This window comes from Morchella sextelata (assembly GCF_020137385.1).
Source record: "Morchella sextelata strain SCLS chromosome Unknown scls_29, whole genome shotgun sequence".
Taxonomy (NCBI): domain Eukaryota; kingdom Fungi; phylum Ascomycota; class Pezizomycetes; order Pezizales; family Morchellaceae; genus Morchella; species Morchella sextelata.
In genome coordinates, this window is record NW_025408644.1 from 52,808 (window position 1) to 124,896 (window position 72,089).

Consider the following 72,089-nt stretch of genomic DNA (forward strand, 5'->3'; position numbering starts at 1 on the left):
CGACCGAGGGTTAACAAAAAAAGGTCTTTTGGATTCATGCAGGGGAGCATCCCGCGGTCTTACCCTCCCAAGGTTAAGGGGGAGGGTTCTTGGGGGGGGGGTTACCCCCACTAAGTCAGGTGAAGCCAAATCTTCGATCAGGAGGGCTCGTAATTGCGAGCGACCTTTTATCTCTCTATTTATCCGTATTTTAATTAGCTAATGCAACCTAGCCTAGCCTTCATGCAAGACCAGTATTGGTCTTGCATGAAGGAGCCCTCGACTGCCAAGGGGGGGTGGGGGTGGGCGGGGCCGGCCCCATCTTCTTTTTTCTTTTTTACCTCTCTCAATTTTTTGAGAGAGGGTAGACCGGGAGAGAGTGGTAGGTCACGAGCAAGGAAAGGACCAACTTCATCTACCCTTACATTAAATCCGCTGGTCGTTATAAAGCTTAACTAACTCTATTATCTTTTCTATAAGGGACCTATTTAAAGACAAATCTAACTGCGTAGTCAGCATGCAGACTTTCTTTTTGCAAGCCTTGGTCTGCATGCAGGGGGTTTTTCTTGTAGTCAAGCAGACCGATCTATTTTCTGCAAAAACCAAAGAAAAATTTAAGTGCCCTTGGTCGAGAGCTTCGGCTCTCGACCCAGGTTGGTTAGTACTAAGGAGATTCTGTAATTTAAATAATGTTAACAATAATCAGGTGTATTCAGATTAAGAAGGAATTTCTTCAATAAAAAAAAATATATATATATGATCCAAGCATCAAAAATTATAGGAACAGGGCTTGCCACAACAGGTCTTATCGGAGCGGGAGTTGGAATTGGTGTAGTATTCGGTGCATTAATCTTAGGTGTTGCTAGAAACCCAAGCCTTCGTGGCCAACTTTTCAGTTATGCTATTCTTGGATTCGCATTTGCAGAAGCAACAGGTTTATTCGCATTAATGATCAAAGGAGTTTTAGGAGCCCTATAGGTCATAGTCTTGGTGAACCCAAGGCTAGTTTTGTCTATGCTACGATTTAGCAACTTAATAGTAAGACAAGCAAGATTCTCAAATTGCGGGAAGGTCCTAAAGACTAAGTAACCAAACCTAACTAGCAATAGAATAGGTGGCGTAGGTAATGACTCACGGTATGGTAAAATCACTTAGTATAGAGGTAACGAAAATGGATGATCCGCAGCCAAGCACCATATAATATATGAGGAATCAAACTCATAAAGGGGTGTGCAGTTCAACGACTAAATGTGAATCGGCATCGATAAATCGACGCTTAAGATATAGTCTAAACCCGGTATGAAAATACTGACCTATAGTAAAGTCCTCTTTATACAGGCTTTTAAATAGGTGACCTTATTAAAGATAATATCATTTATAATAGATATAGTTATATTAGAGATAAGGATTAAACGGAAAAGATCGCCTAGTACCCTTCATCTTGATGAAGGGTAGAAGATCCTTGCTTGGGCCTTTTTATTATTATACGTTGCTTAGTTTTCTTTATCCTTTCTTTGGGTTTAACTCAATTAAACCTAAACCTAAACCTAGAGTTATTGAGCACTGGGCTCCGCCCTATTAATTTATATTTCGCAGACTACTCTTTGGTTTCTTTACTAGTGGCATTTGTTTCTTCAGGTGAAGGCTCAGACTCTAAAAAGTTGTCCGTATTTCAGCACGCAGTTAAAGTCTATAATGAGCCTCTAAATCAGCGTAGTTTAATTCGTAAAGACAATAACGGACTAGTAGGAGTATACGCATGGGTTAACCGGGTTAACCATAAGATTTATGTGGGTAGCGGAGACCCCTTGAATGTGAGATTAAGCGACTACTTCCAATCTTGATATTTTTTAGCTCGCCCTAGTCTATATATAGTTAGAGCTTTCTCTAAGTATGGAATGGTTAATTTTTCATTAGTTATATTAGAATACACAGATTCGGAAAATCTTATTTCTTGTGAACAGAAATGGATTGATTTTTTGAAGCCTGAGTACAATCTTAATCCCACAGCAGGTAACTCGAAAGGTTATAAACATACAGTAGAGAGCATGGAGAAAATGCGTACTGCAGCTCTAGGTAGAGAACATTCAGAACAAGTTAAACAGGCTATGCGTGAATCAAGAAAAGGAATTAATAATTCTTTTTATGGTAAAACCCATACTGAGGAGAATAAAGCTATAATTAGAAGTCTGCGAAATGCTAGATTAATTCAACCGGTTCCTGGTATTGAAGTAGAGATTACAGATCTTGAAACTAATTTAACTACAACATACGAGTCTATACGTAAAGCTGCTAAAGCTATTAATTCAGATATAAAATCGATTGTACGTCGTGAAAAATCTCAACTAGAAAAAGGTATAAACACACCGTATAGAGATAGATATATTATAGTTATTAAAAGATCTTAAATTTATTTCATAAGTTCTATTCTGGGTTAGGTTTTGGTTATTGGTTTACGGCCGCTTCTGCCCCGCCCCTCCTTCTCCACCGTACTACGTGAGTAGTAGGTGGAGGAGGAGGGTTTTAGTATTCTTATTCCCCCGGAACCACCGGGTGGGCGAACCCCCAACCTCACTTTCATTGTTGTTATACGTTCATACTTTAGGTGTTCTCTAGCCTCTCCAACGGGTTTAATTCCGTTAAACCTAAACCTAAATCTTTTCTAAACTATGCGTATTCGCATTAATGATGGCTTTCTTACTTTTGTACGTTGCTTAGTGTTCTTTTGCTTAAATTTGGGTTTAACTCAATTAAACCTAAATCTAGAGTTATTGAGCACGCTTCTTTCATTTTTTTCTAACGCAGACTACTCTTTGGTTTCTTTACTTGTGCCATTCGCTTCTTGAAAAGAGGAACGGGGAGATCACTACAGGAGACATCACATAGTCATAAAACATATTCAAGCAAATAAAGAAGCTAATATTGAAATATTGGAAAAAGCATTGTGTTTTGATGAATATTCCCAAATCACAGAGGAACATATGGCACTTTGTTTAGATATTTACAATAAACGCGTCTCTATGCCTTTGCCTGTCCCAAACACAGAACATGTATTATCTTTCGCTAACCTTGTAGGACCTGAGGTTACAACAGAAAATGTTCCTGGTTGCTACCTTATAAAGGGACCTAATACTGGCCGCTCTATCGCTACAGGACTAGAAAATATAGAATCGTACGTAGGTCAAGCCAAGCATTTGGGTAATAGAGTCAAAGACCATGCCAAGAAGCATGACTCTACAACTAAGGAGTTTATAAAATCTCTTAAAGGGAAAGGAACTGTAGAATTATTTATTGTAAAAAAGGATCTAATAATACCAGAGGGTTTATCACACAAACAATTTATTTCTTTACTAGAGCAGTATTTAATAATAAAACTTAGACCTACTATTAATAAGAAATTAATTGCTACTCCAGGGGTTATGTGGTCTCCTGAAACAACTAAGAAACACTTAGAAAAAGTAGCTAGTCCTATTTATGCCTATAGAAAAGAGGCAGATGGAAAAATGGTTCTTATTCAAATCTTCCCTTCAACTAGAGCCGTTGGTTTAAGTATAGAAAAGGGTAAGTCATTTTTCTGCAATATAATATCAAGAACCAATGGGTGATATAAAGATAAACTTTATTTTTCCGATGTTGAGTTAGAAAATGCAGAAAAAAATATCTTATCTCTACTAGAGTTTATACAAATTGTAAAAGAATTAGCTACTATAAAGAAAAAGGATCCTACGAGAGTTAGAGTACGTGTTACAGATATAATAACAGGTGAGGTTAGAATTCATGATTCAATGTGTTCTGTTGCGACAGAAATTGGAATTGATCATAAAGGGATTAGGGATAAATCCGGTACATCAAAACTATATAAACGGAGATACATGTTTGAAATTTTAGATTAGGTGCTATTTGGCTTTGACATTGAAATATTGTTGTTTTCTTCCTTGTTACATTCTCTTTTCTTACACTTGGCTTACATTTGGCATACAACTCTGAGGTTTGATAATAAAAATAAACCTTCTCATACGCTATTCTTGGATTCGCCTTTGCAGAAGCTACAGGTCAATGGGCCGTAGTAAAACTTCACTATATGCTGGGAACTCCTAATGCTTTAAATACCTACAGAGGTAAAAATTTTAAAGATAATACAATGGATAATCAGCAGGAAACTAATAAAAATAGAATCCTCAGAGATTGTACGTGAAGCGTGGAAATTATTCTACGAAGAATCAGTCCAATACTTTCTAATCTAGCTGTATTAGGCGATAGAAGTATATTCGCTTTTTGCTTTAATGATGGCTTTCTTACTATTATACGTTGCTTAGTTTTCTTTATCCTTTCTTTGGGTTTAATGTCATTAAACCTAAACCTAGACTTATTGGATACGTTCAATTTTTTTTTCGCTTCCCTACACGGTTTTAATGATTTTAATCATGGAATTTACTTATTATACTTTTTCCCTGCGATAAAACTATACTCTAAGGAAGGCTCAGATTCTAAAAATTTACCTCTATCTGTATTTCAGCACGCTGTTAAAATATATAATGATCCTAAAAATCAACGTAGTTTAATTCGTGAAGACAACATGGATAAAGTAGGTATATATGCATGGGTAAATATGGAAAACGGTAACTACTACATTGGTAGTGGAAATCCTTTATATTTAAGAATAAGTGATTATTATCAAAACTGGTATCTTTTATCTCATTCTAATTTATACATAGTTAGAGCGGCCCTCTCTCTCTCTCTTCTAGAGAGAGAGAGGGCTGCATCCCCCCTTCTACGAAGGGGGGACGCTTTTAACAAGTACGGAATGAATAACTTCACATTGGTTATTTTAGAGTACGCAAACCCGGAAAGTCTTATTTCTTGTGAACAAAAGTGAATTGATTTACTTAACCCTGAGTATAATGTTAACCCGACAGCAGGTAATTCGAAAGGTTATAAACATACAGTAGAGAGCATGGAGAAAATGCGTACTGCAGCTCTAGGTAGAGAACATTCAGAACAAGTTAAACAGGCTATGAGTGAATCTCGTATGGGAGATAAAAACCCATTTTATGGTAAAACTCATTCTGAGGAGAATAAAGCGGCCCTCTTTTTTTAAAAGAGGGCTGCATCCCCCCTCCTACGGAGCCGGGGGGGGGACGCTTTAATTAGAGGTCTGCGGAATGCTAGATTAATTCAACCGGTTCCTGGTATTGAAGAAGAGATTACAGATCTTGAAACTAATTTAACTACAACATACGAGTCTATACGTAAAGCTGCTAAAGCTATTAATTCAGATATAAAATCGATTGTACGTCGTGAAAAATCTCAGGATTGGTCGAAAAAGGTATAAACACACCGTATAGAAATAGATATATTATAGTTATTAAAAGATCTTAAATTTATTTCATAAGTTCTATTCTGGGTTAGGTTTTGGTTATTGGTTTACGGCCGCTTCTGCCCCGCCCCTCCTTCTCCACCGTACTACGTGAGTAGTAGGTGGAGGAGGAGGGTTTTAGTATTCTTATTCCCCCCGGAACCACCGGGTGGGCGAAGCCCCAACCTCACTTTCATTGTTATTATACGTTCATGCTTTAGGTGTTCTCTAGCCGGCCCCTCGAATTACCCTCTCTCAATTTTATTGAGAGAGGTCTTGGGAGCCGCCCCCCCTCAAAAATCACCCCTCTCATTGAAGATGAGAGGGGGTAGTCCGGGGGGGGGTCCCATGGGGGGCGGCATCCCCTCTCTCTTCGAGAGAGGGGACGCCTCTCTTTGGGTTTAACTCAACTAAACCTAAATCTAGAGTTATTGAGCACGCTTAACTTATATTTCGCAGACTACTCTTTGGTTTCTTTACTAGTGGCATTTGTTTCTTAGGGTGAAGGCTCAGACTCTAAAAAGTTGTCCGTATTTCAGCACGCAGTTAAAGTCTCTAATGAGCCTCTAAATCAGCGTAGTTTAATTCGTAAAGACAATAACGGACTAGTAGGAGTATACGCATGGGTTAACCGGGTTAACCTTAAGATTTATGTGGGGAGCGGAGACCCCTTGTATGTGAGATTAAGCGACTATTTCCAATCTTGGTATTTTTAGCTCGCCCTAATCTATACATAGTTAGAGCGAGGGGGGGGGGCGCTCTCTAAATATGGTATGGTTAATTTTTCATTAGTTATATTAGAGTACACAGACTCTGAAAACCTAATTTCTCGTGAGCAGTTTTGAATTAATCTAATTCAGCCTGATTATAACCTTAACCCTACAGCTGGAAATTCGACCAAGGTTGGCTATATATACAACAGAAAGTTTAGAGAAAATGAGAGATCGTATTGTTTCAGAGGAAACAAAGGCTCAAATGAGCATAAGTGCTAAGAAAAGACTTGATCGTGAGGGTAAATAGGACGTGCCGCCCCCCCCCTTTTCTTTTGATTTTTTTTACTGGGGCGCTGGGCTCCGCCCTACCAAAGGGGGGGCCGCCAAGGAGCTGGGCGGAGCCCTACCCACAAATTAAAAGAAAAGGCCCCTATATGAATAATTTGATTAAATAATATATAATTTCTATAAGTAGATACGATTAAATAAAATTTAAAAGAATTTTGGACTTTAATTTTATCTAGTGAAATGGTTAATCAGGTTTTTTTAATTTATAGCTTGTTGGTTGGTCGTACCCCTACTTAACCATTTACGAAATGAATATAAAATAGGCCTCTCACTCCAAATTCTACGGATATAGGGAAAGGAGGAACGGTAGACCATTATGCCTTTTTTTTATAGGTGAGCAGTCTTTTTTAATGGAAAAGACAAATTTTGCTCAACCTAATTTTCCTATGCGAGAAAATAATTCGCGACCAGGTCGGTGTTCTTCTTCATGGCCCCTCCCCTCCTCTCTCACCCATTTTCGCTTTCCCCCCCCCACACACACGTGGTGTGGGGGGGTACGAAAATGGACGGAGAGGAGGGTTTGTATGATGTTATTTCTGATGTTATCGTATAAGGGGGGGCAATGCGTAATCTTACCACCACACCGAGGTTATGCTTATCTTCCGTCTGGTGGGCTTTGGTGTGGGGGGGGGGGTTAGCCAAAAGGGAAAGATTGACGTTTCTGATTTTTCTTTTATACTTTGATGTTTGTGATACTTTGATGTTTGTGTTAGGAACGGAATAGGAATCCTGTCATTTGTTTGTTTACCTGTACGCACATGCTTGGTTTGATGAAATCTCAGCCTATGTTCTATAATAAATTACCTTCTATATAGCATTGAAGGTTAATCATTTTAGTTTGAAGTTAAATCTGCGAATTTGGTATTAGGACTGTATAAAGTAAGCAGTTTCTTCTGGTTCAATTCCAGAGGCAAGATAATGCTTTTTGTCAGTATCACTCTTTTATTGTTAGTCAATGCGGTCACTTTGAGGCGAGAAAGATCAATATTCTTTAACCGGCTAGCTATCCTTATACTGCTATATTCTGGTATTATAGGTTATGATAGTTTATATATTAAAACTTTAGACACAGGAATAGGTATATATGGTGGTTTATTCCATACAACATCCATAACACATAGTTTTAACCTGTTTATAAGTATTCTAGGAGCTATAGTGTTATTATTAACTGCATTTTACCCCAGACGTTTCAAAGAACCTTACCCTTCGGGTGAGGGTCAACAATTTTTCCTAATCCCTCTTTCCCTTGCCTCCACAGGTGCAAGGGGAAGCCAGAAAATAAGTTCTGTATTTACGGAATACTCCAAATATACATATAGCTATTTAGAAATATATAAAAATAAAATAATTAGTAAGATGGGAGAACAATTTACAATAATAGAGTATCCTTTAATTATTTTATTTGTTCTAATAGGGGCAACATTTTTAATGTCTAGTAGTGATTTAGTTTCAATGTTTCTAGCAATAGAATTACAAAGTTACGGTTTATATATTTTTGCTACATTATATAGAGATTCTGAACTTGCAACATCAGCAGGACTTACATATTTTTTACTAGGAGGTTTATCTTCTTGTTTTATAGTGCGCCTTTGTGCCAGTTACCATTACGGATCCGAAAGATCTGAATACTGTCCAAGAGTATTCCCAGCAACGAAATTAGGTGGAGGGGAAAGCCGGACATCGAACCTAGCATTTTCGTCGAGTCCCCTACCAAAGGGGTCCAAAGGTGGGATTAGACCTAACCGGAAAGGTCGAATAGCCTGCCGAGCTGTTTTTTCTAAGGTTAAGATTGTATTATTTGAAGTCTATTCACCAGGGGCCTCCCCAAGAGGGCTTCAGCTCATCCGTGACAGGCTGAATGCGATGAACCAAGTTAAGATATGAAGAAGTTGGTTATGGACCATCCGCAACCAGGGTAAAATATTTACTCATAACGTGAAGAGTGGACAACCTAAGGAAAATTCAATAATGATAATAGGAACTAAGGGACTACCTAAAGGGCCAAAGGGCTATGGTAGCAGAAAAACCGTAGTACTGAACTCAAATAATCGAAGACCGACAATCACATCCAGTCTCATACAGAACGGAAAAAGAAGCCGTGTCTTGTCACCGATTATTAATACAGGAAGGGTTTTAGGTATTAATGTTCGTAGTATTAACAACAGCGCTGGAGGTTCCAGTACAGTTTCAACTGACGGTGTTGCAAAACTACGAAAAATTCATGTTCTCTGCAGGCAAAACCCAAACTTCATAGTGACGGACAAAATTTACAGATTACTTTACGAACCAGCCTTATATGAAATAGCATATGACAAGCTGAAAAGGGGTAAACCCCCTTCCTGCGGTGGAAATATGACTCTGCCCCCTCTGGGGCCCCCCGGAGGGGTTGGGATTAATTCAACAACTCTTGACGGAATGTCTAAGGAAGTGATTGAAGACATCATTAAACAAATGAGAGTGGGTACATTCAAATTCTCCCCGGGCAGAATAAATATACCCAAGCCCCGCTTCGCAGGGGGAACGAGACCGTTAACTATAGCCCCTCCCAGAGACAAACTCGTTCAAGAAGTTATGCGTATGATTCTAGAAGCCATATTTGAACCGAGCTTCTCTGACTACAGTCACGGTTTTAGACCTGGCAAAAGCTGTCATTCGGCTCTAAAGGACGTGAAAACAAAATTTGGAGTAGCCACATGATATATAGAAGGGGACATAGCTAAATGTTTCGATTCCATTGATCACTTTAAACTGGTGGGAATAATAGGCGGGCGTGTTAAAGATCCAAGATTTATGGAACTTATCAGAAAAACCCTTAAAGCCGGGTACATGGAATTTACAAAATACACTCACTCGGTGGTTGGAACTCTCCAAGGTTCAATAATAAGTCCAATCCTATGTAATATTTATATGAATGAATTCGATAAATACATCGAAGGGTTGGAGAAGGAATTTAACATTGGAACGAAGGCCAGCAGAAACCCAGAATGGGTTAGCTGTCAAAATAAAAAATTGGCCTTGGTCGCGAAAACTTTAGAGGACAAACTGAAATGACACAAACTTATGCTTAAAAATCCCTCAAAGCGAAGGGGCGCGCACAGCGCGCCCCTTTGCATCCCCCCCCTTCGGGGGGGGACGCTTGCTTTTGACCCTAACTACCGTAAACTCGTATACGTAAGATATGCGGATGACTGGCTCATAGGAGTCAGAGGCTCAAGGGAGGATTGTAGATACCTACTGGAGAAAGTGAGAACTTTCTTAGACTCCGAATTGAAGATAACTCTCAGCCATACCTTGATCACTAACGTGTCAGAATCAGCCTCATTCCTAGGAACAGTGATTGGGAGATCAAAAGTACAAGCCTTTCAAAAAACCCAGAGCGGCCCTCTCAAAGGAGTCCCCCCCTCTCTCTCAAAGAGAGAGAGGGGGGGAAGAGAGGGCTGCATCCCCCCTTCTCAGGGGGGACGCTTTGCGATAAGGATTAACAAGGAATTAATATTAACCGCTCCTATACTAAGAGTGTTAAAGAAACTAGAAAAGGCGAGCTTTATCAAAGGTAATATATCCAATCCTAAAATGCACTGATTAGCTAATACTAAGGACGAGATTATTTTATTATATAATGCCGTATACAGAGGTATAATGGAATATTATTGTTTCGCCAGCAACATTAACGAACTATCAGCAAGAGTCCATTTCATCCTTAAATCTTCCTGCGCCAAACTCCTGGCGGCTAAATTTACGCTGGGAACACAAGCACAGGTGTACAAGGCTCTAGGTAAGGACTTAAAAGGAAAGGATAAACATGGGTTCGTCAAAAGAACCTCAGGAATTAACACAGGTTTCAGGATGAGCACTTAATGACCCATTACTACTGATAAATGCTAAAATCTCCAAGGCTTCTCAACCGGTCGACAATCTATCTTGCACGTTATGTAAATCAACATATAGAGTTTAAATGCATCACGTAAGAATGATGAAAGATTTAAATCCGAAAGCGCGACTTCCATTTCACCCCCTTCCAACCTACTACTCGCGTAGGTTGGAGCCGGGGGGGGAATGTAGAAGTTGCCCGACCAAGGTGCAATACCACTCAAATAAGGAAGATTAATCTGTATCTATCTGTCCAAACCAAAAAAACGCAGTACGCAACCTGCGCAGTAAATAATTTAATATTAATACTAGAGAGCCGTATGATGGGAAACTATCACGTACGGTTCGGGAAAGGGGGTGTATTCTGGTAATAGGGATACATCTCTAGTTCATTTATTAGGTTCTTGTTTATTGTATTTAAATTCTGGGATTACTAATTTAGATGGTATATATGTTTTATCTAGTTTATCTGAAGTTAATGGCAAAGAAGCTATAGTTGAAACAAATAAATATTTGAATTTAGCTTTACTAATTATGTCAGTAGGATATTTATTTAAAGTATCTGCTGCACCTTTCCATTTTTGATCCCCAGATGTTTATGATTCACTCGCTACTAGTGTGACGATTTTCGTAGCTACTATACCAAAGATATCTTTATTCATATTCTTATTGGAATTAGTTCACTATGCGGGATTATCTATGTCCGAGTTCAGTTGAATTAATGCTTTATTGCTTAGCTCATTATTATCCTTAATAGTAGGGTCTATCGTAGGATTAGTTCAATATAGAATAAAAAGGTTGTTAGCTTATAGTACAATTTCTCATGTTGGTTTCTTATTATTAGCTTTAGCTGTAAATAGTGTAGAATCTATCCAGGGGTTTTTATTTTATTTAATGCAATATTCTTTAACAAATATTAACGTTTTCTTTATCATCATTCTCATAGGTTATTCTTTAACTTGTGTTGAAAATAATAGTGATAAACATAAATTGTTAGACTACTATCATTCACCTTTACAGCATATTAGTCAACTGAAAGGTTATTTTCACCTAAACCCATTGCTGTCTTTAAGCTTAGCTGTTTGTATATTCTCTTTTGTGGGTATACCGCCCCTTGTAGGTTTCTTCGGAAAACAAATGGTTCTTTCAGCAGCTTTACAAAATGGTTATGTTTTCCTTGCATTAGTAGCTATCTTAACCAGTGTAGTAAGCGCAGCCTACTACTTGAACATTATCAAGGAAATATTCTTTAATAAAAGTAATTATACTATAGGTCCAGTGTATCATAATACACACTTTTCTTCTTCTTTAACAATAACAATTTCAGTATTAACTTTAGTGATTTTATTATTTATTATTTCTCCAACAGAATGATTAAGTACAGCTAGTATACTAGCCTTAAATTTATTTAATACTTAAATGAGTTCAATAATTTTATTCTTTATTTTCATCTTATTTTTAGCATTCGCTTTATTAGCTTTAAACTTATTACTAGCTCCACATAACCCTTATGCAGAAAAAGTTAATGTGTTTGAGTGTGGGTTTAGCAGTTTCCTTAACCAAAATAGATCTGAGTTTAGTGTTTCCTTCTTCGTGTTTGGACTCTTATTTTTATTATTCGACTTAGAAATTATTTTAATTTATCCTTATGTGGTTTCTGCCTATAATAATTCAATCTATGGTCTCGTAATTGTGTTGGTTTTTTTATCAATTCTTACTGCGGGGTTCGTGTTTGAAATAGGACGTGGTGCATTGAAAATAAATTCACGCCAGTCAAACAATCTCCATAATATTTATATCTCTCCTGTTGCTTCCCCTTCTCCTACTTCCATCCAAAACGGGTTTAATAAAAAATTAAACCTAAACCAACGAAGATTTTATTCAACTCTCTACGGAGCCGGGCCATCAGACAAAAATCTTGATCCTAACTGAATTTCAGGATTCTCTGATGGTGAGGCAACATTTACTGTTAGTATATACAAAAGAAATAACAAGTTAGGGTGGGGAATTCAAATAGCATATTCTATAGAACTACATGAAAAAGATCTTGTGTTATTAAAACAAATAGAATCCTTTTTTGGCGTTGGAAGTATCACATTACGTGAAAATAGAAATTGTATAATGTATCGTGTTTTATCTCTAAAAGATATAATAGAAGTAATAATACCCCATTTCGATAAGTATCCCTTAATCACACAGAAACGTGCTGACTTTGAACTATTCAAATCGGTTGTAGATCTCATGAATGATAAAAAACATTTAACACCGGAAGGTTTACAACAAATTGTAAGTATTAGAGCATCGATGAATAATGGATTGTCTGAAGAGTTAATAAATTCTTTTCCTAATTTTACTCCTTTAGAGAGACCTATAGTAAAATTGCCTGAAAGTATCAACCCATATTGGCTAGCTGGATTCACTAGTGCTGAAGGGAACTTTTTGGTTGATATTAGCAAATGTTCATCTCACAAATCTGGTGTACAAGTTTGTTTATGTTATTCTATTTCTCAACACTCTCGTGATACATTACTGTTTAAAACAATTCAAAATTATTTAGGTGCCGGAAGATTATCCATTAGGTCAAATCTGGTAGAATTTATAGTTAAGAAATTCTCGGATCTTGATTTAAAAATTCTTCCGTTTTTCGATAAATATTCTATTCAAGGTGTTAAAACATTAGATTACGCTGATTTTTGTAAAGTAGCATTATTAATGAAGGATAAGGCTCATACAACAGAAGAAGGGTTAGTGCAAATTAGAGATATTAAATCTGGAATGAATACAAAGAGAAACCTAGGCTAAAGTTCCATAAGCGAGGGGTTCTCTTTCTTGGGTCAGAACCGTCAAGAATTTAGCATTTCCTTCTTCGTTTTTGGGCTACTCTTCTTAATTTTCGATTTAGAAATTGTGCTTATATACCCATATGTGGTTAGCGCCTATAATAATTCAATTTATGGTCTCGTAATTGTGTTGGTTTTTTTATCAATTCTTACAGCAGGTTTTGTATTTGAAATTGGAAAGGGAGCTCTGAAAATAAACTCACGCCAGTCAAACAATCTCCATAATATTTATATCACTCCTGTTGCTTCCCCTTCTCATTTTGCCAGTTCTAGTGCCAAAAGGTTTAATAAAAAATTAAACCTAAACCCTAATGCTAAGAAAAGATTCTATTCAACCAAAAGTGAAAAATCTCAACATGATGAATTCTTCAAACAAATCGCTAGATCATTAAGAGAAGGGATCTCTTGAGAGTAATAATCCGGCCCCCCCCCTCTCTCTCATATTTTTTTTTTTCTTTATTATTTTTATTTTATTATTAAAAAAATATTAAGAGAGAGGGGGGGTTTTACTATAGCAAATAGTTTTCTTAAAAAACAAGGGCTCTGCCCAGCTAATTTTAAAACAGCCAAAGATAACATAAATTTCGAAATTATTAATTCTATTCTTAGCAAGCATATTGAAAATTTTAATGTAACAGCATCAGAATTTGAAATTTTACGAAATATTATGCCAAAGCGGTTCGAGCTACCTATTACAGAGTCCTTGGTCGGTGGCGCCGCCCCGGCTCCTCTCTCTTATTTTTTTCTTTTTTATCTTTATTTTAGTATTAAAAAAAAATAAGAGAGAGGAGCCGGGGCTTTTATTGACACAGTAGGAAAATATGTACGTAATGGTAAGTACGGTACCCCCCCCGGAGTTTATATATTTTCTAATAAAAAAAAGGGATTTTGTTACGTAGGTTCTTCTGTGAGCTTAGCTAATAGATTGTCTACTGGCTATTTTGTTCCCCCAGTTAGGTTCCAGAACAATTGATTTAGCTATCAAAGAAATTGGGATAAAAACTTTTGATTAGATCTTTATATACTGCCTTTTATGTTAACAGAAAATTTAGAGAATTCAAAGACAGGTAAATTAAAATTCTTAACTCTAGCCCTTGAGCAGTATTTAATCCGGCCCCCTCTCTCTCGGATTTGTTCCTACCCAAAAATATTTATATTTTTGGTATTTTTTTTCTTTATTATTTTTATTTTATTATTAAAAAAATATAAGAGAGGAGCCGGGGGGGGGGTTAGAGAATCCTGAGTACAATATGTTAAAAGTAGCTGGTTATCCTGCAGGCCATAAACATTCTCCAGAGACTCGTGCTCTCATGTCAGTTGTCCATAAGGAACTAGAAAATTCTGGTTGGTTTCAAAAAGGAGAAATGGCAGGAAAAAAATAATCCTATGTTTGGTAAGCCAAGAGCTGAAGGAGCTGAAAACCTCCTCATAAAATAGAAGTTTTTTATCGTGAAACAAATATTATTACTTCTTACGATTCTATCCGTGCAGCAGCTAGAGCGAGGGGGGGGGGGGGCGCGCAGCGCGCCCCCCCCCTTGCAGCCCTAAGCCCCGCCCTTTTCTTCGGTGGGGCTCCGCCCAGCCCCCCCTTTTCATCGGGGCGCTGGGCGGAGCCCCACCGATGAAAAGGAATTATTAGGGAGCCGGCCGGCCCCCCGGGGGGGGCGCTTTAAATATTCATGGTACCAGAATCCGAATTTATTTTCGGAACAATCAAGTGAAACCCGTCAAAGGGATATATAGTTTCACAAAAGTCGGTTAATTTCTTCGGTTGCCCTTGTTATGTGCCCCAGGTTTATACTGTGGAATTTAACCAGTTAAACCTAACCCGCGACCCTCTGCCCCTCTCGTTACCTAAAACAAACTAGATATTATTCAAGATCAGGTCTAAAAGGTAGTAGGTTCTTCTGTGAATCTTAGCTAATAGATTAATAACAGGCTACAACGGGGAAAAATAAAAATAGATTTAGCCCTTACAGAAGCAGGCTTAGATTCTTTTTGTCTTGATTTTTATATTTTACCCAAAGAATTACTTGAAAATTGCGACAAAGTTAAGATCCGAAATCTGTCATTATGCTTGGAACAATTGTGGATATTGTTACTCAATCCTGAGTACAATGTGGTTAAAGTAGCTGGTTCTAACGCTGGATATAAACATTCAGATGAAAGTATCGAAAATAATAAATTAGAAATTCAAAAGCGAGGGGCTCCAAGTTTTTTTCGAAGAAAAAAAGAAAAAGAGCGCACCCCCCCCTTGCAGCCCTAAGCCCCACCCTTTTCGGACTACCCTTGGGGACCCCCCCCCCCTCAAAAATCACCCCTCTCATTGAAGATGAGAGGGGGTAGTCCGGGGGGGGGGGGGGTCCCCATGGGCCGCTTTTTTGATTTTTTTTAATTAAAAAAGAAAAGGGCGCTCCCGAACGACCCTCTCTCAACTTTATTGAGAGAGGTTTTCTTTGTGATTTTTTTTTTTAAAAATTAAAAAAGAAAAGGTTTTAAAACCCTCACTCTCCATCCTACTACTATCGTAGTACGGATGGAGATGAGGGGCGGCGCCCCGATGAAAAGGATTTATTAGGGAGCCGGCCCTAATAAATAAGGGGCCGCTTTTTATATTTACGACGAATTAAGCAAAGAACTTCTTTATGTTTCTGCTAGCCAACAAGATATGGCCAAAATTATTGGGGTTTCTCCCAGTAATTTTTCTGAATATAAAAAAACCAAATAAAATATTTAGGACGATTTATCTTTTCAGGAAGTCCTTTAAACAGTGAAGAATACTCTGAAAATGTCTTGGATACAGAAACACTTCAATAATTCGTTAAAAGTATATCAAAAGAACAAAGATTAAAATTAGCCCCCGACCAAGGCTGGAGAAAATTTAAGTAAAACTTACCTTGGGTCGGGCAGCAAATACATTAAAAGCATCCAAACGAGTTAAATTGATTAATATAAAAACAAATGAAATTCTCCTTTTTGACTCAAGAGGTGAAACAGCAAGATATTTACAAGAATTAAATACAGATTTTAAATGTTCGGCTGGAACGGTCTCAGATGGTATTACAAAAGGTAGAATCTATAAAGGAATCTTTAAATTCGAGGAAACGAGTTAATATCCCACCTTGGCTCCCCCCTACGGGGTAGTGATTTTAACCTAAACCTCTAGGTCTTCTCTTTTTACTATTCGATCGACCGGTCGAAATAATTCTTGTATATCCTTATGTGCTTTCCGCCTACAATAATTCAATTTATGGTTTAGTTATTGTCCTTTTATTTTTAGCACTTCTTTCAGCTGGGTTTGTCTTTGAGATTGGTAAGGGAGCCCTTAAGATAAACTCAATACAATCCCATAATTTAAACAATATCTACTTATCTCCTGCTCCTTCTGGTTCTGGTTCTGCTTTTTCCGTAAAAACTGGGTTTAAAGATGGCTTCGCAGAAAAACAAATTAAACTTAAGTCAACGGAGGAATTATTCAACAAATAATTATAATCCAGAAAAGTATTATGGAAATGCCGATAGCGAGAAACAACAAATTTATCTCGATAACAAAGGCAAAGCCGGAATTTATATGTGTGGGCTCCGCCCCATATTACGATAAATAACAAAAAGTATATAGGGTCAGCTATAAACCTAAGAAAAAGATTTTATGACTATTATTCATTAAAATATTTAATGTATGGAAAGAGGCCCCGCCCTTTTCATTTTGATTTTTTTTCTAAAAAAATTAAAAATGAAAAGGTTATATAAACCACGCTAGCGGAGCAACCCCCCCCCTGCATGCACTCCAAGGGGTGGGCGGAGCCGGCCGGCCCCTTCATATTTTTACCGGCCGGCCGGCTCCGCCGCAATTATTATTTTTATTTTATTATTAAAAAAATATTAAGAGAGGGGGGGGGTATTTTAAAGTACGGCTATTCCAAATTGGAGATCCTTAAATATTGTGAAGCTTCTGAAACTCTTAAAATAGAAAAATAATTTATCGATGCCCGCTCCTCCTCTCTCTCGAACAGCCTTCTCCACGCGGGGCTTTCAGCCCCGCGTTGAGATAAGTTTCCTTTTTTTCAAAAAAATGAGAGAGAGGAGGAGTTTTAGAACCAGAATATAATCTAGCAAAGGATACAACTTCTCCGATGTTAGGTCGTAAACTTGTTAGCTTCGCAGCCAGGGTGATACAAAAGCGTCCGCGCGCGGAGCGCGCGAGACGCAGCCCCGGTTGCGTAGCTACCGGGGCCGCTAAGATGAGTGCATCAAAGCTCGGTAGAACACACTCGGTATCAACTAAACTTGCAATGTCACTTTCTAGATCTAATAGTATAAAAATAGAAGTTACTGATTTAGAATTAAATATTAAAACTATTTATCATTCAATAAGTGAAGCAGCTAGAGTGTTAAATATGCCGGCCGGTTTCACAGGCCTGCGGAGCGTCGCGCGCGTAGCGCGCGCGATGCATCCCCCCCCCCCTCCCGGCTCCTAATAAATAAGAGGGGGGGACGCTGAAAAAAATATTCGGCTGGGCGCAGCCCTATATTTAATATCTCAAAAACCTTACAAAGGAAGGTATCTTTTTCATAAGGTAGCAGCCTTATAAAAATTATAATTTTAGGTAGTACGGTTTATAGGGCCCCTTCTTTCTTCTCGGCAATCAACCAATCTCAACAATATCTATCTTTCTTCTCCTTCCTCTAGCGGCCCCCCGAATTACCCTCTCTCAATTTTATTGAGAGAGGTCTTGGGAGCCGCCCCCCCTCAAAAATCAGGGGGGGGTCCCATGAGGGGGGCTGCATCCCCTCTCTCTTCGAGAGAGGGGACGCTTTAATGGATTTAAAATCCATTAAATCTAATCCCGGGTACGGCCGCTCCCGGACCCTGAATGCAGCCTGCAAGCAGGGGGGGAGCCGGCCGGCCGGTAATAAAAAAAATAATTTGATTTTTTTTTTTACCGGGCTCAAATTTAAGCGGGGGGGGGTAGTGCTTTTACGACCAAGGTGCCTTTCAGATATGCGTAAGTATATTATTTATTTTACCAATATGTTAGTATTGGTGTTACAAAACCAGCTTGAGTCATTTTGAGCTGGTTAAGATGGCAATTTATATTTATTTTAGAAAAAAAATGTTACTATTACTATTGTTATTGATACCTTTAATAGGTATATTTATTATATCTAGCCGTTCAGATTTTTCAGCTTCTAGTTCAAATGAAATTAAAACCATTGGTTTAACTACATCAATTATAAATTTATTAATCTCATTAGTTATATGGATTCTATTTGACTTTAGTCAAAATCAATTTCAATTTGTACAAGAATACCATCAAGTAAGTTTTTGTGATTTTTATTTAGGTGTAGATGGTTTATCTATATATTTCGTAATACTAACTACAATAATAATGCCTGTAGCATTATTATCTAATTGAAGCTCAATAAGAGAAAATGTAAAATCATATGTAATAATAATATTATTATTAGAAACACTACTGTTAGCCGTGTTCTTAGTATTAGATATCTTTTTATTCTATGTTTTTTTTGAAAGTACATTACCACCTTTATTCTTATTAATAGGATTATTTGGATCTGATAATAAAGTAAGAGCTAGTTTATATTTATTTTTATACACATTATCAATGGGTGTAGGCTACCCCGGCCCTCCCTCTCTCTTCTTCAAAGAGAGAGGTATTTAAGTGTAAAAGAGCCAAACTCCGGGGAAGCCCTAAAGCTCTAGTAACCAAAGTCATCAAGGAAACAAGGTGGGCGGCCTGGTTAATGACCCAGGGTAAGGTAATATCACTAGAGATAGACGAAAGAAAAATGGGTGATCGCGGATCTAAATCAGCATATGCTGTAAAAGAGCAACGAGTAGACGGTTCTTCAGCATCAGGTAAGGATGCTGTAAGGTGTACTCTAGTCGCCGGGAAACCGGTTTTTGGGAGAAAAGAAAATTTCCTTCACCATAATCACCGGTATGGGCGAGCATTCCTCCATTCAACAACAATTACACATAGTTTACATGAGCATGAAAAGAAACTCACTACCCTAGTAAAACCTTTTCAGTTAATGAAAAAGTTAGACCCTTGATTTGTGACGGGAGCGCCTCCTTTTTTATAGATGGTGAGGGTTGTTTTATTGTTGGACTCTTCGTAAGTAACAAATATAAAAGAGGTTATCAAGTTCAATTGATTTTCAAGATTAGTTTACATAATAAAGATTTTGAATTATTATCTCAAATTCAAAGTTACTTTGGCGTAGTAAATATCACAAAGCATGGTGATACTACTATGCAATATTGTGTCAAATCTTCCAAGGATTTAAGTATAATTAATTCTCATTTTGATAAGTATCCTTTGATTTCCCAGAAACGGGCCGACTATGAACTTTTCAAACAAGTGGCAAAATTATTTAAAAACAAAGAACATTTAACGGCTGATGGGTTTAAAGAGATCCTTAGTATCAGAGCGGCCCCTCTCTCTCCGAGAGAGGGGGGGGCTGCATCCCCTCTCCCTCTTTACCCCCCCCGGCTCCCCATCCGTACTACGTGAGTAGTAGGAGGGGGGAGCCGGGGGCGGCAGAGGGGACGCTTCTATGAATTTAGGTTTATCTGAAGAATTAAAAATAGTTTTCATTATATATAGACATATATATAATGAAAACCTACCCCGTTGGCTCAAAATTAAGGGGGGAGCGCGCCCCTGCAGAGGGCCGCAGCGCGGCCCTCCGCTTTTCCAGATGTAATACCAGTTTCAAGACCTTTATCTGTAGATCCAGAAGTTAAAGATCCGCCCCCCCCTTTTCGGACTACCCTTGGGGACCCCCCCATGCATGCAGGGGGGGGGGGGTCCCCATGGGCCGCTTTTTTGATTTTTTTTTTTTAAAATTAAAAAAGAAAAGGTAATTGAATAGCAGGTTTTACCAGTGGTGAGGGGTGTTTCTTCGTTTCTATCTATAATTCTTCCAGGCCCCCCCCTCCCCTCTCGCCTAACTACTACACGCGTAGTAGTTAGACGAGAGGGGAGGCTTGTAAATCAGGTGAAGCTGTAATGTTAAAATTTCAAATTGCTCAGCACAGCCGGGATAGTGAACTTATGAGAAGTTTAATAACTAACCTTGGATGTGGAAGGATTGAACTAAATTTAGGAAGGTCGGCAGTTTATTTTGTAGTAACAAAATTTAAGGATATTACTGAGAAGATAATTCCGTTCTTCGACAAATATCCTCTTCAAGGTGTTAAAGTTAAAGATTTTGAAGATTTCAAGAGAGTCACTAAACTAATGGAGAATAAAGCTCCATCCTACTACTATCGTAGTACGGATGGAGATGAGGGGCGGCGCCCCGATGAAAAGGATTTATTAGGAGCCGGCCTAATAAATCAGGGGGGGGGGGCGCTCATTTAACAAAACAAGGATTATCTCAAATCCATTCTATAAAATCAAAAATGAATTTTCTAAGGGATTCTAATTAATGCTTATTGTTTGTGTAACTTAGTAGAGTTCTGCTCATGTTAGAAAAACGGGAAAATTGTGTAATAGGTGATGAGAAAGAAATAAAGTAACCCAAAATTAAAGATAGCACAACAGCCAGTCCTAAATTATTAAACTATAACAAGGACAAAGTTGTGAACGTATTAGGATCTTTATTCTTATTATTAGCAATATTAACAATGTCTTCTTTAATGGGAACTACTGATTTTGAAGCTTTATTTAAAGGAAATTTTAATCCTTCTACTCAAATGTTTTTATTTGCTGGAGTTTTGTTTGCTTTTGCAGTGAAGACCCCAGTCATATTCTTACACACTTGATTATTAAAAGCTCATGTTGAGTCACCTTTAGGTGGAAGTGTAATTCTTGCCGCTATTGTTTTAAAATTAAGTCTATATGGAATATGTAGACTAATCTTACCTATACTACCTGTAGCATCTTTAAACTATACTCCATTAGTATATGTAATCTGCGTAATAACTATTGTTTATGCTAGCCTTAGCACTCTTCGTACCACTGATGTTAAGGAGTTAATAGCTTTTTCATCAGTATCTCACGCAGCTGTATACCTACTCGGGATTTTCAGTAATACGGTCCAGGGTATTGAAGGTTCAATACTTTTAGGTTTAGGCCATGGTTTTGTAAGTTCAGGACTTTTCATTTGTGTAGGAGGTATACTGTATGATAGAACTCATACCCGTTTAATTACATATTACAGGGGACTTGCACAGATTATGCCTTTATTCTCATTATTATTCTTTATATTGTGTTTAGGGAATTCGGGGACTCCTCTGACTTTAAATTTTGTAGGAGAATTCTTAAGTCTCTATGGAGCCTTTGAGAGAATGCCTGTTCTCGGTGCTCTTGCTTGTTCTTCGATAGTATTTTCAGCCGCTTTCACTTTCTATTTATATAATAGAATAGTATTCGCTGGTAGTCTTTCTTCTTACTTCTCTGCGGCTATCCCTGACCTAAACAAAAGAGAATTTACTATATTAGCAACTTTAGTAGCATTTACTGTTTTCTTTGGTTTCTTCCCCGCACCTATCTTAGATGGTTTACATTATTCTGTTTCAACTTTAATTTATAATTATAGTGAACCTTGTGTTGCTTTATTGCTCTCTCTTCCTATTTCCAACGCCTCGGGTTTAGCCAAACTAAACCTAAACCCTCACTATGTAACCGGCTTTACGGATGGTGAGGGTTGTTTTTATGTTGAGATATCCAAAAATCCACTGAGGGTTCAAACAGGCTACGGTGTCAGAGTTAAATTTCAATTTGGTTTGCACAAAAAGGATCGAGCCTTATTAGAATCGATACAAACATATTTCGGTGGAGTTGGTTATATTATTAAACAAACGGAGGATTCTTTTCAGTACACAATTACATCTTTCAAGGATCTCACAGTAGTCCTTAATCATTTTGAGTCCTATCCCTTAAAAACTCAAAAACAAGCCGATTTTCTTTTATTTAAATCCGTTCTTGACTTAATGAGTCGTAAAGAACATTTGACTATTAAAGGCTTACATGAAATTGTCGCAATTAGAGCATCACGACCCCCCCATCTTTTCATAACATATACACGTGTATAAGTTTGAAAAATGGGGGGGAAATTGAGGATTATCCGATAAATTAAAAATTGCTTTCCCTAATATAACTCCAGCTCCAAGGCCCATAATTGAATTACCCAAAAGTATTGATGGTAATTGGTTAGCCGGATTTGTGGATGGGGATGGAAGTTTTATGGTAATGGTTCAAAAACTTTCGGACTCCGCCCCTCACAAGTCAGGCGTTAAAGTTTCATTAAAGTTCAGTATATCCCAACATTCTCGAGATAGCCAGCTAATGCAAAATTTAGTGGAGTATTTATATTGTGGACGTTTCAGAACTAGAGGGCTTTCTCAGGGGGATGTTATCGTTACAAAATTTTCCGACATTGTTGCCAAGATCATTCCATTCTTCGAGAAATATCCATTATATGGAAGTAAGGCATTAGATTATGCTGATTTCTGTAGAGTTGCTGATATAATGAAGGATAATGGTCATTTAACCGCAGATGGATTGGAGAAGATTTTCAAAATAAAAGAAGGTATGAACCAAAGAAGATCTTAGCCCCTTATTTTATCTAAGTTTTGCTTTCGCCCCGCTTAAATTTGAGGACAGCCCAAAAATATTTCATATTCCCCACACGCGGAGCGTGGGGGAATATGAAATAAACTAAAAAAAGATTTAAAAAAAATATTTTTTTTATTTCATATTTTTGGACCGCTTTTTTATTTTTATTTTTTTTTTTAAAATTAAAAATAAAAAGGTTTTAATATCCAGTAAGGCGAAGCTAACACTTTTATGCCATTGTTCTCATTACTTTTCTTTATCCTTTGTCTCGGAAATTCGGGAACTCCTCTAACATTAAATTTCGTAGGAGAATTCTTAAGTCTCTATGGAGCCTTCGAAAGAATGCCTCTTCTGGGTGCTCTTGCTTGTTCTTCAATCGTTTTCTCTGCTGCCTTCACTTTTTTCATGTACAATCGAATTGCCTTTGGTGGTTCGCTTTCTCAATACTTTTCAGTTAATATTCCTGACCTAAACAAGCGTGAATATACAATATTAGGAACGCTTGTTGCATTTACTGTTCTATTTGGTATCTACCCCGGACCTATCTTAGATGGTTTACATTATTCTGTTTCAACTTTAATTTATTCTTATGATTATGAAATATTAGCATTTTTGCCTCTATCGGTCGCCAGCATATCGGGTTTAAGTAATATTAAACCTAACCCTAAAATGAAAAACAACACCCCCGTTAAATTATATAAGAACGCTGATACCGAAAAAGTCCAAATTATCACCGACAACGTACAGAAGTCGGGGGGATTTATCTCTGAATAAATTTAGTGAATAATCAGACCTATGTCGGCTCTTCAAAGGACTTAGGGCGAAGATTGAGAGATTATTTTAATATTAATTATTTGGCTAGAAATGAAACCATGTATATTTGTAGATCTCTACTTCTTCATGGCTATTCAAACTTTAGCTTAGAAATATTAGAATATTGCGATTCTTCTCTTCTACTAGAAAGAGAAAAATGGTACTTTGAATTATTTCAGCCGGAATACAATTTAGCTGAAGAACCTGGCTCTCCTATGCTAGGTCGAACTCATTCAGCAGAAACCAAAGCGAGGGGGGGGGGCTCCAAGTTTTTTTCGAAGAAAAAAAGAAAAAGAGCGCAGCGCGCCCCCCTTGCACCCCTAACCCCCGCCCTTTTCTTCGGTGGGGCTCCGCCCAGCCCCCCTTTTCATCGGGGCGCTGGGCGGAGCCCCACCGATGAAAAGGATTTATCAGGGAGCCGGCCTAATAAATAAGGGGGCCGCTTTAAATAAAAATAATTCCATAATTTCTCAATATTTTTTAAGAAACCAAAAAAAAAACCTTACAAAGGTCGATATGTTTTCAGAAAAATAAAATAGTAGGTACCGTACCACTATTTCCCAGTTGCGGAGCAACCAAACGAAGTGGCGGGGCACCTGCGTGGTTGCAAGACTACCAGCAGGGTTCCGTGCCACGCTTCGCTGGTGGAACGTGGCTGCTCTGCTGCTTCGCTGGCGCTTAACTGATGTTCACTTTGCTTATTTCTTCCCCCTCTCCTGCTTTATTTCCTTACCCCTCTCCTGCTTACTTTGCTTCCCCCCCTCTCCTGCTTCCCTCCCTTAACCTAAACCTCGCAGGAGGACTCCTCCCTTAACCTAAACCCCGAAAATAAAAAATTATTAGAACAAATTAACTAAAGTTAAACTTTCTTCTTTACAAACAGTAAAATTTAAACATAAACTAGTTTATGTTACTCTTTATCTTAATAACTTAAAATAAAATTACTAATAAGCTATTTTTGTTTTCTTTTTCTTCCATATCTCGACATACAAAACGGCTTCCCACTCGCTTCCTTCTTTCCGGTCCTTGACCGTGTCCCTTGACTTGTCCGTATGCCCCGCTCCTCGTTCTTGTCCTTCTTTGCCCCCGGCCCTCCTCTCTCATTTATTTCAGAATGAAATAAATGGAGAGGAGGGGGTTTAAAGGGAATTCTAACCTAACCCTTATTTCATTACTGTTTTTGCCTACCGAAGGTGCGCCTCACAAAAAGCCTTAGTAGTTTTTGGAACAAACCTCACATCAACAGTAGGTGTAAGATTTAGTCGTACTCAGTTAGCAATGGTAATACTTGCTCCTCATTCTCGTGATGTTATTGTAGGATTACTATTGTCTGATGGTTGATTAACATTTGCTTCTCGAACCACTAAGAATGCTCGTTTAGGCTTTAAACAGTCTGTAGCTCATTCTGCATATGTTTGATTTGTATTTTCTATTTTATCTCATTATTGTAGCAGTAGCCCTTCTTCAACTTCCGGTATTAGAGCAGGGAATCGGTCTTACGCAGTACAGTTTTTTACTCGATCAATGCCATGTATCACTGAATTTCATTCTTTATTTTATCCTAATAAAGTTAAAATCATTCCTCATAATATTTTCGAACTTTTAACTCCCGTAACTCTAGCACATCTTATAATGGGCGACAGTTCTGTTTCAAGACATGGCTTAATAATCTGTACGACCAAGGCTTCTTTTTCAGTCGAAGATATTATTCGGGCCCCCCCCTTTTCATTTTTATTTTTTTTTTTAAAAATTAAAAATGAAAAGTTTGATGAATGTTCTCATGATCCGGTATGGATTAGAATGTACAATACATTTAAAACGTAGACAAAATCAAAAAATTGAAAATATGATTTATATTAGACAACGTTCAATGCCTCTTTTACGAGCTATTGTTAAGCCTCACATGCATCCTTCGACCAAGGCCGCTTTACAAATTAGCAGCCGGAGGCTAGTATAATTTAACCTAAACCCGGCAGGCCCCCCACCAAGAACTACCCAAAAATATTTCATATTTTTGGGCTTGTTGGTGGGGGGGGGGGGGGTAATTTCGTTACTGGTTTTGGGGATGCAGAGAATGTGTATTAATTAAAATTGAAGAATACCCCCAAATATCTCAATGGCTATCGAGTTCAACTTCGTTTTACAATAACTTTACACAAAAAGGATCTAGCATTATTAAATTCAATTAAAGCATTCTTTGGCGTTGGTAAAATCTATAATTTGACCGGTCGTGTGGATTATATTATATATCAAGTAACTACATGTGACGAGTTACAAGTATTAATTGATCGTTTTGACAACTACCCATTTATTACACAAAAACGTGCCGATTACGAACTTTTCAAACAAGCCTTCGAGTTAGTTTCCCGTAAAGAACATTTAACTCTTTCCGGTTTACATTCCCTGGTAGCGGCCCTCTCAAAGGAGTCCCCCCCCCTCTCTCTCAAAGAGAGAGAGGGGGGGGGAAGAGAGGGCTGCATCCCCCCCTCTGATTTATTAGGAGCCGGGAGCCGGGGGGTACGCTATAAAAGCCTCATTAAACAAAGGTTTATCTCCTGGCCCCGCCCTTTTCGGACTACCCTTGGGGACCCCCCCCCTGCATGCCTGCATGCAGGGGGGGGTCCCCATGGGCCGCTTTTTTGATTTTTTTTTCTAAAAAATTAAAAAAGAAAAGGAATTAAAAGCAGCATTTCCTAATGTAATCCCGGTTGAAAGACCATTGGTTAAGGATCAAAAAATCCAAGACCGGCCCCCTCTCTCTATTTTTCTTTTCTTTATTATTTTTATTTTATTATATAGAAAAATATAAGAGAGGGGGGGGGGGATTATTGGTTAGCTGGGTTTGTGAGCGGTGATGGGTGTTTTTTGTAAGTATTTCTAAAGCCAATTCTGTCACATTAAAATTTCAAGTTACTCAGCATTCACGTGATGCTGAAGCGCCGCCCCTCTCGAACAGCCTTCTCTCCACGCGGGGCTTTCAGCCCCGCGTTGAGATAAGTTTCCTTTTTTGGTAAAGCCCCCCCTAACGGGGGCGCTAGCCCGAGAGGGGAAAAAATGAAGGAGCCGGCCTAATAAATAAGGGGAGTCGGGGCATTTAAATTGTGGTAAGTGTTATACTCCATTAGGTTATAAACATGTGGATTTTCGACCGGTCGTGAGAAAAACATCTGACATTTTTGACAAGATTATTCCGTTCTTCAACAAATATCCGCTACAAGGCGTGAAGGTAGATGATTACGCTGATTTCTGTAAGGTAGCTATCATTAAAAAAAAACAAAGGTCATTTAACACAGGTTGGGTTGGAGCCGGGATATTATAAAAATTAAAGCAGGTATGAATCGAGGAAGATCCAATTAACTTTGTAATTTTAATATCATCTATTACAAGCAATTTATGTAATAAAAAGGTTTAATAATAACATTATAAAATAGGCGATGGCGGCCAATGCATATCTTTCTTAAAGATAATAAAGCGTGTTTTAATCAGTCTACTCAAATGTTTTTATTTTTCTCCGCCAGCAAGCCGCGTGTATTTTCTTTTCTTTTGCAGTTAAGACGCCTCTCATTTTCTTAAATACTTGACTATTAAAAGCTCATGTTGAATCACCGTTATCAGGAAGTATTGTTCTTGCAGCTATCGAGCTAAAACTAAGCCTATACGGGGCGCCCCCTTTTCGGACTACCCTTGGGGAGCCGCCCCCCCCTGGTACCTGCCCCCTGGGGGGGGGGTCCCCATGGGCCGCTTTTTTGATTTTTTTTTTTTAAAAAATTAAAAAAGAAAAGGTTTTAGATTCGTTTTACCTATATTACCTGCCGTCAGTCTAGAATTAACACCCTTCGTCTCTACGGTTTGTGTTATAACAATTATTTACGCATCCTTGAGTACCCTGCGTACTATTGATGTTAAAGAATTGGTTGCATATTCATCAGTAGCTCATGCTGCTGTATACCTGCTGGGAGTATTTAGTAACAGCATCCAAGGTATTGAAGGTTCAATACTTTTAGGTTTAGGTCATGGGTTGGTTTCTTCAGGTCGGACCACCCGAATTACCCTCTCTCAATTTTATTGAGAGAGGTCTTGGGAGCCGCCCCCCCTCAAAAATCAGGGGGGGGGTCCCATGAGGTATTTATTTGTGTGGGAGGTATACTGTATGATAGAACTCATACCCGTTTAATTACATACTATAGAGGGGCCTTTGGGCGCAAGTAATGCCTTTATTCTCTCTACTTTTCTTTATCCTTTGTCTTGGAAATTCCGGTACACCTTTACCCGGTTTTTCTGACGCCGTATGCTTAATTGGACTTCCGAAGGTTAGATTAAACTGAGGTGGCTGTTTCATAAAATGACCCCTCTCATTGAAGATGAGAGGGGGTAGTTCGGGGGGGATCCGCCTGAATCATATAACAATCTCTTAAAAGCCTTAGAGATCGCCTCCGGTGTATAATAAAAAAGAGTCCTAACAGGGTAATACCGTAGAATTAAACTGAGGCGGTGTTGTTTAAGGTTATATTATACTGAGGGGGTAAATCAAAGGTTGAATTAAACTGAGGCGGTGTTGATCGTTGAGGTTGAATTAAACTGAGGCGTTCTCTTGTCTAGATAGGCTTCCTTCCTCTCCTTTTCCCTCCCGCGCCCTTCGCTGGTTGGCCCTGAAACGCGCTGGCGCGTCTGTCAGGGCCTTCCCAGCTTCCATTCCACCCCAGTTTTATACAACTATCCTCTCCTTTTCCCCTCCCGCGCCATGCCCTCAATGGTGGTATGCCGGCTCATACTAAAGAATTTTCCTAATTCAGAGCCTCTCCGCGGGGATATTTTCAGCCCTTCCTTGCGCAGGTATCAAATACCTGTGTAAGTAATGACGAAAAATTACCTTCACAGAATGTCTTTGATATTCTTACTCCCTTGCTTGCTCTTCTTAGCTATACTTACGTCTCGCGTTCAAGACCTCGCAAGGGAGACAGGTAATTTCCGCTCCCACTTGGGCCCAAAAAGTAACCAGGAGTCGAGCGGTGAAAGATACCTTCATTTGAGTTCATCACCTCATATCCACTACTAACCTCATTTAGGTGATAATTCCGTTGCCTCCCTGGGTATGGTAGTGGGTATGTATGGTTAGCTTCCCCGGTGACGAAGCGGCCCCCCGAATTACCCTCTCTCAATTTTATTGAGAGAGGTCTTGGGACCCCCCCCTCAAAAATCAGGGGGGGGTCCCATGAGGGGGGCTGCATCCCCTCTCTCGAAGAGAGAGGGGACGCTTTGTTTGGTGGAGCTCCTACCCTTCCCTTTCGCCGTATGTCGCATTGTGGGAGGAGGAAAGCGAGCTTCAGCTTGCGATCCTCCCACTTAAAGGTAGCGTTCTGTATCCCTTGGTATAGGGTCGCGGTATAGGTTCTGTCGCCTTCCTGCCACCTTTCCTGACCTCTGAATAATATGAAGGGTTCTTATGGGTATAGTCCTAACTTCTCCTCTGGGCTAATCTTCGTCAGGGAGGTAACGGGATTATCACTCATATCCACAACTAACCTCATTTAGCCTCACTTCCTTTTCCCCGGTCTACGGTTCTGTTCTATGCGTGTAGCGGCCCCCCTTCCAGGGGGCTGCATCTCCCCTGCCCCCTTTTTCCCCCCATACTCTTCTTCTCTTCTCTCTCTACTCTCTCTCGAGTTAGCCCCACGCCGGCCTGTGGCAGGCTGGGGCTGCTACGCCTCAAAATTAAGGGGGAGAAAAGGGGGGCAGGGGGATGCTCTAGGGTATAAATAATAAATAATGTGAAAAATGATAATGTGTATATTTTAGAGAAAAAGGTTTGTTTTTATTTTCGTTATAAGATATAGTTTAAACTTTAAGGGTATTATTATTTGTCTAGATTTTCAATCGATTTTGATATTAAAATATTCGTTCAAATGATGCGTCATGTGTGACCGAAATTTTGATTTTGCTTATCTCTAGGTCCGGAAAATGTGTATGTAACCTATAACATAAGCCTACTTCTTTCTATAATCATTATCACGTAAATGAAGTAAGCGAGGGGTTGCCCGAAGCTTCCCCCGGTTGCGAAGCTACCGGGGGGATGCTTCGGGGCAACCCCTCGCTTTCCTAACCGTATCCTAACCTAATCGTAACTGCAACCGTAACCGTAATCCTAACTAACCTAACCGTAACCTAAAAATAAGTCTAACCTATTAAGCGTTAATCATTATACATCATTAACCATCTATATTTAATAAATCATGATGATGGTATAAAACTTATATTAACAAGACGAATCAATAAAGATGGCTTAAATTAACCGTAATGTATCATGTGCTACCGTGAAAAAAAGCAATGTTCGGAGGGTATAAAACAATGTCATAGGGCTGGGCTGCGCCCGGTCTACCCTCTTTCTCCGATTCCCCCCCCCCACTGCGTGGGGGGGGGTACGGAGAAAGAGGTAAAAAAAAAAATATCAATCTCTAACAATTTTGTACGAATTTCGAACAAACCGTAACAACCTCAAACATTCCGTAACCAAAACAACCAAAAAGAAATAAGATCCCCAAAACACCCAGTTCATAACACCTCGTCACAACATCAGACCCTACCAAAACTCCCTGCTTATTTGTTGGTTGTGGTAATCACCTTCCAAGATTATCCAAAGGGCGTTTAGATTAAATATCGAAATATGGAAATATAGTTGGATCATCGTTTACTTCTCCTAGTGTTGTCATAGGTTACACCTTAGTATATGAGTGAGAGATGGTGTGAGGGTAGTTATCTTACGTCTATTCTGGGAGAGGTTGTCTTCCAGGGATGTTTTTTCCCTGGATGCCACTACCCTTTTGACGGCTCGATATCGCTTTTTAATGTTGGTTCGAGTGTGCGATCCCTCTTCGTTTCTATGTGTCATCATGGGCCCCGCCCCTACCCTCTCATTTATTTCTTTGAAATAAACGGTGGGGAGGGCCCCGCCCTTTTCATTTTTATTTTTTTTTTAAAAATTAAAAATGAAAAGGTATTTTAAGGGTTCGTTTTCGGAAGTCTCACCGGTCGGACTGCTCGAAAATTTTTATACGACGACGACTGTTGTGGATTAATGTTAGTTCCTTGAAGCGTTGAGGATGTAGATGTAGTAGATGTTGAAAATTTTGTGATATCTTCCCCGCACCCTCCTGTCTTTTCAGATGAAGTTGATCTAGCGGCCCCCTCGAATTACCCTCTCTCAATTTTATTGAGAGAGGTCTTGGGAGCCGCCCCCCCTCAAAAATCAGGGGGGGGGTCCCATGAGGGGGGCTGCATCCCCTCTCTCTTCGAGAGAGGGGACGCTCTTTTATGAATGTGGTGTTCAGTAGTATCATCTAGTTCGATGTTTTGTGTGAGTTTTCGTTTATAGGATTCAGAATGTTCGAGGGTAGCGGTTGTAGATCTAGATGATATGGGGCTAGGTGTTCTGGTCGGAAGGGATTGTATGGTTTCCTCCTCATCAACAAGACGTGTTGTTATGGTATCACCACCTACCACATGCTCCAACTCCTGTTTTTTTATAGCGTATTCGATGTATGTTTGACATTTCCATAGGTTCTCGTTGATAAGGGTATACGAGTTCCTCTGTAATGGATCGTCCGTCCTCACAGCGGCATCGATCGGCGCCGCCCCTCTCGAACTACCCTCTCTCAATTTTTATTGAGAGAGGTTTTTTTTTTATCAAAAAAAAAAGAGAGGGCCTTATTGAAGTGTGATCTCCCCTGTAGCGTGTCTTCTTCCGCGTTGACTTCATTCCTGTATAGTGTGGGTGTTTCCGAATCAGCGTTATCCACCTCCCCTAGTGTAACGTTATGGTTTAGAAGGTACCTGTGCTTAATCGCCTCGAGGATGAGGAACATTGAGTAAACGTTCCTTATACGTTCCCAGTAGTCGCCCCCCCGAATTACCCTCTCTCAATTTTATTGAGAGAGGTCTAGGGACCCCCCCTCAAAAATCAGGGGGGGGTCCCATGAGGGGGGCGGCATCCCCTCATGGGACCCCCCCCTGATTTTTTGATTTTTGAGGGGGGGGGGGGGGGGGGTCCCAAGAGGGGACGCCTTTAGGGTTTAAGATAAAGGAAATACTGTTGGCGTTTCTTAGGTTGTGGAATAAATCATTCAGTGAGGTTCTAGGGTATAAGGTATATACTACGGACCACACATCCTTTCGGCCCTCGGTCGTGTGTTTGTCACCATGTCTTCGAATTTTATGAATGTAGGAGTCGTCTTCTAGGTAGTAGGGTATGTGAATGGTTGGGACTTTCGATTCCCACATAAGGAGCAGTGTTGCTAGTAAGAAGATGTGGTTTGAGAAAGAAGGTGGTAGGTTATGGATATGTTGGATGTAGGACATTTCGATATAGGTGATATGCGATATTTCGGAATCAGAGATAAGCGAGAAAGTTAAAATAAAAGGAGCCGGTCGGGAAAATTAAGGATTTAGTGTCTTTAGCGTTGATTGTGAAGTAGTTGTATGTTGATGAATTGAAGTTGGGAAATTATCGGAGGGTCACAGGTGTCTTATTTATTAATATAGCGTCCCCCCCTCCTGGGGGGGGATGTGTCTCGCGCTACGCGCGGACGCTTGGTGTAGGAGTGGCGTTGCCACCATTCTCGAAAATTCAATGAAAGGGTAGGTTTTTTCGGAAAAGGGTGTTCCGGTTGATCGACTCCTTCGTGGCAAAGCTTAGGTTTCAGGTTAGCGCTCAAAGAGTTAGGGATTGTGATACGATAATTGATTAAAATGTGATATGTTATACGAGATGTGTAATCGCTGACGTAGTAGCGGCATTTAATTATGATTGAGATATGGGAATAGATTAAAATGTGATATGTTATACGAGACGCGTAATCGCCGACTAGTTGCGGTATTTAATTAAAGAGATAAGCCGGCGGAGCAAATTGTACTCACACCCCCTCACCTCGGATTGTTAGGTGGCGTTCGCTAAGATTGATTGCCCCGCTGGAACTTATGATATTACGTATGATAGGCGTTTTCTTATCGGCGGGCGGAGACCCATGTTTGTGTTTCTGAAAATTCGAGGAATGCAGCGTATGTGTAGGAGGCATAGTTGTATTTGAGACAGGCTACAGACCCCTTTGGTGGAAATCGCGTTATCGATCGGTTAAATGACGCAATAAATGGCTCAATTATCGGAATCTATTGACTCATTAAGGCTACAAATATGTGATTGGTGGGACAAGCCCTTCCCGTGATAGCCATTATCGGAGGATGATATTTCATTGGTTCGATCTGAATATCCCATGTTTGTGTTGATCGACGGAGGCCGCGTCATGATCTTACGATAAGCTGTGTGCATGTGTATACTGGAAATTATCTCACTCCGCCACCTTGTCTATCACCTTCCGATAAGCATTCCCCTCCAAATATCTCACCCACACAAATGACACACGACTAATTAAAGATAAGCCTAAATGGTGCAACCTATGGTGAGGTGACAAGGTAAGCACGCCACTTCTTTGACTCAACAAGATGACCGCATGCAGTCGTAGGAGAGGAAGCAAGATAAGCATCGCCCCTATGAGCTAACAAGATGCACTCTATGGTGTGGATGTAAGATAAGCACCGTCCACCATCTACTACCAACAATATGGTTACGTGCTATCATGATTACATGGTATGATAAGCACCTGCCGGTTTGGTTTGATAAATGTAGCCGTGTTGGTAAGATAAGCATAGCACGATGAGGTTGTACGACAAGGTAATAAGATAAGCACCCTTATGACTCTAAAAGAAAATAGGACCGGAGATGAAGTAGAAGACCCATACAGTATGAATCAACAAGATGACGCGTCCAACTGTAAGGTGGATCAACAAGATGACGCGTCCAACTGTATGGTGGATCAACAAGATGACGCGTACAACTGTATGAAAGATAAGCATATCATTTGATTTTTATTCGACTGAGATAATGAAGGTGTGACTAAATAGTCCTTTAACCGAGATCTTGTTGTTAAATAAAGTATAAAGGACCAGCTTCAGTCCGTCAAATAACTACACTCTTCACCACCGTCAAATAACTCAACTCAACTCAACTCAACTCCACTCCTCTTTAACAAATACTTCACCTCTTTATCATATTTTTTTTACCCAAATGTATGTACTTTCTGACCTATACTGATTAAAACATGTTTTTTGAACTGACAATTACTTAGAAAAAAAATGAATTCATACTACACCATACCAACAATTATGGAAAGTATCCATGCGGTCGAACGAGCTGATCGAGGTGGTTTGGAGGAAAAGGTTATAAGAAGTACAAACGCTATACTATATTACTATTTCACCTTAGACCGTTTCATCGTAGCCCCTCAGCAAGGCCGTAACCATAACATACCGGATTTTATCGTCAACACCTTCCATCAACCCGGTACCGATTTTACAGACAATGTAATGGTGGAATGTAAACGTTTATCGCCGACAATTCGAGGGACCGTAATACCAACAGAAACTCAGCAAAGTAACACTGAATACCAACTGAGCACCGCTCTGGAGGAGAACAGTAGTATGGACGATTCTTGTTACGGTATTGAGATCATCGGGAATCAAATACGTTTTTTCGAGTACTTCGGTCCGAGAAGTCAATTCGACAATCACCCCGCCTTCCAAATATTTAGGTATGGGAGTTATAGAATGGTTCCTATGGGTGCTAATAGGGTTGCTGGACTCACGGGTGGTTACATGAACCTGAACTCGCCTCAACATGAGCAAGCTATACATGATACATTCGTGTATTTAACCAACCATGTTGTACCTGTAGGTTTCTAGGTATGAATACTCGTTGTTTTAAAAACAAAATCAGATCAGATTGCTAATATATACATATATTTGTTTTACTTATAAGGTACCGCGATGGCTAAGCTAAACCCCGAAGTGTCAGTTTTGGGATTCTCGACCAAATAGGAGGTTTTATCGGTGGGATGTTTTTTTCTGTTTACCTGTACGCACATGCTTGTTTTTCTGTTTACCTGTACGCACATGCTTGTTTTTTTTTATTATTAGGAAAATACTATACTCTTTAACGTTGATTGTCCCGTACGGGAGTGCTATAAGGATACAGTGATAAATAATCTAGGTGAGGGTCTGGTATTGTTATGGGACGATCCGTGTCCTCTCGATGGTTCCTTTTTCGCTGGTACTTACCTTTTTTTTTTTGACCTATTCGGTGATTTATTATGGATAAATTGGTACAGTTTGAGACAAATGATATTATTATTTTCTATAAGTAAGATGAAATCATATTCTTATAGACTCGGACTTCTTCGATAGAGATTACTTACGTAATCCTGTTGCAAGAATATGGACTAAATTAAGTGTTGTCTGAACCGATTGGGATATTGTGTCATCCACTCGGCCTACCCCCTCTCAATTTTTGAGAGGGGTATTTTTAAACATAGTACATTGATCGCGTAGATTATGGCTGCTCCAAAATGTGGGATATCTTAGAAATCCTGTAGCTATAACAGGGATTACAATAAGAGAACTCAAACCTCTTATCCACTTATATTCCAGCATATGAGCCTGAACCCCGGTTGAGGACATTTGTACATCACTCGCTCCCTCCTGATGAGGGGGATTAATAGGGGCTTAGGGTTAAACAAGTTAAACCTAAATTAAACCTAAGTTAAAAATAAGTCAAAATGCGTCGTTAATATGTTTGGGCGAAATGAAAATTTATCTCATTTAATGGTCTTATGTACAAACCCATGAGGCTGAGCTGATTGGCTGTGAAAGAAGTGGCCAAATTGGTATTAGTTAATATTATAAATAATGGTCTCGAAAACAAATTAGGATCGTGTGGTAGTTTATTTTCATTATTTAAATATATCATTGGGCCGGAGGGAAAAGAAGGGTGGGATATTACAGTGCCTCCTCAGTTTTATTCAACGGGACATACTTAGGACCTGGTAATTTTCTAGCCGGAGCGTCCCGCGCGCGGAGCGCGCGGGATGCATCCCCCCTCCCCCCGGGGAGGGGGGGGGAGGCTTGGATTTCCTAGCTGATATTACAGTGCCTCCTGAGTTTAATTCAACGCACATACCCCCCCTTGGATTATCCTTGCTTTTTTTTTTTGGTGAAGTGATCTATTACTATTTACATTTCTTGGTTTACGTGGGGTACAGATTTAGTGAAATGAGTTGGTGAGGCCATAACGAAGGGAAACCTTACGGATATTTTATAAAGCCTATAAATTTGATATGTAAGGATACCTGATCTAAATTTAATGTTAATTTAAAAGTATGATGACCTCAATTGACACTCCTCTCGGAAGTCCAATTAAGCATACGGCGTCAGAAAAACCGGGTAAATTTGCTCCTAAAGGTGTCAATAGAATGAGTAATACAATATTTATTTCATAAATATCATCTTGATAAGCAAATTTTTGGGGTGAGAGGGGAGGGTTGTTAATAGAAAAAGTATTGCAAGCTGTACTGCATGCTTGCATGCATGCGAGTGGTCGCATGCACGCGGAGCCAAGATCTGGGGGGGTCAATGGCGGTTTAGCCATTTTATAAGAAAATTCTGGGGTTTATAGTTCAAAAGGTAGAACAACTATTTGTGGAATAGTACGCTCCATGTTCAAGTCATGGTTTACCCCCTTTTAATTTCCCTTTTAAGAAATTTAATTTAATTATATTACACTGTAAGTAAGTATAAAATTGGCAATTTTGCCCTTCGAGTCCTGATTAGCATAATCGATTAAAAATAAACAAATTATTTAAACCTTTATTAGTCAATTCTGTACCGTAAAATCGAAAATACAAAATCCTCCCCCCCCCCTTCCAGGGGGAGGGGGAGGGTCGTTTTTGTCCCTTCTTGTATGCTCCGTCCCTCCCTGCCGGCATGCAGCCCCTCTGGGAATATAGTTAATAGGGTAAAGTAAAGGCATGCCTCCTTGCTCTTGACCTGCTCAAAAAAGTGGCGCCTCACCTTGCTCTTGCCCTTTAATTCCCTTGCTCTTGCCTTGACCCACCTTGCCCTTCCGCTTGGCGAAGCGCCCATCTTTTTTATTTGTTTTTTTTTTATTTTTGTGCTCAGGTGTATGCAGCATGCTTGAGGTATAAAATACCTAAATACATATACTAAATAGGGGGGGAGTCATATCTCCGACTAGCCTACCAATCAATAAAAAAGGCAAGGCTGATGCAATATTTTCATCAAATATCTTATGGCTACGCCCATTGATAGTAGGGGGGGGTAGCCCTATAAATATTTATTTATAGGGAATAAATATAAATGATTAATAATACTTCTATAAGTAATATGTTAAATCATTTTTAGTTTAGAGTTAAAACCGTGAATTAGGTATTAGGGCTGTATAAAGTAAGCAGTTTCTTCTGATACAATACCAGACGCAAGAGGATACGTAATGAGTTCTGCAGATTTATACATTAGATTGAGCCATTACTATTCTATTAGCGAGGGGGGCTCCAAGTTTTTTTCGAAGAAAAAAAGAAAAAGAGCGCAGCGCGCCCCCCTTGCACCCCCCCTCCCGGCTCCTAATAAATAAGAGGGGGCCGCTTTCTTAAAAGAAAAAATAAATATTAATAACAGCGTATATATAACACTTACTCAAACACAGGAACGCTAATTTTCGACTAGCGAAGCCATATAATAATAATTAAATTCAACTATACTTCTATAAGAGATATATATAATAAAAAGGTAATTTTGGGTTCGAATCCTTATTAGCACAATTTATCGCAAATAAATGTTAAAATTATTATATTTTTTTTATTGTTAGTCAGTGCGGTCACTTTGAGGCCGGAATTAATATTTAGTTGAGAACTAATGCATATACTGAGATGTTCTGAAAGATGAATGGTCATATATGGGTTATTTTCTGCCTTCCATAAAACTACCAGTTTTTATCTGCTTCTGAAATGTTACAAGGAACAACTATATATATCATTTGCTTTATTTATCTTTCGGGTTTTCTGCTTTACACAGATTCATTTTTGCGTTATGATCTGTACCAGTTACTACATCCAAAACACATATTTTTAACCTGTTTATTAGAATTATAGGAGCTCTAGTGTTACTATTAACTGCTTTCTTAGAATTATCAACCTGCTTATCTGCATTATCTATATGCACAGATGGCTTTGTTTTATTACTGGTTCCTGCTGAAAAATATTCCAATGCTGATCTTCAAAAGAAACAGATTTTACAGGAGAACAAAGAAAAATCAGGAGTCTATCGGTGAACAAATAAAATAAATGGAAAATCCTATATCGGGAGTGGAGCTAATCTATCCGCTAGATTAAGCTATTATTTTTCAGACAAAAAATGGAGACTTATTAAAAAAAACTGGAAAAGTGCTATTTATAGCGGCCCCCTCTCTCTCTCTCTTTCAGCTTCGCCCCCCAATCCATTCGTACTACGCGAGTAGTAGAATGGATTGGGGGGAGAGTGAAAGGGCTGCATCCCCTCTCTCTCCTCCCCACTTTTCAAACTACTACACGAGCAGTAGTTGTGAAAAGTGGGGAGGCGAAGTCGAGAGAGGGGACGCTCTTTATCGAAAAAATACGGACGTTCTAACTTTAGCCTTGAGATCCTGGAATACTGTGAACCATCCGATGTAATATCGAGATAACAATATTACCTTGATCGGCCCGTTTTCGGACTACCCTTGGGGACCCCCCCTCAAAAATCAGGGGGGGGGGGGGGGGTCCCCATGGGCCGCTTTTTTGTATTTTATTAATAAAATTAAACAAAGAAAACTTTTAAAGCCCTAAAACAATATTCTTCCAACAGCTGGGTCATCTTTGGGGTTCAAACATTCAGAAGAAACTCACCTTGGCGCGAAAATGAGAGAACGTATCCTTTCTGAAGAAACAAAAGCCAGAATTAGTGAAGCCAAAAAAGGAAAAAATAATCCGTGATTTGGAAAAACTCGTTCAGAAGAAACGAAAGCGTCCGCGCGCGGAGCGCGCGAGACGCAGCCCCGGCTCCCGAAGGGAGGGCCGCTAAACTTAGTGAAGCTAATGGTACAGCTGTAGAGGTACTTGATATTGATTCAAATGAAACTACAACTTATTCTTCAGGCTGTCAAGTAGCAAAAGCTTTAAATTGTAGTTAAAAAACGATTCGTAATTATATAAAGAGTAAAAAACTTTATAAAGGTAGATATCTAATAGAAAAAAAATCAGTTGTCCAATAACATAGCGGCTTCTGTGTGCTTCGTTAATTTCTTTATTTTCGTGCTTCGCCTCCTCGATAGGGTCCCACATCCTTGCGTATCATTGCCTTTACAATCCGGGTTTAATAAAAAAATAAACCTAATCCCACATGCATGTCTTATTTTCTGGATTTTTGAACAGTTGTGGATTTAATGAAAGCAAAAGGCTCATTTAACAGCTGAAGGGTTAGAGCAAATCCTTTGAGCAACTACGGTGGAAATTAAAAAAAAAAGGTATGGGTACAGAGCGAGCGATTTAACTAAACCTAAAAAGAAATTTTGTCAAGGTCCAGCTAAGCAGCCGGAAACTTTGCGGCTGCATCGCATCTACGATAAATATTGGAGTATTGTGATCCATCGGATTTAATTAAAAGAGAGAGCAACACTATATTGATCTCTTAAATGGCTGCGCTCCCAGAGGGGGTGGCGGAACAATATTTTACAGGTATCAGCGGGTGAAAAAAAATATATTTTTTAACCCATCATTAGGCTTTAACTACATCCCAAGTTTCTTTTTCCCTGCAGGGGAACAACAAGGGGGGGGGAGGGAGGAGGAAGAGACCCAGGGTAAATTAAAAGAACGTGAGTTTACTTAGGAGCAAGTGGCTAGAATGAGAGCTGCGAAAGTCGCTGTGAAATCCTTTGAGGTAACACGACCCGGTTGCTAAACGAGCAGCTACAGGAGATGTGGTTAGGTTACTAACAAGGAAAGAGGTGCGGGCTCCGCCCCATGTTAGAAATATCACAGTTCGTGCAACAGCAAGGGAGCTTGGTGTTTCTCATGCAACTATCTTAAGTTCATATCCCAAGAAAACCTTTACGGACCATATACCTAATCAGAAAGAGAAGTGGTGCGTAAACCCTATTGGGAATAAAGATATCTTCCCACCACCCACGGCCACGGCCAGCGCACCCTACCTCCCACTGACTGCATGCAGTCCTTTTTTTTTGTCTTTGTCCTTTACAGTACCCAACCATTATTTAGCAGGCCTGTGTGGTATTAGCCCCAAGAACAGGGGAGGAAACTCAGCCTGGATAGTTCAATTTAGGTTAGAACGTTAATTTCATGCATTAATAATGAGAATTCAACTTTCTCTCCCGGCTAGCCTTTTTTTTCTTCCCTTGTCCTTTCTTCTTGGACCCCTTGCTCCGCATTAACATAAACTTCTTAAACACGTTATTATCTTGTATCTTCTCAAGCTAATGGGTTAGGAAATTACTGCCCTAAAAAAATTACAATTTTTTTTTTAGGCTCCAAAGTTTCATATTATTATTCGCAGTACTTATTCCCGCCTTGCTGATAGGGGCCAACTTATTTTTTTAATGTCTATAAGATTTTTCTTTATAACTAATTTATAATCCATTCAAATACTTCCATAATACTTGAAACTCTGTAAGGATTTCAAGGGTCAAAATCTGTCAAGTTAATAGTAATAAAAAGTCTAATATCGGCGATATGGTGAAAATCTTTCAACAATTTTTATGCCTGCAGGAGAGCAACCTTCCTCTTTTCAGACCCCTCCCTCCAGTGGGGCCACAACCTGGTCGCAACGCATGTTGTGGCCCCACTGGAGAGGGGAGAGGGAGGCACGTGCTAAAATTTTTATGCACTAAATTTAGCGACCAAGGCTGCTCTTTGACCGGTCGTGCATACCTTTCTGCATGGCCCATTGGTCCTCATAAAAAAAATAAATTTAGGGCTTTAAATGCCAAAAGAATAATATTAATTAGTTTAAATACATTATTATCAAAGAGTAAAAGTAAATAAATTATTAATCGATAAGCATATTTCGTTGTGAACAGAACGATGGTTTTTATCTTGTAATGCGAAAGATATAGGGACGTGCGCGGCGCGAGGCTTCGTTGTCGTTTTAGATGTAATTTGGTATACATCTTCAAGAATTATTGGTCGTAGGGAACTATCCTTACGATTCTTGTCCTACTGCATCGACTTATTATCTGCTAAGAACAATAATAACGTTATAGCAGATGCAGAATGCGAATACGGTGGCATCCCGCTATCGCTGAACACATTCGTTAAGGAGGTCTGACATGATTACGATAAGAAACTTGTCATCGCGAGATGGACGTATGGACTGCCATGAATCAGGCTAAGTATCTTAATCGGGATATCACGGTACTTGATCGGTAAATTCAAAGCACATATAGGTTGTTCCTACTATCTGTGTAGCCAAAAAGCCGGAAGTCACTCTAATGAAGAGAGTCAGAATATGACACATGCGCAAGAATCTAAATCAGACAATACCAAGTTAGAGGAGAATAATCCCGAATCTAACAACAAAAACGGCGACACGTTGCAACCGTCGGATCTAAGCGCCTCTACTGGTGGACCCAGAAAGCGCGGACGGAGTTCCCATAGTAGTCCGGATCCAAAAAATCCGAATCCCAAGGTGACGAAGGGGAACAGTAAGGGATCTTCAGTTGACAAGCAAGGGTCTCGTAATAAGGTCAACAGCCCGAACTTACGTACGTTTGTAATAGACCTACTGACTGGCTTTAAAACACCAGACGATAAATATAACGGAATAATACGAATCCTGGCTAATCCAGGGTTCTTACAAACATGTTATATGCTGATAAAGGGAAAACCTGGGAATATGAGCAGAGGAATCACTAAAGAAACCCTAGACGGAATTGAATACGAATGATTCGAGAACACGGCAGCCAAAATCCTAAATGGTAGCTTCAACTTTACCCCGGCAAGGAAAGTTCTCATACCCAAACCCGGAAAGAAGGAGAAAAGACCTTTGGGAGTAGGGGCTCCAAGGGAGAAAATAGTCCAAAAGGGACTACAGGTAATACTAGAAGCAATATACGAACCTGAATTCCTGGACTGCTCTCACGGTTTCAGACCAAACAGATCAACCCCCAGCACCCTTAAACCTATCTACCTGAAAGGACATCATCATACATGAGTAATCCAAGGTGACATCTCAAAATGTTTTGACCGAATACCTCATAATGTGATTATGAAATTGCTGAAAGAGAAAATTAAGGACGAAAGATTTCTAACTATAGTGAACAAATCTTTAAAAGTTGGCCATTTGGACCCTATAACTAAGAGAGTAGTACGGAGCGACATAGGTACTCCACAAGGTAGCGTGCTTAGCCCACTCCTTGCAAATATCGTATTGCACGAATTCGACAAGTACATGATAAATACCATCCTCCCTGAGAATACTAAAGGGAAGAGAAGAAAAACGAACCCTTTATACAACGCACTGGCGGTAGTTAGAGAGCCAAGAAAGAAATATTATAGGGAAGCCACACCAGAGGAACGCAAAAAAGCACTCGAGATGATGAGGACACTACCTCGTATGGATCCTTACGACAAGGACTTCAGAAGAACCATGTATATTAGATATGCCGACGACTTCGTGATCCTGTTCGAAGGACCAAAATCCGAAATAGCCGACATAAAAGAAAAGATAAAAACTTTCCTGTATGAAGAATGTGGCCTAGAGTTAAATACCGAGAAGACGGTAATAACTCATATGACCAAAAGCGAGGGGGGGCCCGAAGGGCCACCCCTTGCAGCCCCCCGGGAGGGGGGCGGCTTTAACTTCCTGGGAGCAAAGATAAGAACTCTGGCTAATAACGATTATAGAATGAAAAACAAAACCGTAGCGGGGGCTCCAATCACTATGAGGGCTCAAGTAAGAATAAGGGTTAATATGCCCACAGTTGAGTTACTGGAGAAACTTATAAAGGCCGGAATCGCGAAAAGAGACAAACTCCGCAATATTGTTGCTAAACCATATACTACAATGGTTAATGCGGATCACGCTACAATCATCCAATTCTATAACGCCAAAATAAACGGTATTATCAATTACTACACATTCGCCGCAAACAGAGTTAAAGGTCTAAACCTGATCTGAATCTTTGCCAGACTCTCCCTGGCAAAAACCCTAGCAAGAAAATACAAGTTAAATTCTGCTAGAGCAGCCTTTAAACGTTTTGGACCTCTTCTAGAGGACCCCAAAACAGGTCTACGACTGTTGGCTCCCAAATCTCTACCCACAGTGCACCAATACAATATCAAGGTAAATCTAACTCCAACGGAGAAGATCTTACAACAAACTTGATACAGTAGATTAACTAAAACTAATCTATTTAAAGAGTGTTTATTATGTGGTACTACGAACAACATTCAGATGCATCACATACGTGCTGTTAAAGATGTAAAAGCCAAAATCGCGTCCCGAACAACAACATTCAAAGTTTGACAAGGGGCCTTCCGGCCTTGGTCGAAAACAGATCCCCCTTTGCCAATATCATCACTCCCTGCCCCGCCCCCCCCGACCGACCAAGGTGCTGGGCCGCTTGCATGGCTCCGCCAACGAGTGGGCGGAGCCGGCCCCAACATCATATTTTTTTACGCCCGCCCTGCTCCGCAGGCCGTATCATTTATATTATTATTTTATTATTAAAAAAATATTCAGAGGGGGGGTTATCATGGAGGAAGACTGTTAGACTACGAAATGAAACTAATCGCTAGATACTCAGGTAACCTAGCCAACCACTTCAAAGAATAACAGACCTGACCTCTAGTTTTACAGCTAGAAGTATACCTTATGGCGAGCCGTATGATGGGAAACTATCACGTACGGTTCTGAGGGCAGTTTCATAGGTAAGCTGACCCCTACATTATATCTTATTTTTGCTTTATTTTCAGGGTTAATTGGGACAGCATACTCGGTATTAATCAGATTAGAATTATCTGGGCCAGGTGTTCAGTTTATAGCTGATAATCAGCTATACAACAGTATAATTACTTCCCACGCGATCTTAATGAGTGCGCCAATGCGCTCCGGTTCTTGGATGTCTCGTAATGAGATCCTGGATGCAATCTGCCAGGTAAAGTGCATAGAGGCTGGTAGGGCCAAACCCTACGAGGAAACTCAAACAGCTAAGCTCTATGAAAAGGGTATAAATGGGAATCGTGTAGGATTCCTAGGACGTATGCCTCAACTAAGTTATATGGAGTTTAGGTTAACGAACTTGACACATACAGTCAGTCATTGATGGGACCTTTTGCTAAACTACACCAAGGGCAAATGTGTAATATTCGATATGGATATCATTAGCTATATCGCAGAGGCAAATATATTACATGACAACACGCAGAGTGGTCAAAACGTATGCAAGGATCAACATATAACATTCCAAAACGGGGAACTTTGGGATCACCTACGGGAACCAGTAATGGCTCCTAAGAACCTACGGGTCAAAAGCGTCCCCTCTCTCGAAGAGAGAGGGGATGCAGCCCTTCTCTTCGGGGCGCGCGCAGCGCGCCCCGATGAGAAGGGCCGCTCGTTGGGACCCTTAAGGGGTGGTGACGGAGTTGTCGTAGTACGAGATTTTCTCGGAAGGACAACAGGTTCTTATCTGGGTGTAAGGACGTTTACGTCAAAAGCCGGTTTGGGTAACCAAGCGAAACGTGGCAGCGACATAAAAAAATCACCCTACTCAAAAAGTTTTAAAGAAATAAGTATGAAAAGAATAGCTAATATTAAAAATCTAGTTTCAGCGTATGAGTTAATCAAGAGTAACCCTGTAAATATGACCCAAGGGATTGGAGAAATCACCTTGGATGGAATAAACCTGAAATACTTTGAGAAGACTCAGGCAGAACTGAAAGCTGGAACATACAGTTTCCCACCGGCCATAAGAGTAGAAATACCTAACCCTGGGAAAAAGCAGACGATACCTTTAACAATAGCAGCCCCTAGGGATAAAGTTGTACAAAAGGCCATGCAGATGGTCATGGAACCAGAATATGAAAAAATATTCATGGAATCGTCTCATGGATTCAGACCTAACAAAGGTACTAGAACAGCCTTACAATATTTAGAAGCCAAATTCCAAAGTGTACATTATATTATTGAAGCGGACTTCTCAAAACTGCCTTACGAATCGCTACCTCATAACAAGCGTCCCCCCTCCGGAGGAGGGGAGATGCATCGCGCGCGCGTAGCGCGCGCGACGCTCATGGAAATACTCAAAAAGAGAATCAACTGTGAAAAAACGTTACGGCTGATAATATCCAGCCTAAAAGCTGGATTCGTCGAACTAGGTAAACTACATGAGCAACTCGGCGACGGTACACCGCAAGGATCGGTATTAAGCCCACTATTATGTAACATCTACCTCCATGAGTTGGACGTCTTTATAGAGGAATTAAAACTGGAGTACAATAAGGGAGAAAGACGTAAAAAAAACAAGGAATACGAGAGGCTGGGAAATAAAATAAAATACATTTCCTCCCACCCCCTGGGGGGTGGGAGGGGTAGAAAAATGGGCTATGATACTACAAGGGCTGACGAACACCGTGAGTTAACGTCAAAAATGCTTAACACACCAAGCAAGAGACAAGATGAATCATACATCAGAATCCATTATGTACGTTATGCAGACGACTTTATAATCGGGGTTGAAGGTAGCCATAAATTGACACACAACATCCTGCAAAGGCTAAGAAAGTTTATTGAGGAAGTACTAGGACTAAAACTAAACGACTCAAAAACGGGGATTACTAAATTCTCAGATAAAGCTGTAGACTTTTTAGGTTACAAACTCATGCCACCGCATAAAAAAGGAGCTATCAAGCCAATGGAAACATTGAAAGAGAAAAAAAGTGACAGAACCATAACCCGTAGAAATAAGATTAGAATTAGAGTAGCTATGGACTCGGCAAAGGTGTGAAAAAAATTAGAGACTAGCGGATTCATTCGAAAAAGAGTTGACCAAGATAACGGAAAATCTTTAATTTACAGAGGAACATTCAAGGGAAACTTAATTAATCTAGAGCATGCAGATATCATCAGATATTACAACTCAGTGATGAGTGGTATATACCACTATTATAATTTTGTAAACAACATGAGTGAATTAGCCCATGTAATGTGAAGACTAACCGAATCATGCTGTCTAACATTAGCAAGAAAATTCAAATTAAAAACAATGATGAAGACTTATCGAAAATTCGGAAAGGATTTGGGATGCGACATTACATTGAAAAATGGGGTAGTCAAGAGAGTATCAATCTTTAAGCCCGCAGATTTAAAGAAGAAGAGCATCATGAGCAGTACTAAAACAGTCACAGACCCTTTTAAAAGTCTGTAAACTGTCTGAAATAATAAGTTCACCAAATCCAATCTTTTCCAACAGTGTGTTATATGCGGTAGCGAAAGCGTCCCCCCCCCCGGTAGCTTCGCAACCGGGGGGGGGGGGATGCATCCCTCTCTCTCTCGAAGAGAGAGAGGGCCGCTCTGTGGAAATGCACCATGTACGTAAAATTAAGAATTTGAGAGACCCTAATTCAAAGTTAGATTTCTATACAAGACAAATGGAGGCCATTAATCGTAAACAGATACCCCTATGTAAAGATCACCACATAGTTCTACACAAAGGTACATGTAGCGCCGCTCCTCCCTCTCACCAGGCGAAGGCCACGGCTCCATTTTTCGCTTTTCCCCCCCCCCACACACGTGGTGTGCCGCTCCGCCCTTAAAATTGAGGCTCCCCCCCCCCCCCTCTCACCAGGCGAAGGCCATCCACTTACTACGTAAGTGGACGGAGCCGGCCTAATAAATAAGGGGAGCCGCCCCCCCCCCCCCCTCTCTCATATTTTTTTCTTTATTATTTTTATTTTATTATTAAAAAATATTAAGAGAGGTGGGGGGGACATATTAGGGGGTATGAAAAAGGACGGAGCCGGCCTAATAAATAAGTGGGGAGGAGTTTAGAAGGAAAGAGAGATATTCAAAAAATATCTAAATCCAAAACTAAAGAAAAAGGTAACGATGTGGACAAAAAGGCTTAACCTGAGCGTGACGGAATAGTATACTTATAACTAATAAGCGGCCCTCTCTCTCTTAGAGAGAGAGAGAGGGCTGCATCCCCCCCCCCCTCCGGGGGAGCCGGGGGGGGGACGCTTTAGAGGATATTCCAAGATAGGAACTGGAGAGCCGTATGATGGGAGACTATCACGTACGGTTCGGAGGGCGGCAGTCAACGTAAGAAGACGAGGCCGACCCTACTTTTTTTTATGGTCAACAATATGCTGCATATGTTAAATTCATCTTCAGTCTCATGGGCCGCTTCGCATCCCAAGGTAAATAATATCATAGTATGTAAAGGTAGGTAACGATAATAACAAAAAGGCTGCCACCCCCCCCTTAAACTCGAAATACAATTATACGCCCACTCCCTTTTCCACATGGCCAGGCTAGTCGGATGCGACTTCGTCTTATCCGTATGATGACCTTGCCCCTATGGAGTGCATGTAGGGAACTGTCAAGGTCAAGGCTCGGTTTTGGCTCCGGGGCTAACGAAGGCCCCGACCAAGGTGCTGGGCCGCTTGCATGGCTCCGCCAACGAGTGGACGGAGCCGGCCCCTACATCATATTTTTTCTTTATTATTTTTATTTTATTATTAAAAAATATAAAGAGCTGCCTTCCTCACCCCCCTAGGGGGGGGGGGTGAGGAAGGCTGCATCTCGCGCGCGCCGCGCGCGGACGCTGCCCCCGAAGGGAGGCTGCATCTCGCGCGCGCCGCGCGCGGACGCTGCCGGCTCTTCCCCCCCACTCTCTCTTTGAGAGGGGGGGGGGAGGGAAGAGCGGCTGCATCTCCTCTCCCTCTTTACCCCCCCGGCTCCCCATCCGTACTACGTGAGTAGTAGGAGGGGGAGGCGGGGGGGGAGAGGGACGCTGCCGGCTCCGCTGGAGGAGTTAAATTTAAGTAGTAGTTAGACGAGAGGGGAGCCTGCATTAAATAGTAAAGGGATGCCGAAAACAATAAAAAAATATTCCATATAATTAGCGTATTCTTTTAACTGGTTTTAACTTTGTGCCCTTAAGATAAATCTTTACCCCTGCGCCAACCAGGTCTGCATGCTTGCATGCATGCAGCAAGCAGGGTATTTCCCCGTAGCCGGTTAAAAAAATCAAATTATTTTTTTTTATTACTGGCCTGCATGCAGCCTGCATGCAGGGGGGGGGAACAGGTGGAGCCACAAGGCCCCCGGCTCCTCTCTCACCAGGCGAAGCCCACTTAAAAAAAAATAAATTTTTATTTTTTTAGGCTCCATTTTCGGGCTAGCTTCGCAGCAGAAAATGGACGGAGCCGGCCGGAGCCGGGAGCCGGGGGGGGGGGGTTTATTCCTTAAACCCTAAAACAAGACCATATTTACAAACAATAACCCCACCTTGGTCGACAATTGAATAAAAATTGTGAGCAATACCTTTACCTTAGATTTACGTTGTTGATGTATTGAAACAATTATTAATTGTTACATATAATGGAAAGTCCGGTGCTTTTTAATCATATAAGTTATTTTCTTATTGTGGCAATCCACTAAGCAAATATAAACATAACAGTATTATGCGGTAATTAAGGATAAAAATCCTGGATTTAAAAAGAAAATATAAGCATAGAGATAAATGTAAATGCCTTTTATCTCTATTGATAGTGAAATAAGAATCCTATGATAAGCTTTAATTAGACTAACAGTTTAATCAACTAAACAGAATTCGGCTTATGTATATCAAGGTTAAATATTTTATCTATTGCCCAACTTCGTTAGCCCTGCTTGTGTAAACAGCGCTGCCCTTCAACCTACCGAACCCAGAGGGGTGGAGCCGGCCGGCCGAGCGAGCGGGGGGGTGGGGTTTCAACATGCAACCTGCTGCGAAGCTAGCGACCAGGTCTAAGAACCCCCCGCACTTTTTTTAACTTGTTAAAAAAATTAGCAACCGGCCGGCTCCTGAATAGTGGTAGGGGGTGGCTGCAGACCTGGTCGTTATCCTCCTCCCTGGCCTAGCATGCAGACCGGTCGATCTGCGACCTGGTTACTTCAGCCTTGGTCACAAAATCAAAAAAAATATATTTTTTTTTTATTTTTTTTTTATTGGTCGGCTGCTCTGCTCACGCCACCCAGGGGGGCTGCTTAGCTGGGGGGGGGGGGTCTTAATGAATATAAGACGTGGGTTAATGAATTGAATTCAATAAGGGAGATAAGTGGAAATTTACTTACCTAAATTCTAGCACTGAAGAATATACATTATTGTATATTATATTTAACATATAGTATTAAATACATTACCAGATTATTAATACTAAGGCATGGCCGGGTAGTATAGTAATATACTACTTTCTTTTCACTATATGCTGGAACATCTTTAGAGCGGCCCTCTTTTTTTTTCAAAAAAAAGAGGGCTGCATCCCCCCCGGTAGCTTCGCAACCGGGGGGGGGACGCTTTTGAAACTAGTACTGCATGCTTTCGGGACTCAAGAGTAAACGAAAAGCGGCAGAATACAGTAACATGAATAGAGTATAGGCAACTTTAATTTGTGTATAAGAGCCAAACTCCGGGGAAGCCCTAAAGCTCTAGTAACCAAAGTTAACAAGGAAACTTGATAGCTGGCCCTGTTAATGACCAGGGGTAAGGTAATATCACTAGAGATAGACGAAAGAAAAATGGGTGATCGCGGATCTAAATCAGATACCATTCTTTGGTGTCTGTAAAAGAGCAACGAGTAGACGGTTCTTCAGTGTTTATTTTTAATGCTGTAAGGTGTACTCTAGTCGCCGGGAAAGCCGGTTCTTGATAAAAAAAAAATTAACCTTCAGGGATCCTTATAACTAAAAGCCCCCCCTTTTTGATTTTTTTTAAAAATTAAAAAAGGGGGGCGCCCGGATTAAGGGTCATTTGAATCGGCCCCCCTTTCTCATTTATTTCCCGCAGCATGCTGCGCAGGAAATAAACGTAAAGGAGGGCTTTAAAAAATGAAGGTAGTAGGTTAGCAATTACAATGTGTAGTGATAATATTAGGATTGTTCAAGGTGATTTAATAAATTTAAGCTGGCCTCTAGGTGAGCTAGGGTAGTATTCAGATGGTGGGCTTTCGATAGTCAAGTATGTAGAAGGTGCTAACACCTCCTTACTGCATACCCGGCGAAATTATCCTAGTAAACTCACTCAGAGGTTGGAGTCCCTGGGATTTTCCCCTTGCAGATATGCGATAGGAAATATTGGGATCCTACCAACTTTAATCGTTTAAGGGTACCTGGATCACAAGTTCAGGTGGGCATCCTTGGTAAACGTTCTACAGCTACTAACTAGGGACGATAAGAAGTCTCAGTGAGACCTCTCGACGCGTAGCAGTTATTTAGTGAAGTCGGCTAACTAATAATGCCATTTGAACGTAACAAGGCCCCTATCTTGTTAAGGGCTTCGAACTAAAGTCGAATCACGTAGTTGAGGAAAAAAACCCCTCAAGCAGCAAGACCCATCTCTATTAGGGTTCTAAAGATTCCAATTAGGAACTATCAAGTTAACCTGTAATTGCGGATCCTTTCAGTGGCTTCGATATATATATATAATACCAGTTACAACAATGATGAATAATAAAAATTATAAAATTAGTAGCAGCTCAGCTATGCCCGAGCTTAAACCTTTTTTCATTACAGGGTTTACAGATGCTGAAGGCTGTTTTCATATAGGTATTAGTAAGCATAATAGATTTAAACAAGGGTATTCGGTTGAAGCTGTATTTAAGATTCATTTAGATCAAAAGGATTTAGCTTTATTAAAAATGATTCAAAGTTACTTTGGAGTGGGGAATATTTATAAACTTGCAAAGGGTTCAATTCAATATCAAGTTTCATCGGTTAAAGAATTAGGAGTAATTCTAGATCATTTCGATAAATATCTATTAATAACTAAAAAACGAGGGGATTACTTATTATTTAAACAGGCGTTTAATTTAATTCAAAACAAAGAACATTTAACTCCTGAAGGATTAAGAAAACTTGTAGCAATTAAAGCATCAATGAATAAAGGTTTATCTCCGTCCCCCCCTCTCTTTTATTTTTTATTAAAAAAATATTAAGAGAGGGGGGCAATTAAAAGCCGCTTTTCCTGATATAGAGCCAGTCCCAAGACTTTTGATTCATGATCAAATAATCCCTGATCCATATTGGTTAGCTGGATTTGCAGATGGGGAAGGTTGTTTTTTGGTGAATATTCAAAATTCTTCAACGCATCAATTAGGATGTAAAGTCGAATTAAGATTTCAAATCACTCAGCATTCTCGAGATGTCTTGTTAATGGAAAGTTTAGTGAAGTATTTAGATTGCGGTAAAGTATATAGATCTAGAGAGGCAGTAGATTTCGTAGTAACAAAATTACCTGATCTCTCTGAAGGAATCATCCCGTTCTTTGAAAAATATCCTCTCCAAGGAGTTAAATCTCATGAATTTTTAGATTTCAAGATAGTAGCAAAGTTAATGAAAAATAAAGAACATTTAACTCAGGAGGGATTAGAACAAATTAGACAAATCAAATCAGGAATGAATACTCAAAGAAAACATAATTAAATTATTTAGTTAGATATAAAAGTAATTGCGAATTAAATAATTAACTCAAGATTAAAGTTTACACAATAGCCTAGTCCTAAGTTATTAATGTATAATAAGGACAAATTTGTGTACGATCAAAAGATTAGACAACCAGCAGGAACCTAAAGGTATAAGGGGTTATGTTATGCCTTAAGTATTAAACACTTTACTAGCAGGTTCCTCAGAGACTACATGTGAAATACCCTATTAGATTTTTTTCAAAAAAAAATTCAGGCTAAAGATATAGTCCGATTATTAACGAAAGTTAATGAGAATAGAATTGCATGCCTGCTTTAATAGGAGGATTTGGTAAAATTAAAGGTTTAAATTATAATTTTAAAGATTCTTCGTTCCAACCTAACGAGGTGTTTCAGTTTAGCACTTCTTTAGATAGTGAAAACGCTATGTCATCACCTAAACCTGAGGTTTCAAAAAAATCATCTTCTTCATTAGCGAGGGGGGGGCCGAAGGGCCCCCCCTTGCAGCTCCCCCCCCTCCGGGGGGGGGCCGCTCCTTACTTAGCTGGATTAGTTGAAGCAGATGGTTCTATAGCGGTTCATGATTCAAAGAGTAAATCTCAACTTTATCGTCCTAAAATAATAATTGTGTTCAGTTTAGTTGACAAACCTTTGGCCGATAGATTAGCTCTTATAACTCAAGTAGGTAAAGTTTACCTGAAATCTGATGCTGGTTATGTCTTATGACAAATTCAAAAAAAAGAAGATGTCCTAGTACTAATTAACTTAATTAATGGTTATATGCGTACTCCTAAAATAGAAGCATTGCACAGAGCTATTAATTGATTTAACCTATTTGACAATTGTACTCTAGAATGTCTACCTTTAGACAATTCACCTATAGATAGCAACAGTTGATTGGCTGGTTTCAGTGATGGTGACGCGAACTTTTCTATAACTTTAACCGATCGTAAGAAAAATGGTAAAGTTACTGGTAAAAGATTGCAAACTTTTTTCCGAATTGAGTTAAGACAAAATTACCATAGAGGTGAAAGTAGTTCTAGTAGTTACTTTGCTGTCTTGAGTCTAATAGCTGAATACTTAAGTGTAAACTTGTTATCTAGAACTAGACAACAAGGTGATAAATTATTTTTTGCCTTTATGGTTATAGCTCATAGTTCCATAAGTCATAAAAAAGTAAGAGCTTATTTCGATCGTTTTCCTTTATATTCTTCCAAATATTTAGCTTATAAAGATTGAACCTATCTTCAAGATCTTCGTCTGTCTGGTGGTGTTTTTACTAGTGAACAGATTGCTGAAGTTCAGTTTATCAAATCTCAGTTTAATAGTAAACGAAAAGTTTACGATTTTTCTCATCTTGAATCTTTAACAATATAATTTAAATTTAAAAGAAATTGCCGTGGGCGATAGTAATACCGCTCTTATTACATAACTATGTGCGGGAAAGCCCTAAAGTCTTTTTGTAGGATGTTGTGAAAACTTCACGCCCCCCTCCCCCTCTCTCATATTTTTTTATCTATTATTTTATTCGTCAGCATGCAGAAAAAAATATTAAGAGAGGAGGAGGGGTAAAGTAGGAGCGTACACAGACCATAAAGATCAAAAAGAATAGAGCCCATCTACTATAATTTTTAAAGGAGATTGGTAAAAATGGATAATCCGCAGGAAACCAAAGAATAATAGTTAATTATTTTACTGGGATCCTCAGAGACTAAACGTTATGTTCCCATACTTGCTACTCAATAGCAGCCTTTGGGAGAAGATATAGTCCAATTTATAGTTGAAAGATTATAACATATTGAATTTCTTATTACCATTACTAGTTGGGGGTCCGGATATGGCATTCCCAAGACTTAATAACATAAGTTTCTGACTACTTCCTCCTAGTTTACTTCTGTTTGCATTTGCTAGTGGAATAGAGAACGGTGCGGGTACAGGTTGAACTCTCAAGATGGATGGGGAGTTGCTCTGTGGTGACTCAGAGGCAATAAAACTCTTTTCGATGCGTGAAAGTAGAAAATTTAATAAAAATAAATGAAATAATCTAAACGACAATGAAAAATTTAAGATTTGATTGGTAGGGTTTACAGATGGGGATGGTTGTTTTAGCGTTGTTAAATCAGGAGATACATACCGTCTTCAATACAGTTTAAGCCAATCTGCATATAATCTTAGATTGCTTTATTATATAAAGAAACAATTAGGATACGGGAAAGTCTTAATCCGTAAAACGGATATGAAAGCGAGGGGTTACGAAGTTACCCCTTGCAGCCCCCATCTGAAGAGGGGGGCCGCTTATTTTATAATTACTGACAAAGAAGTAATAAATAAAATTATCTTTCCCATTTTTGACAAATATCCTTTATTAACAAATAAGTACTATGATTATTTAAAAGTAAAGATAGTCTATAATATTTTAAAAAGCTCCGATAACGAAGAAGAGATTAAGTCAAAAGTACAACATGTCTTAAGCCTAAAAGGGCCAAACTCTCATGTATCTCCAGCTATTGCTAACTTAAATGAAAAAAGTAGATTAGAGGAGATAAAAAACGTAGTTTCGCGTCATTGATTAATTGGTTTTGTAGAGGCAAAAGGTAATTTCATAATATCTCCAGTTGGCTCTACAAATCTTTTAAATCTTATGAGCCATACACTAAATAATTCGCTTACTTGCCTAAAAACAATTAACAATAGAATACCTTCTAATTCCCCTTTATTTAAAGTAGGTTTTCAGATTATTAAAGAACAGGATGGATTTTTATTATATCTAATAAAGCGTATATTGCATATTAAAAATAATTTAAAATATAATAAAGATCTGGATAGATATATCTTAATAACAGAAAATTCTAGAGCTATCTCCAACATCATTAATGCCTTTTCCAAAGAGTTCAAAGGAATGCAATCCCTTGAGCTTAAGTTATGGTATAAAGCATATTACTATAATAACAGGAATATCAAGAAAGCTATAAAAGTAGCTAATCTACTTTTAAATCTTAAACAGAGATATCTAAATTGCAGTAATCCTCTATACGTATCTAACGGTAAATCCTTAACATCACTTGGAGTTAAACAACTAAATACACCTTACAAATCACATGTAATGGGTAATAGATTAACTACAAACATGTTATTTAAAGGTTCTATCCGTAATATTAGCACTAGCTCACGTTTAAATAAGGGTACTAATAATAATTTAAATCCTTACTTTATAACAGGATTTTGTGATGGTGAAGCTTGTTTTAATGTGATTATTAGGAAATTTTCAGAAGTAAAAATTGGATGAAAGGCAGATGTGGTTTTTTATATTGGAGTACATGAAAAAGATAGAGCTCTGCTCGAGAGAATTAGAGCATATTTTGGTGTAGGTTCTATATATACACAAGGTAAGGACGCATGTCAATATAGGGTTTCTTCTGTTAAGGACTTAATGAATGTAATTATTCCACATTTTTATAATTACCCTTTAATTACGCAAAAACGTTCGGATTTTGAGTTATTTAAAGGGGTAGTAGGATTAATGAGCGCTAAAAAACATTTAACTCTTGAAGGTATGCTACAAATTATAGGTATTAAAGCTTCGCTAAACTGAGGCTTACCCGATAATCTGAAAGCAGCTTTTCCTGAGGCTAAATCTGTTAAGAGACCTGTCGTTCAGTTTGAAGGGATTCCTGATCCTCAATGGCTGGCAGGTTTCACTGATGCTGAAGGTTGTTTTATGATTAATGTTCGTAAATCTTCAACTCATAAATTAGGTGTTTGTATAACGTTGAATTTTAAAATAATTCAACACATACGTGATGCTAATTTAATAAAAGGGTTAGTAGAATATTTAAATTGTGGAAAGTCTTACGATTGTGATCCTTTAGACAGTATTTCATTCCAGACATGAAGTTTTTCAGATATATGTAAAGTAGTTGAATTCTTTGATAAATATACTTTACAAGGTGTAAAGGCGGAGGACTTTAAAGATTTTAAGCGGGCTGCTGAGTTGATTAAGAACAAAGCCCATTTAACGGAAGAGGGTGTTAAAGAACTTTTATCTGTAAAAGCTGGTATGAATAGAGGTAGATCCTGGTAACCCACACATCTCAGTTATTATGATAACTTTTATAGGTTTTATCTCCCCTCAACTGATCTTAACTTCCGGTGACAAAGTTATTCTTAATATAGTTCTAAGAGGAAAGGTACGAATTAAGTAGACTCCAGCTATGGTTATATGAACTAAGAGCCAGATTAGTGGCTCTCACTATCCTTCTGCAGAACCGATTAGCGAATATATGGTGACCTTTTCCCTCCTTTTTGAGTCTAATACAATTTAGTTTAATTCATCCGTAAGCAATAAGCCTTATGAAATATCAGGAGAAGGATAGTGTATCTTAATTCGACAGATACAAGCAATACAGGGAGGGATACACTATTTAAAGCCTATTTAAGAATACTTTATTATATTAAGAGTAGCTTAGGCTATGGTAGTGTCTCCAAAAGCGAGAAACAAAACTGGGGAAACTTTAGGATTACAGATAGAAAAGTTTTAAACCAAGTAGTCTTCCCTATTTTTGATAAATACCCACTTTTAACAAGTAAACAGTTTAATTATCTGCGTTTTAAGAAAGCATATGATATTTTAGAAAATAAAAATCTTACTACAGTTATTAAGAACAAAATGATAGAAGAATTACTAAGTGAGAAACTTCCTACTGATTACGTTTCACCAGCTATATCTCACTTAAGTGAAACAAGTAGTTATGAGGAAATAGCTGATGCTATTTCAATCTACTGATTAGCTGGTTTTATTGAGGCCGAGGGAAACTTCGGTGTGTATCCAGATCGAGGAAGATTTAATATTGAATTCACTCTTGTTCAGAAATTAGATAAAATATTATTACAGCTTATAAAACGTTTTTTACACATATCAAGTAATGTAAATTATAGTAATACAAGAAATATATATGTTTTAAACACAAAAAACTCTAGATCTATCGGAAACATAATTGATACATTTAGAGGTAAATTTAAAGGTATGAAATCCCTTGAGTTTAAATTGTGATCTAAAGCTAATTATTATAAAAATACAAACATTGTTAAAGTAAGTAAAATTCATAAAATAATTCAAAAAGTACGTGGTAAAAATAGTGTTAATTAAAAATAAATTTAATGAATTTTATATTGATTAATTTCGACCAGGTCGGTGTTATCTTAAATATATAATTTTCTTTAGTTTATATAAATTATTTTTATTTTATACTCCAAGTGTTAAGTTATTTTACTGTAACACACGTTATAGACTACTCATGTTTAATGTGGATTAAAAATCCTATAACAAATGTAAAAATGTTTATTGCATGGAGACAACACGCCTGAGTAGAGGGTAAATATTATTCTACTCATCAGAGACTAAATAAAGAGTATCTTAATAACAATAATAATAAAGAGCTTGCGCCTTGATTTGAACAATGATTAGTCGGTATGACAGATGGAGATGGAACTTTCTGTATAGTACGTCAAAACGGTAAATGAAGCTTAGCGGCCCCTCTCTCTCTCTTTATGAGAGAGAGAGGGGCTGCATCTCTCCTTTCAGGAGGATGCTTATAAAATAGCTTTATCTAGATATAATTTAAGAGCACTTTTTTATATTAAAAAGCAATTAGGTGTTGGTTCAGTCACTAAAGATAATACAAAAGGGCAATTGCCTCCGAAGGAGCCCCTCCCTCTCACCCAACTACTACACGCGTAGTAGTTGAGATGAGAGGGAGGGTTTTATTAGAGATAGAAAAAAACTTGAAACAGTTATATTTCCTATTTTTGATAAATATCCTCTTTTAACAAGTAAACAGTTTAATTATTTAAAATTTAAACAAGCATTTTATATATTAGAAAATGCTAGTCTCACTAGAGATGAAAAGGATCAAAAACTTTTTGCATTAAAAAACCAATCAATACCTGAAAATTATATTTCTCCTTCTTGAAACAATACAAATTTACCCTTAAAAACTATAAATGATGTAACTAATGTAATGACTAAACCATGACTGGTTGGATTTATTGAAGCCGAAGGAAGTTTTTATTTAGTTTCAAAAGATCCCACTAGAATAGTGCATGGTTTCGGTTTAACTCAAAAATTAGATAGTGTAGTTTTAGAAGGTATTAAGTTTATACTACATATACCAACTGCTGTTAAGTTTAGACCAAAACATAATCATTATATCCTAGATACAACTAATTCTAGAGCGCCCCTCCGAACTACCCTCTCTCAATTTTTATTGAGAGAGGTTTTTTTTGTAAAAAAAAAGGATGGGTGCAGCCTTCCTCCTACGGAGGAAGGCCGCTATTGAAAATATCATAAAATACTTTCATAATACAATGAAAGGTATGAAGTCAGTAGAGTATAGAATATGGGCTAGATCTTATGCTAAGCATAAAGGAGATTATTCTAAATTATCTGAAATAAGAGATATTATTAGAAAACTTAAAACTAAATTATTGGAAATTTCTGATTTTAATCATTAAATCCGGGTAATTGTTATTAAGATAAAGGTAGACGCTCTTCTAAAACCAAGTCAAATAAAGGCGCAGGCTCTTTATTTTTATTGAAAATAAGATAAAGGTATAGTCCGAACAATATAGAGATATATTGAATGTAACGATAGTTTTAGTCCCAGCCCGATTTTCCCCCCCCCCCCCCCACACTTCTTACCCCCCCCCCCTCGCAGCTTCGCCCCTCCTCTCCACCGTACAACATAAGTTGTAGGTGGAGAGGAGGGCCACTAAAGAGGCGAGGGGGGGGGGCTGGTGGGGGTGAGGATCGTTTGGTGAAATTAAGGGTTCGCACTAAAATGAGGTTACCAACACAATTGTTATCCACCATTATCAGGTATCCAAAGTCATAGTGGAGCTAGTGTAGATTTAGCTATATTTGGATTACATTTATCTGGAATTAGTTCACTTCTTGGTGCTATGAACTTCATCACTACAATATTAAATATGAGAAGTCCTGGTATTAGATTACATAAAAGGCAGAGGTGTTTTTTCTGCTATATTGTGTATAAGAGCCAAACTCCGGGGAAGCCCTAAAGCTCTAGTAACCAAAGTTACATTGGAAACATTGTAGCTGGCCCAATTAATGACTTGGGGTATGGTAATATCACTAGTGATGATAGTAAATTGAAATGGGTTATCGCGGATCTAAATCAGACTTACTTTTGAGTCTTCTTCTTATTTTTATATAAAAATAAAATGGATAGGCGGAGCCTCATCAAAAGGTAAGTCTGTAAAAGAGCAACGAGTAGATGGTTCTTCAGTATTTCTAATACTGTAAGGTGTACTCTAGTCGCCGGGAAAGCCGGTTTTGGAGTGAAACTCTCTACATACCAGGATTTTACGACTTAATTTTTCATAGGTTTATTTCCTACCTTAGTAGTAACCTATTGAGGTTTAGTTAATATCCTGTGTGTAGAAATTCAATCCTCTGAATTTATATACACTTAGTGCTTCGCAACATATTTTTAGGATTGATTATGCTTCTGGTTATGTATACTTAATGATTATGTTTATTTTCAAACATTTGAATATTATTAATTAGACATTTCGATCTGTAAAAATCTTATCGAGTTAAAGTGATATAAATGAATAAAACGAAATATACTACTAATACAAATAATTTAAACCCTAATCTTGTTACAGGTTTCTGTGATGCTGAAGGCTGTTTTACAGTAAATATTAGCAAGAACCTTAAACTTACTTTAGGTTGAAGTGTTAAATTAGTTTTTAGTATTCATTTACACTCTAAAGATTTAGATAGTTTATATCTAATTCAACGTTTCTTTGGTGTAGGTAGTGTAACCGTACACGGAGATTCAGCTATGTTCCAAGTTGTAAGACTAAGTGACTTAGCTCGTGTAATTGAGCACTTTAATAACTATCCACTAAAGACTCAAAAGTATGCAGACTTTTTATTGTTTAAAAGAGCTTTTGACCTTGTAAATAATAAAGAACATCTTACTGAAGCAGGTCTACGTAAACTTATTAGTATAAGAGCTTCTATGAATAAAGGTTTACCTGAAAGATTAGAGGCTGCTTTTCCTAATATTACTCCAGTGCCAAGACCTCAAGTTCCAAAACCTACTTTGGAATCAAACACACCAGAGGTTAAACATTGAATGGCTGGATTTGTCTCAGGTGAGGGTTGTTTCTTTATTAAAACAAGCAAATCTAAAACTCATAAATTAGGCATGAGCGTTGCTTTGAATTTCTTAGTAGTTCAAAATATACGTGATGCCAATTTATTGGAAAGCTTTGTACAAGTTTTTGGTTGTGGTTCTTTCTCTATTATAGAAAAGTCTGGTATTGGTACATTTGCTGTGTCAAACTTTTCTTATATAGTAGATAATATTATACCCCTTTTTGAAGAGTACCCTATATTTGGTGCAAAAGCTAAAGATTTTGAGGACTTTAAAGAAGCATCAGTTCTTATTAAATCTAAGGCTCATCTAACTAAAGAAGGGTTAGATAAGATTCTCTTAATTAAATCAAGAATGAATTTTAAGAGGTAATTTATAGTAAGTAGTATATAATTAATATACATAAAGACTTCTATTTGAATTTGATTTTTTTGATAAATATAAAAAAGATATTTCAGAAAAAGTAAATAAAAAGATACGTAAGTGTTTACGTGCTATAGGGTTGAAAATAGCTTCAGATTAAAGTTACCACATTAAGATAAATAGTTGTCATTATAGTAGACTAATGGTTGATTATCATAGTATACTAATCTAAGTAAGGTCTTATTTGATAAACGTTTATTCTTTTTGTGGACGAAATTAGCACTATTCGGTTGAGCTGTAGTTATTACAGCTGTTTTATTATTATTATCTCTCCCAGTATTAGCCGGTGGACTAAAAATTGCGCCGGCTCTAAATCTGGCTATATGCTGGGACACCCAATATTTTTTTGTAGAGATAGGGCAATCAGCAGGAAACCTGTTAAGTTTGAACTTTTCAGGGATCCTCAGAGACTATACGCCGGAATTTATTTGTTGTACTGTTTTCTCGATTCCTTCTTTCCCTATTTACTCTATAAAACAAGGAATAAAATTATCTACTAGATATGAGTTAATAAAATATAGAAATTATACTTCTTTTAATAATAGTGGTTCTAAAACACAATTAGCCTCTTATATTGCTGGATTAATAGAAGGAGATGGAACTATACATGTTCCTAAAACAGAAAGATCTGATAAGGGTAATTATAACTATCCTTCTATCCAAATAGTTTTTCATTTGAAAGATTTACCTTTGGCATTATTAATTCAAAAAGAAATAGGTCACGGTTCCATAAGTAGAAAAAAGGGTGTAAATGCTTATATTTACACTGTTAATAATTTAAAAGGTTTATTATTGTTAATAAAATTAATAAACGGAAATATGAGAACCAATAAAAATTTTACATTACATAAATTAATAGACTGATTAAATACTAAGAATAAAGAGCGCCGCCCCTCCTCTCTCATTTATTTCCATAAGGAAATAAACGGAGAGGAGGGTCTTAATATTGAAAAAAAAGGGTTAAATACTAATTCTCTTATTTCTGACGCTTGATTGTCTGGATTCATAGAAGCTGATGCTCATTTTTCAGTAAGAGCTACTGAATCAGGAAAATATCCTAAAATTGAATGTAAATTTGAATTAACTCAAAGACAAATTGACCATAATAATAATGATAATCTGTTTTTTTTAGAAGAAATAGCTAAACTTTTCCTATGTACTGTTAAACCTATTAGACTCGAAAAAGCTAATCCTCAATATAGAATTAGAACTACTAATATAAAAGGTAATTTATCAGTAATTGATTATCTTACAAAATATCCCTTGTTTGGAACTAAATTCTTAGATTTTCAAGATTGAGTGAAAGTCGTGAACTTATTTAAAGAAGGAAGAATGGACCATAAGCTTAACATAGCTAAAGTAAAACTTATTAAATCTCAGATGAATGATAATAGAACTGAATTTATATGGGATCATTTACAAAACTTTTACAACTTAAATAAATAAGATATAGTCCAATCATCAACGTAAGTTGGTGCGTATCTACTCTAAATTTATTAGGCTGCATAAAGTAGTCCTTAAATAAATTTTTAAAATAGTAACACTATTATGAGATTATGTCTCGTAGATCAATATAATTAGGCAATTATAATGGTTCTTATTAATTGTATACCTTTTTATTTAGTTGAAGAAATTAATTCAGTGTGCTTATCTATACTATTGTTTAATGCTCAGCCGCCTTCCCCCCCTCTCGCCCCCCCCCACTCCATCCGTACTACGCTAGTAGTAGGATTGAGTGGTGGGTTTATAGAGGGGGGTATGGAAAGAAGATTTTCTACCTTCCCCCTCATATTTATAAGGGGACAGGGCAATAACTATAAATCAGATTACATGTCATACTATTTAGCGGGATTACTAGAGGGTGACGGACATTTTAATACACCTAATAAACTTTATACTCCTTCTGGGACAGCTAGAGTAGCTGCCATAGAGACAGAATTTGCTCTTAAGGATAGACGTTCAGCAGAACTATTACAATCTCTATTTGGTGGAAAAATATATGATCATCCTAATAAAAAATTGACGAGATGACTAGTTCAAGATAAAAAATCTGTCACTAATATAGTAAATTTAATAAATGGAAAATTAAGAACACCTAAGATTAATTCTCTTTATAATATGATTGATTTTTTAAATGCTAAAGGGGATAATATTATAAAACTTCCTTTAGATACTAGTCCTTTAAATAATAATGCTTGACTGGCTGGTTTCATAGATGCTGATGGGCATTTTGCTATTAAAGGGTTTACTCCAAACCCTAAATCACACTTAGGTATTCATTTTCAATTACCACAACGTGCTACCGATAAAAGTGGAGAGAGTTTAGAGAAATTAATGTTAAAAATAACAGAATTTTTATTAGTAAAATTAAATAGAAGAACATTCTCTGAAAAATATCATCAGTTTGTTGTTAGTTCATCTAACCGTGTGAGCAACAATATTATAATTGAATATCTAAATACTTATCCTTTATTAAGTTCAAAATATTTGGACTTTAAAGATTGAGAAACTGCTAATAACATTTACATAAATAAACTACATAAAGACCCTATACAATACGAAAAAATCAGGGAACTTAAAGCAAATATGAATAATGGTAGAACTTATTTTTCTTGATCTCATCATAAACAAATTTTATTTGACTAAATTGTATAGACTAGTAGTTTAAACCCTTCTTATACAGGTGAAGGTATGGGCTGCAATTGCTCGAATCCCTCCCGTGATAGATTTCAAATGAAGGTAATTGATTTAATGATATGAGCATGTGATTAAATTAGTATAATTAGTATAATAAGTATACACGAAGACTAGAGTATTTTCTCATATTCTATGTTTTGGTAAATCTTTAATGAATTAAATCTTTAACAAGAATAATAGACATAAATAATAAGTGTCGCCAGTTTGCCAACAAAAATGGCAATTACTATGGTCGAAATATGGGACTGAGAAACCGCCCCCCCCCCCCTACCGTACTACGCTAGTAGTAGGTAGGGGGGGGGGCTTTTATAGGCCAATTTGTGGGAGTGAACCTCCCGCTATAAACCATCAAATTGCGGGGACATCCTAAAGCAATTTCAACCAAACAAGAGTGGTAACGCATCTTGTGGCACAGGTAATGACTCGTGGTAAGGTAAAATCGAAATTGATGCACGAAAGGAAATGGATAATCCGCAGCCAAGCACCACTTATGACTAAGTAAGTGGTGTGCAGTTCATCGACTAAAAGTTGGTTGGCGTAAGCTTAAAATATAGTCAAGCCCCACCTGAAAGGGTGCAGGAGAACATGTGTATAAGTTCTCCGTTAAATGGGTAGTTATAACTACTTAGGGAGAAGGACCTCGTTCTCTGCCTGTAAAAATGGCTAAAGAGGTAGATCTGTTTAACTGATCGTAACTTCAACACTTCATTCTTCGAAGCTGCTGGAGGAGGAGATCCTATCCTGTATCAACATCTTTTCTGATTCTTCGGTCATCCAGAAGTCGAAATTGATATAAAAATAACTACTTTTATTAACTATTACATTCGCAGCGGAGCTAGCGGAGTGGCAGATTTTATTACTCTTTTTATTTATAATACAACAAATTTTTTGCCTGCATGTAGCACTATTCCTGCTGCATGCAGCCATTTTTTGCTAGCTTCCCCTACCCCAGAGGGGGCTAGGGTAAAGGAACAGTCCTCCCCCTCTCAAGACCCCCACGGTCACAACCTCCGCTCATGTCTCCGACAAGCAGAGGGGAGGGTGGGGGGCTCCGCGGAGCGTTGCTTATATTTTAAGGGACCCTCCGCACTGCATGCGACTATTCAGGGCCCCCCCCTCACCGGAGGTGTGGACAAAGGCGGGGGTGGGTCATATAATGCAAGAGCTACTATTAAATGGATTAGTATTCATGCACCTGTTCATTTAAAACCTAAAGGGGATAAGGAATTTGGTCATTATTTAGCTGGATTAATAGACGGGAATGGCTATATTAGTCCATTTTCTATTACTATATCTTTTAATATTTTAGATGCTTCACTCGCTTATTATGTAAAAAAAATAATAGGCTCAGGTAAGGTTTCTATTTTTAAAAATAAAAAGGCTGTTCTTTATTCTTTACGTAATAAAGAAGGTATCGAAAAAGTACTTTTTTTGATAAACGGAAAGATTCGATCGGAGAATAAATTAAGACAAATTAATATACTTTTAAGTCAACCTCGTTATAGTTTATTAAATAGCCAAATAGGTTTTAAATTAAATTCTTCAGATAATTTAGTTAATCATTGGTTAGCAGGGTTTTCAGATGCTGCTTTGGCTGAAGGCCATCAGAGCCTGCATGCAGACTCTGTATGTCCCCGAGGTAGTTTTCAAATTAAAGTGCCTCAGAGTCGAAATGATATTATACCCATAACAGGAGTACATTTCGCTTTCCAAATTTCAGGAAAAGAATCTATTTTATTTGATAAAATCGCCAAATTCTTGGGTGGATTTACGAGGGGCCTTGGTCGTAAAACTGAAGATTGACATTACTACTCTTCAACTAGTTTTGGATCAGCTAAAAAAGCTATTAGTTATTTTGATAAATATCACTTATTATCTAGTAAGTATGTTAATTATTTAAAATGAAGAAAGACATATTGTAAATATATGAAAAAAACTGAGTTTACAACTTATAGTGAAATTTTAAGTAAACATAATAAACATCTTGTTGAAAATGATACCGACCAGGTCGGGTTCTTGCACATTCCCTTTCCATAAGCGAAGCAAGTTTCCCTGCGCCTTTGGCTACGCTTATACGAAGGATGTGCATATTTTTTTCCGCTGCTTCGCAGCGTAAGTAAGTAAGTAAGTAATAAAAAAAGTCCCGGTATCCGGAGGATGTGGAGGCGACCAGGTCTGAATATAAATGCACACCCCCACAACATCGGCTGCGCCGATGCGGACCTTGGTTGCTGAATAAGGGGTAGCACCTCACCCACACCCCTTCACCCCCCCCCCGCCGGTTAAAAAAAAATAAAATTATTTTTTTTTATTACCGGCCGCCCGGCCGGCCGGCCGGCCGGCTCCAAGTGAGCGAGCCTACGGGGTAAAAAAAATTACTGGCTCGCCCCCCCCCCTCTCGGAAGGGGTCCTACCCAAAAATATTTATATTTTTGGTATTTTTTCTTTATTATTTTTATTTTATTATTAAAAAAAATATAAGAGAGAGGGGAATTTATAACCCCGCAGGGGCTAATATTAAATATTTGGGGGGCTGCTCTGCTGGCGGGGGGGGGGGGGTAGGGTACAAGCAGGAATATAGCTGCTCTTCTGGGGAGATAAAAATATATAGGCTTCTTAACGTTGCTATATGCTGGGACTACTTCGATATTTAGTTTTAAATACTCCATCTTAAAAGATCAGCGGACGGCTTTAGCCCGTCAGTAAAAAAGTTAAAACGATGAAGTAAATCAGCAGGTAACAGTTTTATATATCTATTTTATAACATATTTATAAACAAAACTGGAACCTCAGAGACTTTACGCAACGAAATCGCAATAAATACATGGCCAATTACTACCTCCTCCGCCCCTACGGGGGGGGGGTAGAGATGCGGCTAAGAATTAAACCTATTTCTGTTCATGTACCTACGGTCTCCCCTTTTCTTTTAATTTTTGTTACAAAAATTAAAAAGAAAAGGTCATTAAAAGCCTGCTAATCATACTTAATTTGCGAGGGGGGGTGCAGATGCAGCATGCCTGCATGCGTCCACCTTCGGAGAAGAGGGTGCAGCACTCCCCCTACGTTGCCACCTACGCACAGCCCATTACCTTACAGGCTAAGGGTCTGTACGGAGTTAAAAAAAATAAAATTCTTTTTTTTTATTACCGGGCGGCTACTCATTAGATCTAGCCTCCCCCAAAAAATTAGCTGGGTGGTGGCCCAACCTTTTTTTTTGGGGGGGGGGGGGTAGTATAAGGGTGGGCGCAAGCGGGAAAAAGGAAATATAGACGCCTTGGTCGAATATAATACAAAAAATGTTACTATTAAATTAAAAAAAAAATAAATGATGAACAGATTTAGTGATACTACTGCGGTTTAAGATAAAGTCCTAACAAGGATGTTAAGTTCTTGAGTATTAAAAAAAAAGAATAGATTTATATAATTATTTAAACTATTCGATTAATAAAAAATTCTTGTTATATATTAATTATACCTGGTTTTGGTATTATTAGTACAGTTATTTCTGCTAGTTCAAACAAAAATGTATTCGGTCAAGATGGCCCTTTAATTGGAATATTACAATTAATGCAACAAACTATATGCAGGGAATTCAAGAATTGTTATAACAATTCGCTATTACAAAATACTAATAATGTAAGAAATATTATATATTCCTTTATAGTAACAATTTTTGTAATATTGAACAATCCGCAGATAACCAAAGCACGAAGTGAAAACTTCAAATCTGAAATAACAAAATTTTTCCGGTTAAGCATGTGAGTAGAAATTTCAGAGGCCATATGTTTCATGTTTACACTTCGTAGTAATAATAATTTTTTTAATTCATTTGTCAAAAGACCAAAAATGAAAATATTTAAACAATTAAGACCCTTACACAATAATACCGGCAAATTAAATCCTTGATTCGTTACTGGTTTTACGGATGGTGATGGTAGTTTTCTTATTAATGTTAGACCTAAACCTAACAGGAATAATGATTATAGTGTAGAATTAGTTTTTAGATTAAATTTACACTCAAGAGATAGAGCTTTATTGGAAAAGATTAGAGATTTTTTTGGGGTTGGTAGACTTACAGCAGTATCTGAAAATTACGTACAATATTGAGTTGGTGCTTTAGAAGATATACTTGTTATTGTTAATCACTTTAATAATTATCCTTTGATAACACAAAAATGGTCGGATTATCAGTTATTTAGGCAAGCTGTAGAATTAGTGGAACGAAAAGAGCATTTAACACCTGAAGGTTTAAAAAAAATAGTCTCTATCAGAGCTGCATTAAATAAAGGTTTATCTGAAGATTTAAGAGCAGCTTTCCCTGATGTTGTTCCTTCTATAAGGCCTCAAGTCCCTAATATAACTATCCCAGACCCATATTGAATATCAGGTTTCGTAGATGCTGAAGGTTGTTTTAATGTGAGATTTATAAAAACCTCCAAAGGTGATTCAGTTAATCTTAGGTTTTTTGTAACACAACATGTACGAGATGCAGAACTATTAAATAGTTTGGTAGATTATTTTGGGTGTGGAAGATATTGTGTTAGACTTTCTACGCCTTTACACGGTGATTATGTTGTAACTAAATTTGAGGATATTAGATGTAAGATTATCCCATTTTTTGATAAGTACCCTCTTCAAAGTGAAAAATACTTAGATTTCTTAGATTTAAAAAAAATTATGCTACTAAAGGGGAATACTTATGTTTCTTTAACTAAAGAATCGTTAGCAGAGATTAAACAAATAAAATCACGAATGAATAGGGGTAGAAAAACAAAAAACCTATTAAGTGTAAGTATTTCTACACCAGGGAATAAAAAATATTATTCAACTGCAACTAACAAAACCGATCAAACTAAATTTAACCAATGATTGGCGGGATTAATAGATGGAGACGGTCAATTTCATACTACTAAACAAGGTTTTTCTAGTTTAAAAATTGTAAAGCATATAAACGATAAATCCTTATTATACTTAATAAAACATAAATATGGAGGGTTTATTAAAGAGATAGCAGGATCTAATGCATTGAAATATAAATTGCAAAACCCTAAAGGTTTAATCAATTTAATTAATGATGTTAATGGTTTAATTAGGAACCCTATAAGAATGCTTCAACTAAACAGGATATGTGTAAAATATAATATAAAACTTATAGAACCTCAACCTTTAACTTATAATAATGGTTGATTTAGTGGTTTGGTAGATAGCGATGGTTCAATTTATATAGATGAAAAGTCATGACAATTAACTATTAGTGTCACCCAAAAGAATAAATATTTACTAGAACCGTTACAAGGTTTGTATGGTGGAAAAATTTTTATACTTAGCCCTAAAGTAGAAGCGTTTAAATTTTCTATTTTTAGAAAAAAAGAAGTATTAAATTTAGTAGATGTTTATTTAAAAAATTTTCCTTTAAAATCTAGTAAAGCTTCAAAGATTAATTTAATAAAAGAATTTTATCTATTGCAGCATCATAGTGATTTATGTGCCAATAAAATTGATAAATTCAACCAATGAATACAATTTAAAAATAAGTGAGACAAAATTGTTTATTAATTCATTTTTTAAAAATGAAAAATTATTATTATCAGTCAGTAGGAATTTCAGAGGCCATATGTTTGTGTCAACTTGTTTATTAATTTCACTAGCCCTCCGGGCAATGAAATTAAACAAAAATAATAGAAAAATATTCGACCCGGTCGTATATCTCACTAATGATACTGACATTAATAGTGGCTGCATGCAGCCAACGGATACTAAAATTAATACTAATATAAGTATTAATAATAATAACAATAGTAGTCCTAAATTTACAGATGGTAATAATGCTAATAGTAAAGCTTTTAACGAATGATTAGCAGGATTAATCGACGGAGATGGGTGTTTTCAACTATCAAAAAAAGGATATTCTAGTCTAGAAATAGTTATGGAACTAAGAGATAAACATTGTTTATATCAAATTAAAGATAAATTTGGTGGTTCAGTTAAGCTACGGGCTGGTGACAATCATTTAAGATATAGATTACACCATAAAACAGGAATGTTAAATCTAATTAATTCTATAAATGGTTTAATTAGAAACCCTGCCCGAATTCTTCAATTAGGTAAAATATGTGATAACTATGGTATAAAATTGATTGACCCTAAACCTTTAACTTATAATAACGGTTGGTTTGCTGGATTTTTTGATTCTGATGGAAATATTTATATGAATGATAAATCTGGTCAATTATTTATTACTGCATCTCAGAAAAATAGATTTATATTGGATGCTTTAGTTGAACTATATGGAGGTACTATATACCCTATGGTTAAAGTAGGTGCATTTAAATGAACCTGTTTTAGAAAAGATGAAGTATTATCTTTAGTTAATACTTATTTTAAAGCTAATCCTTGTAGATCCGAGAAAAAAGTTAGATTAAGTATGGCTAATAAATTTTATGAGCTTAGAGCGTTACATGCGCATAAAGCAACACCTGATTCAGTATTAGGTAAAGTTTGAAAAAATTTTACTGTTAAATGGGATAAAGTAGTATCTAAATAAACCCTACAACTGGCCTTCGGCCCTCCCCCGGCTCCACGGCTCCAACTACTACACGCGTAATAGTTGGAGCCGTGGAGCCGCCCTAATAAATAAGGGGGGGAAAAGTAATAGATATTGAGTATTTTTTTAGTTGACAAAGAGATGGTCCATTTTCATTAAATTGAATAGTATCTTGGAATGGTCAAATGTAGGCCCACTTTTATTTTTTTTTTTTAGTGTGAGCAACCAGGCTCAGAATGAGCGACCTGGTCGAAAAATTTTAGTGAATCTTCACTATGTGCTGGGAACTTCTAATAACCAAGATACTATAATCCCTTCCCTTTACTTTACTTCCGGTCGTTTCCCTCCGCTTTAGGTTAATTCCCACATTTCGTGGAGCCAAGGAGGCTGGGGGGGGCTTAGTTAGGAAAAGGATAATTCTAGTAAAAAAGCTTTGTTTCAAAAAATTTATATTGAAACACCAACAATAATATTGTAGGGGTTTATAACAATGAACAATCAGCAGGAAACCTTATTGAACATTTAACTTTCTCCAATAACCGGTCCCCCGGTGCGCCCAAAGGGCGACCCAATAATATTTTATATTTTTGGTAAATTGTGGCCGGCCAACTTCGGCCTTGGTCGGCAGCTCATATTTTTTTTTACCGGCCGGCCAACTTCGTAGGCAGGCCGCAACTATTATTTTTATTTTATTATTGAAAAAATATTAAGAGAGGGGGTATCTTTTGAGGTTTGGTTTACAAAGGGATCCTTAGAGACTACACGTGAAGGATCATCACCGCCTCTGGCCTTTGCAAAGCGCCCGGTCCACTTTTCGGTCTGTCCCCCTAATATTTAATATTTGGCCCCCCCTAACGGGGGCGCTAGCCCGTATTTTATAGAAAACTTAGGGGCGCAGCAGACTTCATGCTGGCTCCGAGGGCTTGGCTAGCAGGGGTCCTCACATATCACCAATATAATATATTATGCAATATATTATATTGGAGCCGGCCTAATAAATAAGGGAGCCGGGGGGGGGGGATGATTAAGGTATAGTCCAACTTTTTATAAATAAACGTACACTATAAAATTAGTTCTGCCTCAAGATGGGAGAGAAGCGTCCGCGCGCGTAGCGCGCGAGACGCAAGGGAGGAGGAGTTGTATACAACTCCTCCTCCCTCGCTAATTAATATAAAAAACCGCTCGGCTCCGGCCTTGTTTTTTTGTAAACTGTTAATAGTAAACATAGAAAAGAAAGAAGATCAATTATATTTATAAACTTTAATTTGACGAAATAATAATTTATATTTCTATTAGAGACCCTTTTACAGATGTACCATACCTGGAAATTGGTTTAGGAATGTATGTAATGTAAAGGATGTTAACAATAATCAGGTGTATTCAGATTAAGGAGGCTATTCTCCAATATAATATATAATTTTTTTCATGGTACAAGTTTTAAATATTTTAGGTAATGGATTTGTTCTAACAGGCTTCATTGGAGTAGGTGTAGGTATTGGTGTAGTATTCAGAGCATTATTCTCAGGTGTGGCAATAAACCCCTCTCTTCGTTTTTATTTACTTACTTTGGTTTATTTTTACCTGTATGCATGGGACTCCGCCCTGCTCCTAGATTCTGCTTTTGTCGAAGCTACTTGTTTATTTGCTCTCCCCATTGGTTTATCATCCCAGACTTCTTTCTCTACTAATCCAGAGTCGAAAATTGATCTTTCAAACTCTCTTCATCCCTACTGGGTTACTGGTTTCACGGGGCCTCCCCCCCTCCTCCACCGTACAACGCTAGTTGTAGGTGGAGGAGGGGGGATGCTGAAGGTTGTTTTTCCGTTATAGTGGAAATTACAGAATCTTTGAGTTGAAAGGTAAGAGTTTCATTTGAAATTAATTTACACGAAAAGGACACAGAAATTTTAAATACATTGCAATCTTTTTTTGGGGTAGGATCTGTTTATACTAGATTGAACAGAAAAATATCTGTTTATAGAGTAACGAATGTGAAAGACATTAATGATAAGATTATTCCTCATTTTTCCAAATATCCGCTTATTAGTCAAAAAAGAGCAGATTTCTTATTATGGTCTAAAGTTGTTCAAATGATGACAAACAAAGATCATTTGAATTTATCAGGGTTTTTAACAATTCTTACTTACTATGCTTCTATTAACAGAGGTATGTCGAAGAAAGTTTTAAAGCATTATCCTAATATAATACCTTATACTAAACCTACTTTTGATTTACCTGACCAATTAAATCCATACTGAGTATCAGGGTTTACAGCCCCCTCTCCCCCACCTACTACTCGCGTAGTACGGTGGGGGGGAGGGGGGGGACCTGGTGATGGGGGATTTTCTATCTATGTTAAATCGGCTAAAGATTGTGTTTCAGGACCCCCTAGAAAAAATATATTATGTTTTCCGTGTTACTCAACATAGTAAAGATATTGAACTTATTAAGTTGTTAGAAAAGTTTTTTGGTTGTGGTTTCGTTCACAAAAGATCTAACTTAAACACACCTAGATGTGATTTTATAGTCCAAGATAAATTGTCTATCCGGTCTACCCTCTTTCTCCGATTCCCCCCCCCACTGCGTGGGGGGGGTACGGAGAAAGAGGTAAAAAAAATAATTCCTCATTTTGATATTTATCCACTTGAAAGTTTAAAATCAAAAGATTATCTGTGTTTTAAACAATGTATGTTAATGATAGAATCAAACAAGCATTTGACTCTGGAGGGTTTAACTCTAATCAAAACTTTGAGTTTCGAAATGAACGCTCAAAGGTTAAAATAGAAATTAAACCTAACCCCAAGCCATGAACGAAGTTCATGCATAAATTCCCCACCAACGGGCCCCTTTTTTTTGCAGCGAAGGGGGGAGTCCCAACTTTTTGGCTTTTTTTTACTGGGGCGCGCCCCGGTGCGTAAGCGACCCAAAAATATTTAATATTTTTGGTCAAAATTGAGGGGGCGCCCGCCTGACAAGGTCCAAGGTGGGGGGGGGGGCCACAAACAAAAAAAAAGAAACTTTATAAACAAAATAGGTATATAAAGTAAGTGTACGTTTTATTATAAATTGTAGCTACGCAATGATGTCTATAGGTGTATTAGGATTTGTTGTCTGAAGTCACCATATGTATT

The 72,089-nt window shown here is 38.1% G+C and overlaps 3 protein-coding genes across 3 annotated transcripts; all 3 read left to right on the forward strand.

The window, feature by feature from the left end:
• Nucleotides 1-33,718: 33,718 nt before the first annotated feature.
• On the forward strand, nt 33,719-34,294 carry H6S33_008826 (uncharacterized protein; the record flags this gene model as incomplete). The annotated part of the gene is made up of 1 exon (XM_044840269.1): nt 33,719-34,294. One exon carries the CDS (start codon nt 33,719-33,721, stop codon nt 34,292-34,294), a length of 576 nt encoding a protein of 191 aa, XP_044687546.1.
• A 7,731-nt stretch (nt 34,295-42,025) lies between these two features.
• H6S33_008827 (uncharacterized protein) lies at nt 42,026-42,610 on the forward strand (the record flags this gene model as incomplete). Its single annotated transcript, XM_044840270.1, has 1 exon — nt 42,026-42,610. The coding sequence occupies one exon, from the start codon at nt 42,026-42,028 to the stop codon at nt 42,608-42,610; it is 585 nt and encodes a 194-aa protein (XP_044687547.1).
• A 1,327-nt stretch (nt 42,611-43,937) lies between these two features.
• H6S33_008828 (uncharacterized protein) lies at nt 43,938-44,559 on the forward strand (the record flags this gene model as incomplete). Its single annotated transcript, XM_044840271.1, has 2 exons — nt 43,938-44,157; nt 44,257-44,559. Coding segments are annotated over 2 exons (523 nt in total), but the record flags the coding sequence as incomplete, so codon positions are not given.
• Between the last annotated feature and the right edge of the window lie 27,530 nt (nt 44,560-72,089).